General features: G+C 45.0%; 5 protein-coding genes across 8 annotated transcripts in view; 2 read left to right on the plus strand and 3 right to left on the minus strand.

Moving 5' to 3' along the window:
• LOC118363155 (fibroblast growth factor 14-like) overlaps positions 1 to 5,894 on the minus strand; it is a 73,930-nt gene extending 68,036 nt beyond the window's left edge. The window contains exon 1 of the mRNA XM_052504020.1: positions 4,916 to 5,894. Within this exon, the coding sequence (XP_052359980.1) occupies positions 4,916 to 5,420 (505 nt within the window). The 5' untranslated portion in view covers positions 5,421 to 5,894. The remainder of the gene's footprint in view (positions 1 to 4,915) is intronic.
• A 3,848-nt stretch (positions 5,895 to 9,742) lies between these two features.
• LOC118381968 (F-box only protein 36-like) lies at positions 9,743 to 13,138 on the minus strand. The gene is made up of 4 exons (XM_052504030.1): positions 13,064 to 13,138; positions 12,010 to 12,118; positions 11,512 to 11,684; positions 9,743 to 11,342 (listed from the first exon to the last, which is right to left on the minus strand). Exons 1-4 carry the CDS (start codon positions 13,136 to 13,138, stop codon positions 11,151 to 11,153), a joined length of 549 nt encoding a protein of 182 aa, XP_052359990.1. The 3' UTR covers positions 9,743 to 11,150.
• A 24,029-nt stretch (positions 13,139 to 37,167) lies between these two features.
• LOC118379629 (chromosome alignment-maintaining phosphoprotein 1-like) lies at positions 37,168 to 41,087 on the plus strand. 3 transcript variants are annotated; one of them, XM_035766651.2, is made up of 2 exons: positions 37,168 to 37,853; positions 39,407 to 41,087. In XM_035766651.2, the coding sequence occupies exon 2, from the start codon at positions 39,420 to 39,422 to the stop codon at positions 40,617 to 40,619; it is 1,200 nt and encodes a 399-aa protein (XP_035622544.2). In that variant the 5' UTR covers positions 37,168 to 37,853; positions 39,407 to 39,419; the 3' UTR covers positions 40,620 to 41,087. The 3 variants fall into 3 exon arrangements, with proteins under 3 accessions (XP_035622544.2, XP_052359984.1, XP_052359983.1); XM_052504024.1 differs by lacking the exon at positions 37,168 to 37,853 and adding an exon at positions 37,890 to 38,796; XM_052504023.1 differs by lacking the exon at positions 37,168 to 37,853 and adding an exon at positions 38,819 to 39,005.
• Positions 41,088 to 42,900: 1,813 nt separating this feature from the next.
• On the plus strand, positions 42,901 to 47,456 carry LOC118379493 (P2Y purinoceptor 8-like). Of its 2 annotated transcripts, none has more exons than XM_052504027.1 (3): positions 42,901 to 43,038; positions 45,863 to 46,200; positions 46,433 to 47,456. In XM_052504027.1, the coding sequence occupies exons 2-3, from the start codon at positions 45,955 to 45,957 to the stop codon at positions 47,234 to 47,236; spliced, it is 1,050 nt and encodes a 349-aa protein (XP_052359987.1). In that variant the 5' UTR covers positions 42,901 to 43,038; positions 45,863 to 45,954; the 3' UTR covers positions 47,237 to 47,456. The 2 variants fall into 2 exon arrangements, with proteins under 2 accessions (XP_052359987.1, XP_052359986.1); XM_052504026.1 differs by lacking the exon at positions 42,901 to 43,038 and adding an exon at positions 43,083 to 45,593.
• LOC118379630 (protein FAM171B-like) lies at positions 47,454 to 57,493 on the minus strand. Its single transcript, XM_052504025.1, has 8 exons — positions 57,070 to 57,493; positions 54,770 to 55,003; positions 53,374 to 53,466; positions 53,068 to 53,226; positions 52,450 to 52,620; positions 51,882 to 51,998; positions 51,582 to 51,705; positions 47,454 to 51,295 (listed from the first exon to the last, which is right to left on the minus strand). Exons 1-8 carry the CDS (start codon positions 57,278 to 57,280, stop codon positions 49,960 to 49,962), a joined length of 2,445 nt encoding a protein of 814 aa, XP_052359985.1. The 5' UTR covers positions 57,281 to 57,493; the 3' UTR covers positions 47,454 to 49,959.
• Between the last annotated feature and the right edge of the window lie 13,337 nt (positions 57,494 to 70,830).

Raw genomic sequence — 70,830 nt, forward strand, 5'->3', positions numbered from 1 at the left:
AAGTCCGGGTTTCTGCTCTTTAGGCCAAAGGCAGATGACCTCAGGCCTTGGATATTCCAGGATAATATAGTGAAGGCTTTTTGTTCCATAGAGTGTCCAATGTTGTTGGTCGTGGTTTGGCCTCAGGCCAGTAAGTGTGAGCAGAGCCTGCTGAGCATCTGGTACATGCCATTGGCTTGGGCGAGTGTGAGAGTGGGGGTTGGGACTGTTTGCCCGCTCACTACCTGGGTGTATGTGTGGCTTCCATGTTGAGGCCCTCTTTGCGGGGGTGGGGTGCATGGGGTGGGCAGGAGTGGCATAGGTCTGAACTGAGGGGGCCTAAATGGGGTGTGGGCATGGTTGACGTGGGGGGTGTTGTTTCGTTGGGCTGGGGGTGTGGATGTGTCTGGGTGTACTGTGGTCTGGATGTAATTCCTCGTGGCATGGGTCCTCTATGTGTAGGTCCAGGGGGGTCCTGCAGATCTGGGAGGGTGTCTCGCTGGTCTGGGTGGGGTGTCTATTGATCTGTTGTTCCTGTGTGAAGTGTCTCTCTCTCTCGGTATTTAAAATGCACAAACACCTGCACAAAACACACAAACACCTGCAGAAGTGGGGGAAATAACCTGTAGCAGGGGCTCCCCAGGAGAAAGGCTGACTACCCCTGGTTTAAGGTACTTCATTTGGAGCTGTCCATTCAACACTCCCAGTTTTTTAATGGCCCTGGTCAGCACCATGGACAGCGGCTGCCAAGAGATATTTCACATACAGAGACAAACAAAACAACAAGTACAAGCTATTGAGGCCGGGTGTATTTAGAAAACAAGTGCTAGGCCCTCTACCAAGCAGCCAGGCAGCTATAAGCCAGAGCAGGCTGGGAACATATAACCATCTGCTGGGAGTCTGGGTCAGAAGCCTGTAGAAGACAAGCTGACACAGTCTTTTTCCCTCTCTCTATCTCTCTTCATCATTTTCCTGCCTCATGATGCCATCTATTTTGTGAAGTGCAACAGTCCCTCCTGCAGCAAAGCACCCCCACAACATGATGTTGCCACCCCCGTGCTTCACTGTTTGGATGGTGTTCTTCGGCTTGCAAGCATCCCCTTTTTTTCCTCCAAACATAACGATGGTCATTATAGCCAAACAGTTTCATCAGAGCAGAGGACATTTCTCCAAAAAGTACGATCTTTGTCCCCATGTGCAGTTGCAAACCGTAGTCTGTTTTTTTATGGCGGTTTTGGAGCAGTGGCTTCTTCCTTGCTGAGCGGCCTTTCAGATTATGTCGATATAGGACTCGTTTTACTGTGGAGATAGATACTTTTGTACCTGTTCCCTCCAGCATCTTCACAGGGTCCTTTGCTGTTTTTCTGGGATTGATTTGCACTTTTCACACAAAAGTACTTTCATCTCTAGGAGACAGAACGCGTCTCCTTCCTGAGCGGTATGACGGCTGCATGGTCCCATGGTGTTTATACTTGTGTACTATTGTTTGTACAGATGAACGTGGTACCTTCAGGCATTTGGATATTGCTCCCAAGGATGAGTCAGACTTGTGGAGGGCTACAATTGTGTCGACCTATTAAAAATAAAGGTGTATGCATGGTTTTTTATAGATCTCTAATAGGTTCTGTACAGTACGGTTCGTAATAATGCCTGAAATGGAGTGAATGGAATGGTATCAAACACATGGAACAATATGTGTGATGTGTTTGTTAGCATTCCATTAATTCCATTCAAGCCATTACAATAAGCCCGTCCTCCCAAATGAAGTTGCCACCAGCCGCCTGTGAATTCAGTGGTGGATTTCCCAGTGTGCCTTCGAGCGAATTGTAGTGTTACCACCCATGACTTGTTAGTGACAGAGAAAGGGTTGTTGCATTCATTCATTTTCAATCCTGTGGCCTTCACCAAGTAGAGATACTAAGTGAATATGTTATCTTTAAAATGTTATTATTTTAAACAATACAATACATATGACATAATGCTTTTTTTGAGGGCCTGGTTTTACCCTAATACAGTGTCCTGAAACTCAAGGTTTACACGTCACGTCAGACCTGCAAGTCATTTTATGCTGTTTTGCACCAGCAAATGTCATTCTTATTGGAATCCATTAAAAGTGGGGATATCCAACATTTGCAATGTTTATTCACCCACAACGTGCATTCAGAATGACTGCTCGGGTCGGGAAGACTAATATGTCAGACTACCTTAAGCATCTAAACTGGAACAGCCATTTCAGTCCAAATAACAAATTAAATTAGTTTATAAAAATGTATGCTATTTATATTTGAGTAGCATAAGATTAAATAATCAATCAATGTACATGCAAAAAATATAGATATTTAGTATTTTATAAGGATCCCAATGAGCTAGTGCTAAAGCAACAGCTACTTTTCCTGGGGTCCACATATTGAAACAAAAATCTACCAGCAATAGAGAATTTTGTTTTGTTACAACACTGGTTATTAACACAAACAATGTGATTATTTTTCAACTCTTCCCGTGTTAATTTAACTCTTCCAGTGTTAATGTAACTCTTCCAGTGTTAATGTAACTCTTCCAGTGTTAATTTAACTCCCGAATCAACACTAGAAATGTTACACTGAAAAATAAGCACTAGCCAATTTGCTGTGTGCTATGAAAGGGACACATCTGGAGGCTTCCGTACATTTCAAGAACCTTTTAGAATTCTGAAGAACTGTAGATGCCACATCAAGAAACCCCACTTAACTCAAAGGCTATTTATCAGTCAAGAGTTCTCCAAGGAACCTTAAAGGCATAGTTCATGATTTTGGCAATGAATCCCTTTATCTCTTTCAACAGGTTATATCCTTCCTGTTTGGCCCTGTCCGGGGTGTCCTCGGATGGGGCCACAGTGTCTCCTGACCCCTCCTGTCTCAGCCTCCAGTATTTATGCTGCAGTAGTTTATGTGTCGGGGGGCTAGGGTCAGTTTGTTATATCTGGAGTACTTCTCCTGTCCTATTCGGTGTCCTGTGTGAATCTAAGTGTGCGTTCTCTAATTCTCTCCTTCTCTCTTTCTTTCTCTCTCTCGGAGGACCTGAGCCCTAGGACCATGTCCCAGGACTACCTGACATGAGGACTCCTTGCTGTCCCCAGTCCACCTGGCCATGCTCCTGCTCCAGTTTCAACTGACCTGAGCCCTAGGACCGTGCCCCAGGACTACCTGACATGAAGGCTCCTTGCTGTCCCCAGTCCACCTGACTGTGCTGCTGCTCCAGTTTCAACTGTTCTGCCTTATTATTATTCGACCATGCTGGTCATTTATGAACATTTGAACATCTTGGTCATGTTCTGTTATAATCTCTACCCGGCACAGCCAGAAGAGGACTGGCCACCCCACATAGCCCGGTTCCTCTCTAGGTTTCTTCCTAGGTTTTGGCCTTTCTAGGGAGTTTTTCCTAGCCACCGTGCTTTTACACCTGCATTGTTTGCTGTTTGGGGTTTTAGGCTGGGTTTCTGTACAGCACTTTGAGATATCAGCTGATGTACGAAGGGCTATATAAATAAATTTGATTTGATTTGATTTGAACAGAGTCAAATGAACTCGTGGATACAATTTGGATGTATATGCATCCAGTATGAAGGAAGTTAGAGGCAGTTTCATGAGCCAACGCTAACTAGCTTTAGTGCAATAACTGGAAGTCTATGAGAAAAGCTAGAATAACAAATTTCGCTATTGCTAGTTAGCAACTTCCTTCACACTGCAGCACAGACATAAAAATGGCCTCCACGAGTTAATCTGACTCTGGGGAAGTAGATAAAGTGCTTCACTGCCAAATCTCGAACTGTCCCTTTAAGAGCTGGGGAAGAACTATTTAAGAACCTTATTTGTTTTCAGTGTAGGCCTACTAGAAAAATAACCTATTTGGGGAAGTGAGAAAAGACGTGGTAGGCCTTGTGTAATTCAAAGTTGGCCTAAATGTTCCATTGTTGGTGCAGCATATGTCGCATTGCTTTGCATGAGATGCTATAGGCCTTTGTGTTGGAATATCTGATGATGTTATTTATAGATCAAAATAAAAAAAATGCTGTGTATATCTCAGCGTGTATGTACAGTCATGGCAACGTATCTAGGTGAGCTGCATCAACAGCCTTGATCTCAAATTCGTATGCAGCCTTGGTGAATTCCTAATATCGACGTAAAGGGGAAACATTGCGTTTAGGTTTAGGGCCGCAGAGTGTTTGACTGGGCCAGTACTGAGCTGAGCCCGTGGAAGTGTTGCAGAAGTGAGCATTACTGCAGTGATACAAACCCGAACAAACCCGAGTGAGAACAGCGGCAGCCACAGCACAGCGAAAAGACGCAGCCTCGATATAGTCTGCAGCTAAATAGAATTAGCATAACAGGCCCTACAATCACCCGTAAAAAGTTCCGCTAGAGCTGAAATCTATGTGTTGCTGTGTCGTTGCGTTTGAGGGATTTGTTTCTGTGTGTTGGCTTTTTGCCTGCTGCGCTTCTGGCACGCGCGCGCTCAACGCACACACACACACACACACACACACACACACACACACACACACACACACACACACACACACGCACGCACGCACACACACACACACACACACACACACACACACACACACACACACACACACACCAACAGCAGCAGTGGGGTCTGCGCAAATAAGTTATTCACCCCCTCCTCTCCCCCTGCGCTCACTTGGTGCACAATTGCGATTGCAGCTACAACACACCAGCAACCACAAGCTTGCGCCTAACAGTGCAGTAACGGGGAGAAATACACACACACACACACACACACACACACACACACACACACACACACACACACACACACACACACACACACACACACACACACACACACACACACACACACACACACACACACACACACACACACACACACACACACACACACAGGGGGGTCACTCTCTCAGTCTCTCACTCACCAGTTGGGTTCTTGGTTTTCTTGAGACTCTTGCCACAAAGACACTGCAGCATATGCGATCCTTTGCTGTAAATGTTCCAAAGAAACCTCATCGATTTGGTCGAGGAGCGCTCCAGCAGCCTAGACACCCTCATGGGGACTCGCTCCCCCCGCTTGCATAACAGCCAGGTCCCGTTGGGCTTAGCTCTGCGACTCGGCCCAACCAGCTGGACCATAGAACAGAACAGATGAATCCCCGGGTCCTTCGCGTTGGCGCTTAGCTGAAGAAACGCTTCGTTATACCTCAGAATGAAGGCGAATGCTGCAGTTACCTCCACTTGCTCCTGCTCCTTAACGGTATCGCTGTTGCGGGTACTGCTGCTGCCGCCTGGCCGGCGCGTCAGAAGCCCAAATAGACTCTTTAGATCGCATCTGCCGCACAGGGGGAGCGGTGCGGCAGACAGACATGCGGAGCTAGCGTGTAGTCGGCGAAACGCGAGGGATTTCTGGACAAAAAACCATTGCATATTAGTTCGTACGTTCCCGGGGTGAGGGTGGATATGGGATCGGTCTGTTAGTGAACCCGTAGGGGTACCATCCCTATGCGAACACTGCAGCGGAGCTTTCTAACCAACAACGCATAGCCAAACGCTGGAGCCCCGAATCCAAATCAAGTCGCGTCGTCACGTTGGTGAAGGCTACTCGCTTTTACTGTAAATCCCACCAGGAATCAATCCCTTCGTTCCTGCGTCTTTAAAAAAAACGTGTTGAATATTTAATAAAGCCGAGGCTTTTTAAAATGAATAATCCATGCTTCTCTGATAGAGTCCCAGTGCACTGCTGCTGCTCTCCTATCCGGGTAGTTTCTGTTTTCTCTTTCCCCCTCTTCTTTTCCTCTCTTTCTCACCTTGTTGATGAAAATAAGCTGACTATGGCCCTCCCTTCTCCCAAAAGTATAACGCATCCGGTAGGGATGTGTGTGCGTGGTCCCGTACCCCTGCGCTGGAGAGAGGCGGGCGCGAGGAGGAGAAGGAGGAGGAGGAGGAGGAGGGGGGGGGGTTCAAGCCAAGATATCCGCTTTCCATTACGTAGACACGTGGTTTCCACATCATCACCTACGAACGAGACGCTCCCCCAGATTTGGTAAAAGTGACTCGAGATATCGCCACTTCACCGGTCGGCTCGCTCTCTCCCGTCTTTTCCAGTCACTTCCAAACCGTGATTGGAGTTCTCCATTGGGGGGAGAACATAGGCTGAAGCTCACGCAGGTGGGTGAAACGTCCAGTGCGTTGTAGAGCCATATGTAAAATAATAGAGCAACAATTATCCTGTAGTTTATTGATAAAGTGCTCTCTAGCTAGAATTCGTCGTGTGTGTGTGTGTGTGTGTGTGTGTGTGTGTGTGTGTGTGTGTGTGTGTGTGTGTGTGTGTGTGTGTGTGTGTGTGTGTGTGTGTGTGTGTGTGTGTGTGTGTGTGTGTGTGTGTGTGTGTGTGTGTGTGTGTGTGTGTGTGTGTGTGTGTGTGTGTGTGTGTGTGTGTGTGTGTGTATTCCAGCAGATACATTGAAGTGCAGCGCTGCAGCATTGAGCAGCATTTTGTTGGCTATAACCGCTCTCCGTGGATCTGACCTGCTCCACCCGCATAGCACCAGCTCGACATCCGGTGCTGAAAGGACAGCGCCAGGACCGGCATCATATCAGTGGTGACGCATTCTCCCATTTTCCCTACATGTTCTGCCATATATAATTAGTTTAGATTCTAACTTTCGACAAAGAGAGCCATATTGCCCAGCCTTGAACCTCCAAGAAAGGTTAAATAATAGCGATAGAGCGGGTGATAACTCTATTCATGCAAGGCACTACCGCTTTATTTGAACAACGTTGTTCAGTCACTTCTCAGTGTTCAAGGCCAGCGCTTAGCACTATTACACAACACATAAACAGCTCAGAACATTGCAGCAGGTGAGAAGATGTAAAATATTGCATAGGAGGTCGGCTGTGGTGTGTATTGAACCACCACAGTCAAAATTCTTTTCCATTTTCTTAAAATGTGTTTCTAAATATATGGTTATAATATACAGTGCCCTGGGAAAGTATTCACCCCCTTTGACTTTTCCCACATTTTGTTATGTTACAGCCTTATTCTAAAATGGATTAATAAAAAATACAACATCTACACACAATACCTCCATTGATCATCCTTGAGATGTTTCTACAACTTGATTGTAGTCCACCGCGTTAAATTCAATTGATTGGACATGATTTGGAAAGGCACACACCTGCCTATATAAGGTCCCACAGTTGACAGTGTATGTCAGAGAAAAAAACAAGCCATGAGGTCAAAGGAATTGTCCGTAGAGCTCCGAGACAGGATTGTGTCGAGGCACAGATCTGGGGAAGGGTACCAAAAATGTCTTCAGCATTGAAGGACTTCAAGAACACAGTGGTCTCCTCATTTTTAAATGGAAGAAGTTTGAAACCACCAAGGCCAAACTGAGCAATCGAGGGAGAAGGGCCTTGGTCAGGGAGATGACCAAGAACCTGATGGTCACTCTGACAGAGCTCCAGAGTTCCTCTGTGGAGATGGGAGTACCTTCCAGAAGGACAACCATCTCTACAACACTCCATCAATCAGGCCTTTTTGGTAGAGTGGCCAGACAGATGCCACTCCTCAGTAAAAGGCACATGACAGCCCGCTTGGAGTTTGCCAAAAGGCACCTAAAGACTCTCAGACCATGAGAAACAAGATTCTCTGGTCTGATGAAACCAAGACTAAATTATTTGGCCTGAATCTCAAGTTTCACGTGCGGAGGAAACCTGGCACCATGCTGTGGGGGTATTTTTCAGGTACAGGGACTGGGAGACTAGTCACGATCGGGGGTAAGATGAACGGAGCAATGTACAGCGAGATCCTTGATGAAAACCTGCTCCAGAGTGCTCAGGACCTCAGACTGGAGCAAGGGTTTACCTTCCAACAGGACAGCGACCCCAAGCACACAGCCAAGACAACATAGGTGTGTCTTCAAGACAAGTCTCTGAATGTCCTTGAGTGGCCCAGCCAGAGCCCAGACTTGAACCCATGTCTGGAGAGACCTGAAAATAGCTGTGCAGCAACACTCCCCATCCCACCTGACAGAGCTTGAGAGGATCTGCATAGGAGAATGGGAGAAACTCCCCAAATACAGGTGAGCCAAGCTTGTAGCGTCATACCCAAGAATATTTGAGGCTGTAATTTCTGCCAAAGGTGCTTCAACAAAATACTGAGTAAAGGGTCTGAATACTTATGTAAATGTGATATTTCTGTATAGTTAAAAAATATATTTTTTTTTGCAAAAACTAATAGAAACCAGATTTTGCTTTTTCATTTTGGGGTATTGTGTGTAGATTAATAAAAAAACAAAGATTTAATACATTTTAGAATAAGGCTGTAACGTAACAAAATGTGGAAAAAGTCAAGAGGTCTGAATACTTTCAGAAGGCAATGTATATTTTTTGAATAATTTTTTGAATATATATTTTTTGAATATACAATATACATGTTGACTTGTTGGCTGCTTTTCCTTCCCTCTGCGGTCCAACTCATCCCAAACCATCTCAATTGGGTTGAGGTCAGGTAATTGTGGAGACCAGGTCATCTGATGCAGCACTCCGTCACTGTCCTTCTTGGTCAAATAGCCCTTACACAGACAGTGTCACCAGCAAAGCACCCCCACACCATCACACCTCCTCCTCCATGCTTCACGGTGGGAACCACACATGCAGAGATCATCCGTTCACCTACTCTGAGTCTCACAAAGACACCGTGGTTGCAACCAAAAATCGCAAATTTGGACTCATCAGAACAAAGAACAGATTTCCACCGGTCTAATGTCAAGTGCTCGTGTTTCTTGGACCAAGTAAGTCTCTTTTTCTTATTGGTGTCCTTTAGTAGTGATTTCTTTGCAGCAATTCAACCATGAAGGCCTGATTCACGTGGTCTATTCTGAGCAGTTGATGTTGAGATGTGTCTGTTGCTTGAACTCTGTGAAGCATTTATTTGAGCTGCAATTCCTGAGGCTGGTAACTCTAATGAACTTATCCTATGCAGCAGAGGAAACTCTGGGTCTTCCTTTCCTGTGGCGGTCCTCATGAGAGACAGTTTCATTACAACGCTTGATGGTTTTTGCAACTGCGCTTGAAGAAACTTTCAAAGTACTTGAGATTTTCCAGATTGACTGACCTTCATATTTTAAAGTAATGATGGTCTGTCATTTCTCTTTGCTTATTTGACCTGTTCTTGCCATTTCATGGACTTGGTATTTTACCAAACAGGGTTATCCTCTGTATACCACCCCTACCTTGTCACACAACACAACTGATTGTCTCAAACGCATTAAGAAGGAAAGAAATTCCACAAATTAACTTTTAACAAGGCACACCTGTTAATTGAAATGCATTCCACGTGACTACCTCATGAAGCTGGTTGAGAGAATGCCAAGAGTGTGCAAAGCTGTCATCAGGGCAAAGGGTGGCTACTTTGAGGAATTTCAAATGTAAAATATATTTTGATTTGTTTAACACTTGTTTGGTTACTACATGATTCCATATGTTTTATTTCATAGTTTTGATGTCTCATTATTATTCTACCATGTAGAAAATAGTAAAAATAAAGAAAAACCCTTGAATGAGTAGGTGTGTCTGTATATATATTTTATTATTATTTATTTTTGATATTTCATAGGTTACACCCAGGCTGTAAAATCCGTGCTACTTTCTGCATTCCATTCCAAAATCATTTTTCCTTCGACTCTCCTTGCCAGAGAGAGAAGGCTTGTTTTTCACAATGCAATTTCCACCCTCATCTACTTCAGTTTTCAGAATGGATTTCAGCGACCCTCTACCAGAGCGAGAGAACAGTTGGAGTATGTGAGAGAGAGAGAGCTCCTCATTCACTGATCTATGTCACAGTACTGAATGGGCAGGCCACTCCTGGGACTATCATATGGTTCCCTGTCAGCCACTATTAAATAGCTCTCAATGATAGACCAGGCTGGTACTGGTCCTTTCAGATACTGTCTGCTTCCTAAATGGCACACTTCTCCGTACAGAGTGCACTAGTATATGAACCCCCCCATTTCCTTGGTCATTATCTCTCTACCTCCCTCTCTCTCTTTATTTCTCTCTCTTCTCTCAGACAACACTTTTTACTTATTTGCAAGTCTTTGAAAATAATACATATTACATTCCAAAAACAATTCAAAGATGAGCACATCCCCATGGCAACAGAACAACTAAACTCAACTTGGATAACTGCGGTGATTGCTTTACTCTATACAATCATTGTGGTCCGTCAATATGCCCCAAGAGAACTGTGGTGGTGGTGGTGGTGTGTGTGTGTGTGTGTGTGTGTGTGTGTGTGTGTGTGTGTGTGTGTGTGTGTGTGTGTGTGTGTGTGTGTGTGTGTGTGTGTGTGTGTGTGTGTGTGTGTGTGTGTGTGTGTGTGTGTGTGTGTGTGTGTGTGTGTGTGTGTGTTGCATCACTCAGAGAATGTAATTTTATTACAGCTGAGTCTACACATCAGAGGGGGGTCTCTAACATGATAAAGCCCAAGCAGAAAGCCTCTACAGTCCTATAGTCTTTAACCTCTGGTGGGTAGAGAAGACTAGAGCACTCAGATGTGCGACCAGTATATTCAATCACATGCATTGGATTAGGACTTCCAGACTGTCTGCAGTACATTGGAGAATACAAGATGGTCCTTCTATTGCTGAACTACTGTCTATATGTTTGATTCATCACAGACACAATGTATAGGTGATTGTGCCGTATGTTCTTTATTCTATAATTTTAGACCAAAAACACAAACAACATTAGCGATGTATCATTATAACCAGCAATACCTCTTCCCCTAGTTGAGCACACATGTTCTACAGCAGGCTACACCTATTAGTGAATCAAATGTATGAGGCGCTCTGATTTCTGCTTAATATCACCACCTGCTGGCCATTCAAAACACTGACAGGCAGCTACACTACATATGTAAACTAACTCTGCCATATGTGCCTAACATAACTATTTTCCAGGTCATGGAAATGTAATAGATGATAATAAAATATATTGAAAGTGTTTGAGAGACACACACACAGACAGACAGACAGACAGACTTTGCTCCTCTGTCCCTCTCACATGTATTCTGGTGAAATCTGCCTGATCGTGCGATAGCTGACATTCTGTTGAAGTAAAACGAAACGAGAGCGCTGCGTGACCAGGCTAACTCCTTCACAGGTGCCAGACACTGTTCTTCCTCTTGCTGTGCTGCTGCTGCTGGGCCAGACGGGAGAGCACCTGTCTTCTGTGAAACACCACCAGACGGCGCTGTAGAGTAGGGCTCACACCCTCCATAGTGACCTCACTCTGCCCGTACCTGGTCCCAGCTGTCCCCTGCGCCCAAAACCCCTCACTGCAGCATAGCTAGGGAGAAGGAGAAAGAGGGGGATGGGAGGGGGAGAGAGGGAGAAAGGAGAGGAGCAGCAGAGGGAGGGGGAGAGCTCATAAATGTTGAGCATTTTTCAGTCTGAAAAAAGTACTACTCAAAGTATTACTATAAATCATTACAATGATGTAATCATGGTTAGCCCACCTGTTGGAGCCTCTTGCAGGTCTGGGAGATATCCTTAATATCCGCCCACTCCAGGAAGGACAGGATGTTCAGGAGCAGCCAATCAGGGAGCCGGACCAGGTAGTCATAGCGATGCCAGCACAGGTTCACCACATAGTCCAGAGTGTGTGGACCAAACACTCGCCCTATGTGACCTGTGAAGGAACCCCCCCCCCCACACACACACACATTCTCATTCAATAAAATGTTATTTGAAATAGTAAGTTTATTGGCATATATTCTAAATAAATCATATGATCCTTGGAATTGGACAATACAAGCGTTTGAATGTGTGTATTCTTGCTATGGACAATTAAAAGGATATTGTGGGAGTAGGCTCTCTCCTTCCATGTCTAGACTTGCCCATCGGGTGACAGATTGATAGTTCGGTTTTATATAAAATAATTATTTATGGAGGGTATGCATTTGTGTGACCTAAAATAGCACTTTATCTCTCACGCACGCACACACACACACTACCTTGTGCGTGGCTATCCTGTAGGAAGTCTGTGTGTGATTTCTTGTTTTCTGCAGGTTGTGGTTTCTCGTGTCGTAGAGGACAGGACACTCTCCACACCTTGAAAACTACCTACGACCAAACCAGGTCTACATGATTACAAGTTAATAGCCTAATAGCGTACAAATGTAGCCAGTTAGTTACAAAACACACTCTATTCACTTGACTGTGTAAATGACTATTCCCCATTACTGTGGCATTTAAATGGGAAGTTTTGTTCTTTATCATTTTTATATTTCATTAAAACTCTACCATGTGTCTAGCCCGGAGACTGATCCACATCTGTAGCAGAGCCCTAAAGCTGATGATATTTCCAGGGTTGTATTCCCTCCCTCCCCTCATCTGACATAGTTTATGAAACAGCTTTGAAATGCTGCACCTAAAATACATCCAGAAGTCAGTGCAATAGACTAAGCTAGGTGTTTGTACTGTTCCTGTTCCTGTAGGTGTCTGTACTACACCTGTAGGTGTCTGTACTGTACCTGTAGGTGTCTGTACTACACCTGTAGGTGTCTGTACTACACCTGTAGGTGTCTGTACTGTACCTGTAGGTGTCTGTACTGTACCTGTAGGTGTCGGTATTGTTCCTGTAGGTGTCTGTACTACACCTGTAGGTGTCTGTACTGTACCTGTAGGTGTCTGTACTACACCTGTAGGTGTCGGTATTGTTCCTGTAGGTGCCTGGACTACACCTGTAGGTGTTGCTATTGTTCCTGTAGTTGTCTATACTGTTCCTGTAGGTGTCTGTACGGTACCTGTAGGTGTCGGTACTGTACCTGTAGGTGTCGGTACTGTACATGTAGGTGTCTGTACTGCACCTGTAGGTGTCTGTACTGTACCTGTAGGTCCCTGTAGTTGTCGGTACTGTCCCTGTAGGTGTCTGTACTGTACCTGTAGGTGTCTGTACTGTACCTGTAGGTGTCTGTACTGTTCCTGTAGGTGTCTGTACTGTACCTGTAGGTGTCTGTACTGTACCTATAGGTGTCTGTACTGTACCTGTAGGTGTCTGTACTGTACCTGTAGGTCCCTGTAGTTGTCGGTACTGTCCCTGTAGGTGTCTATACTGTTCTTGTAGGTGTCTGTACTATACATTTAGGTGTCTGTACTGTACCTGTAGGTGTCTGTACTGTATCTGTAGGTGTCTATACTGTTCTTGTAGGTGTCTGTACTATACATTTAGGTGTCTGTACTGTCCCTGTAGGTGTCTGTACTGTACCTGTAGGTGTTGGTACTGTACCTGTAGGTGTCTGTACTGTACCTGTAGGTGTCTGTACTGTACCTGTAGGTGTCTGTACTGTTCCTGTAGGTGTCGGTACTGTTCCTGTAGGTGTCTATACTGTTCTTGTAGGTGTCTCTACTGTACCTGTAGGTGTCTGTACTGTACCTGTAGGTGTCTGTACTGTATCTGTAGGTGTCTATACTGTTCTTGTAGGTGTCTGTACTATACATTTAGGTGTCTGTACTGTACCTGTAGGTGTCTGTACTGTACCTGTAGGTGTAGGTACTGTTCCTGTAGGTGTCTGTACTGTACCTGTAGGTGTCTGTACTGTACCTGTAGGTGTCGGTACTGTTCCTGTAGGTGTCTATACTGTTCTTGTAGGTGTCTCTACTGTACCTGTAGGTGTCTGTACTGTACCTGTAGGTGTCTGTACTGTATCTGTAGGTGTCTGTACGGTACCTGTAGGTGTCGGTACTGTACCTGTAGGTGTCTGTACTGTATCTGTAGGTGTCTGTACGGTACCTGTAGGTGTCGGTACTGTACCTGTAGGTGTCGGTACTGTACCTGTAGGTGTCGGTACTGTTCCTGTAGGTGTCTATACTGTTCTTGTAGGTGTCTCTACTGTACCTGTAGGTGTCTGTACTGTACCTGTAGGTGTCTGTACTGTATCTGTAGGTGTCTGTACGGTACCTGTAGGTGTCTGTACTGTACCTGTAGGTGTCTGTACTGTACCTGTAGGTGTCTGTACTGTATCTGTAGGTGTCTGTACGGTACCTGTAGGTGTCGGTACTGTACCTGTAGGTGTCGGTACTGTACATGTAGGTGTCTGTACTGCACCTGTAGGTGTCTGTACTGTACCTGTAGGTCCCTGTAGTTGTCGGTACTGTCCCTGTAGGTGTCTGTACTGTACCTGTAGGTGTCGGTACTGTTCCTGTAGGTGTCTGTACTGTACATGTAGGTGTCTGTACTGCACCTGTAGGTGTCTGTACTGTACCTGTAGGTCCCTGTAGTTGTTGGTACTGTCCCTGTAGGTGTCTGTACTGTACCTGTAGGTGTTGGTACTGTTCCTGTAGGTGTCTATACTGTTCTTGTAGGTGTCTGTACTTAGGTACATTTAGGTGTCTGTACTGTACCTGTAGGTGTCTGTACTGTACCTGTAGGTGTCGGTACTGTTCCTGTAGGTGTCTGTACTGTACCTGTAGGTGTCTGTACTGTACCTGTAGGTGTCGGTACTGTTCCTGTAGGTGTCTATACTGTTCTTGTAGGTGTCTCTACTGTACCTGTAGGTGTCTGTACTGTACCTGTAGGTGTCTGTACTGTACCTGTAGGTGTCGGTACTGTTCCTGTAGGTGTCTGTACTGTACCTGTAGGTGTCTGTACTGTACCTGTAGGTGTCGGTACTGTTCCTGTAGGTGTCTATACTGTTCTTGTAGGTGTCTCTACTGTACCTGTAGGTGTCTGTACTGTACCTGTAGGTGTCTGTACTGTATCTGTAGGTGTCTATACTGTTCTTGTAGGTGTCTGTACTATACATTTAGGTGTCTGTACTGTACCTGTAGGTGTCTGTACTGTACCTGTAGGTGTCGGTACTGTTCCTGTAGGTGTCTGTACTGTACCTGTAGGTGTCTGTACTGTACCTGTAGGTGTCCTGTACTGTACCTGTAGGTGTCTGTACTGTACCTGTAGGTGTCTATACTGTTCTTGTAGGTGTCTGTACTATACATTTAGGTGTCTGTACTGTACCTGTAGGTGTCTGTACTGTACCTGTAGGTGTCGGTACTGTTCCTGTAGGTGTCTGTACTGTACCTGTAGGTGTCTGTACTGTACCTGTAGGTGTCGGTACTGTTCCTGTAGGTGTCTATACTGTTCTGTAGGTGTCTCTACTGTACCTGTAGGTGTCTGTACTGTACCTGTAGGTGTCTGTACTGTATCTGTAGGTGTCTGTACTGTACCTGTAGGTAGGTACTGTACCTGTAGGTGTCTGTACTGTATCTGTAGGTGTCTGTACGGTACCTGTAGGTGTCGGTACTGTACCTGTAGGTGTCGGTACTGTACCTGTAGGTGTCGGTACTGTTCCTGTAGGTGTCTATACTGTTCTTGTAGGTGTCTCTACTGTACCTGTAGGTGTCTGTACTGTACCTGTAGGTGTCTGTACTGTATCTGTAGGTGTCTGTACGGTACCTGTAGGTGTCTGTACTGTACCTGTAGGTGTCTGTACTGTACCTGTAGGTGTCTGTACTGTATCTGTAGGTGTCTGTACGGTACCTGTAGGTGTCGTACTGTACTGTACCTGTAGGTGTCGGTACTGTACATGTAGGTGTCTGTACTGCACCTGTAGGTGTCTGTACTGTACCTGTAGGTCCCTGTAGTTGTCGGTACTGTCCCTGTAGGTGTCTGTACTGTACCTGTAGGTGTTGGTACTGTTCCTGTAGGTGTCTATACTGTTCTTGTACCTGTAGGTGTCTGTACTATACATTAGGTGTGTCTGTACTGTACCTGTAGGTGTCTGTACTGTACCTGTAGGTGTCGGTACTGTTCCTGTAGGTGTCTGTACTGTACCTGTAGATGTCTGTACTGTACCTGTAGGTGTCGTGTACTGTTCCTGTAGGTGTCTATACTGTTCTTGTAGGTGTCTCTACTGTACCTGTAGGTGTCTGTACTGTACCTGTAGGTGTCTGTACTGTACCTGTAGGTGTCGGTACTGTTCCTGTAGGTGTCTGTACTGTACCTGTAGGTGTCTGTACTGTACCTGTAGGTGTCGGTACTGTTCCTGTAGGTGTCTATACTGTTCTTGTAGGTGTCTCTACTGTACCTGTAGGTGTCTGTACTGTACCTGTAGGTGTCTGTACTGTATCTGTAGGTGTCTATACTGTTCTTGTAGGTGTCTGTACTATACATTTAGGTGTCTGTACTGTACCTGTAGGTGTCTGTACTGTACCTGTAGGTGTCGGTACTGTTCCTGTAGGTGTCTGTACTGTACCTGTAGGTGTCTGTACTGTACCTGTAGGTGTCGGTACTGTTCCTGTAGGTGTCTATACTGTTCTTGTAGGTGTCTCTACTGTACCTGTAGGTGTCTGTACTGTACCTGTAGGTGTCTGTACTGTATCTGTAGGTGTCTATACTGTTCTTGTAGGTGTCTGTACTATACATTTAGTGTGTCTGTACTGTACCTGTAGGTGTCTGTACTGTACCTGTAGGTGTCTGGTACTGTTCCTGTAGGTGTCTGTACTGTACCTGTAGGTGTCTGTACTGTACCTGTAGGTGTCGGTACTGTTCCTGTAGGTGTCTATACTGTTCTTGTAGGTGTCTCTACTGTACCTGTAGGTGTCTGTACTGTACCTGTAGGTGTCTGTACTGTATCTGTAGGTGTCTGTACGGTTCCTGTAGGTGTCGGTACTGTACCTGTAGGTGTCTGTACTGTACCTGTAGGTGTCTGTACTGTACCTGTAGGTGTCGGTACTGTACCTGTAGGTGTCGGTACTGTACCTGTAGGTGTCTGTACCTGTTCCTGTAGGTGTCTATACTGTTCTTGTAGGTGTCTCTACTGTACCTGTAGGTGTCTGTACTGTACCTGTAGGTGTCTGTACTGTATCTGTAGGTGTCTGTACGGTACCTGTAGGTGTCTGTACTGTACCTGTAGGTGTCTGTACTGTACCTGTAGGTGTCTGTACTGTACCTGTAGGTGTCTGTACTGTACCTGTAGGTGTCTGTACTGTACCTGTAGGTGTCGGTACTGTACCTGTAGGTGTCGGTACTGTACATGTAGGTGTCTGTACTGCACCTGTAGGTGTCTGTACTGTACCTGTAGGTCCCTGTAGTTGTCGGTACTGTCCCTGTAGGTGTCTGTACTGTACCTGTAGGTGTCGGTACTGTTCCTGTAGGTGTCTGTACTGTACATGTAGGTGTCGGTACTGTACCTGTAGGTGTCGGTACTGTACCTGTAGGTGTCGGTACTGTTCCTGTAGGTGTCTATACTGTTCTTGTAGGTGTCTCTACTGTACCTGTAGGTGTCTGTACTGTACCTGTAGGTGTCTGTACTGTATCTGTAGGTGTCTGTACGGTACCTGTAGGTGTCGGTACTGTACCTGTAGGTGTCGGTACTGTACCTGTAGGTGTCGGTACTGTTCCTGTAGGTGTCTATACTGTTCTTGTAGGTGTCTCTACTGTACCTGTAGGTGTCTGTACTGTACCTGTAGGTGTCTGTACTGTATCTGTAGGTGTCTGTACGGTACCTGTAGGTGTCTGTACTGTACCTGTAGGTGTCTGTACTGTACCTGTAGGTGTCTGTACTGTATCTGTAGGTGTCTGTACGGTACCTGTAGGTGTCGGTACTGTACCTGTAGGTGTCGGTACTGTACATGTAGGTGTCTGTACTGCACCTGTAGGTGTCTGTACTGTACCTGTAGGTCCCTGTAGTTGTCGGTACTGTCCCTGTAGGTGTCTGTACTGTACCTGTAGGTGTCGGTACTGTTCCTGTAGGTGTCTGTACTGTACATGTAGGTGTCTGTACTGCACCTGTAGGTGTCTGTACTGTACCTGTAGGTCCCTGTAGTTGTTGGTACTGTCCCTGTAGGTGTCTGTACTGTACCTGTAGGTGTTGGTACTGTTCCTGTAGGTGTCTATACTGTTCTTGTAGGTGTCTGTACTATACATTTAGGTGTCTGTACTGTACCTGTAGGTGTCTGTACTGTACCTGTAGGTGTCGGTACTGTTCCTGTAGGTGTCTGTACTGTACCTGTAGGTGTCTGTACTGTACCTGTAGGTGTCGGTACTGTTCCTGTAGGTGTCTATACTGTTCTTGTAGGTGTCTCTACTGTACCTGTAGGTGTCTGTACTGTACCTGTAGGTGTCTGTACTGTACCTGTAGGTGTCGGTACTGTTCCTGTAGGTGTCTGTACTGTACCTGTAGGTGTCTGTACTGTACCTGTAGGTGTCGGTACTGTTCCTGTAGGTGTCTATACTGTTCTTGTAGGTGTCTCTACTGTACCTGTAGGTGTCTGTACTGTACCTGTAGGTGTCTGTACTGTATCTGTAGGTGTCTATACTGTTCTTGTAGGTGTCTGTACTATACATTTAGGTGTCTGTACTGTACCTGTAGGTGTCTGTACTGTACCTGTAGGTGTCGGTACTGTTCCTGTAGGTGTCTGTACTGTACCTGTAGGTGTCTGTACTGTACCTGTAGGTGTCGGTACTGTTCCTGTAGGTGTCTATACTGTTCTTGTAGGTGTCTCTACTGTACCTGTAGGTGTCTGTACTGTACCTGTAGGTGTCTGTACTGTATCTGTAGGTGTCTATACTGTTCTTGTAGGTGTCTGTACTATACATTTAGGTGTCTGTACTGTACCTGTAGGTGTCTGTACTGTACCTGTAGGTGTCGGTACTGTTCCTGTAGGTGTCTGTACTGTACCTGTAGGTGTCTGTACTGTACCTGTAGGTGTCGGTACTGTTCCTGTAGGTGTCTATACTGTTCTTGTAGGTGTCTCTACTGTACCTGTAGGTGTCTGTACTGTACCTGTAGGTGTCTGTACTGTATCTGTAGGTGTCTGTACGGTACCTGTAGGTGTCGGTACTGTACCTGTAGGTGTCTGTACTGTATCTGTAGGTGTCTGTACGGTACCTGTAGGTGTCGGTACTGTACCTGTAGGTGTCGGTACTGTACCTGTAGGTGTCGGTACTGTTCCTGTAGGTGTCTATACTGTTCTTGTAGGTGTCTCTACTGTACCTGTAGGTGTCTGTACTGTACCTGTAGGTGTCTGTACCTGTAGGTGTCTGTACTGTATCTGTAGGTGTCTGTACTGTACCTGTAGGTGTCTGTACTGTACCTGTAGGTGTCTGTACTGTACCTGTAGGTGTCTGTACTGTATCTGTAGGTGTCTGTACGGTACCTGTAGGTGTCGGTACTGTACCTGTAGGTGTCGGTACTGTACATGTAGGTGTCTGTACTGCACCTGTAGGTGTCTGTACTGTACCTGTAGGTCCCTGTAGTTGTCGGTACTGTCCCTGTAGGTGTCTGTACTGTACCTGTAGGTGTCGGTACTGTTCCTGTAGGTGTCTGTACTGTACATGTAGGTGTCTGTACTGCACCTGTAGGTGTCTGTACTGTACCTGTAGGTCCCTGTAGTTGTTGGTACTGTCCCTGTAGGTGTCTGTACTGTACCTGTAGGTGTTGGTACTGTTCCTGTAGGTGTCTATACTGTTCTTGTAGGTGTCTGTACTATACATTTAGGTGTCTGTACTGTACCTGTAGGTGTCTGTACTGTACCTGTAGGTGTCGGTACTGTTCCTGTAGGTGTCTGTACTGTACCTGTAGGTGTCTGTACTGTACCTGTAGGTGTCGGTACTGTTCCTGTAGGTGTCTATACTGTTCTTGTAGGTGTCTCTACTGTACCTGTAGGTGTCTGTACTGTACCTGTAGGTGTCTGTACTGTATCTGTAGGTGTCTATACTGTTCTTGTAGGTGTCTGTACTATACATTTAGGTGTCTGTACTGTACCTGTAGGTGTCTGTACTGTACCTGTAGGTGTCGGTACTGTTCCTGTAGGTGTCTGTACTGTACCTGTAGGTGTCTGTACTGTACCTGTAGGTGTCGGTACTGTTCCTGTAGGTGTCTATACTGTTCTTGTAGGTGTCTCTACTGTACCTGTAGGTGTCTGTACTGTACCTGTAGGTGTCTGTACTGTATCTGTAGGTGTCTGTACGGTACCTGTAGGTGTCTGTACTGTACCTGTAGGTGTCTGTACTGTATCTGTAGGTGTCTGTACATTTAGGTGTCTGTACTGTACCTGTAGGTGTCTGGTACTGTAGGTGTACCTGTAGGTGTCTGTACTGTACCTGTAGGTCCCTGTAGTTGTTGGTACTGTCCCTGTAGGTGTCTGTACTGTACCTGTAGGTGTTGGTACTGTTCCTGTAGGTGTCTATACTGTTCTTGTAGGTGTCTGTACTATACATTTAGGTGTCTGTACTGTACCTGTAGGTGTCTGTACTGTCCTGTAGGTGTCTGTACTGTACCTGTAGGTGTCTGTACTGTACCTGTAGGTGTCGGTACTGTTCCTGTAGGTGTCTATACTGTTCTTGTAGGTGTCTCTACTGTACCTGTAGGTGTCGGTACTGTTCCTGTAGGTGTCTATACTGTTCTTGTAGGTGTCTCTACTGTACCTGTAGGTGTCTGTACTGTACCTGTAGGTGTCTGTACTGTATCTGTAGGTGTCTGTAGGTGTCTGTAGGTGTCGGTACTGTACCTGTAGGTGTCTGTACTGTACCTGTAGGTGTCTGTACTGTATCTGTAGGTGTCTGTACGGTACCTGTAGGTGTCGGTACTGTACCTGTAGGTGTCGGTACTGTACATGTAGGTGTCTGTAGGTGTCTGTACTGCACCTGTAGGTGTCTGTACTGTACCTGTAGGTCCCTGTAGTTGTCTGTAGGTGGTACTGTCCCTGTAGGTGTCTGTACTGTACCTGTAGGTGTCGGTACTGTTCCTGTAGGTGTCTGTACTGTTCCTGTAGGTGTCTGTACTGTACCTGTAGGTCCCTGTAGTTGTCGGTACTGTCCTGTAGGTGTCTGTACTGTACCTGTAGGTGTTTGTACTGTACCTGTAGGTGTCTGTACTGTACCTGTAGGTGTCTGTAGTTGTCGGTACTGTACCTGTAGGTGTCTGTACTGTACCTGTAGGTGTCTGTAGTTGTCGGTACTGTACCTGTAGGTGTCGGTACTGTACCTGTAGGTGTCTGCACCGTTCTGTAGGGTGTCATACTAGGTTCTGTAGGTGTCGGTACTGTTCCTGTAGGTGTCTGTACTGTACCTGTAGGTGTCTGTACTGTACTGTACCTGTAGGTGTCTGTACTGTACCTGTAGGTGTCTGTACTGTACCTGTAGGTGTCGGTACTGTACCTGTAGGTGTCTGTACTGTACCTGTAGGTGTCGGTACTGTACATGTAGGTGTCTGTACTGCACCTGTAGGTGTCTGTACTGTACCTGTAGGTCCCTGTAGTTGTAGGTACTGTCCCTGTAGGTGTCTGTACTGTACCTGTAGGTGTCGGTACTGTTCCTGTAGGTGTCTGTACTGTTCCTGTAGGTGTCTGTACTGTACCTGTAGTGTCCTGTACCTGTAGGTGTCGGTACTGTCCTGTAGGTGTCTGTACTGTACCTGTAGGTGTCTGTACTGTACCTGTAGGTGTCTGTACTGTACCTGTAGGTGTCTGTAGTACCTGTAGGTGTCGGTACTGTCCCTGTAGGTGTCTGTACTGTACCTGTAGTGTGTCTGTAGTTGTCGGTACTGTACCTGTAGGTGTCGGTACTGTCCCTGTAGGTGTCTGTACTGTTCCTGTAGGTGTCGGTACTGTTCCTGTAGGTGTCTGTACTGTACCTGTAGGTCCCTGTAGTTGTCGGTACTGTCCTGTAGGTGTCTGTACTGTACCTGTAGGTGTCTGTACTGTACCTGTAGGTGTCGGTACTGTTCCTGTAGGTGTCTGTACTGTACCTGTAGGTGTCGGTCTGTACCTGTAGGTGTCTGTACTGTACCTGTAGGTGTCTGTACTGTACCTGTAGGTGTCTGTACTGTATCTGTAGGTGTCTATACTGTTCTTGTAGGTGTCTGTACTATACATTTAGGTGTCTGTACTGTACCTGTAGGTGTCTGTACTGTACCTGTAGGTGTCGGTACTGTTCCTGTAGGTGTCTGTACTGTACCTGTAGGTGTCTGTACTGTACCTGTAGGTGTCGGTACTGTTCCTGTAGGTGTCTATACTGTTCTTGTAGGTGTCTCTACTGTACCTGTAGGTGTCTGTACTGTACCTGTAGGTGTCTGTACTGTATCTGTAGGTGTCTATACTGTTCTTGTAGGTGTCTGTACTATACATTTAGGTGTCTGTACTGTACCTGTAGGTGTCTGTACTGTACCTGTAGGTGTCGGTACTGTTCCTGTAGGTGTCTGTACTGTACCTGTAGGTGTCTGTACTGTACTTGTAGGTGTCGGTACTGTTCCTGTAGGTGTCTATACTGTTCTTGTAGGTGTCTCTACTGTACCTGTAGGTGTCTGTACTGTACCTGTAGGTGTCTGTACTGTATCTGTAGGTGTCTGTACGGTACCTGTAGGTGTCGGTACTGTACCTGTAGGTGTCTGTACTGTATCTGTAGGTGTCTGTACTGTACCTGTAGGTGTCGGTACTGTACCTGTAGGTGTCGGTACTGTACCTGTAGGTGTCGGTACTGTTCCTGTAGGTGTCTATACTGTTCTTGTAGGTGTCTCTACTGTACCTGTAGGTGTCTGTACTGTACCTGTAGGTGTCTGTACTGTATCTGTAGGTGTCTGTACGGTACCTGTAGGTGTCTGTACTGTACCTGTAGGTGTCTGTACTGTACCTGTAGGTGTCTGTACTGTATCTGTAGGTGTCTGTACGGTACCTGTAGGTGTCGGTACTGTACCTGTAGGTGTCGGTACTGTACATGTAGGTGTCTGTACTGCACCTGTAGGTGTCTGTACTGTACCTGTAGGTCCCTGTAGTTGTCGGTACTGTCCCTGTAGGTGTCTGTACTGTACCTGTAGGTGTCGGTACTGTTCCTGTAGGTGTCTGTACTGTACATGTAGGTGTCTGTACTGTACCTGTAGGTGTCTGTACTGTACCTGTAGGTCCCTGTAGTTGTTGGTACTGTCCCTGTAGGTGTCTGTACTGTACCTGTAGGTGTTGGTACTGTTCCTGTAGGTGTCTATACTGTTCTTGTAGGTGTCTGTACTATACATTTAGGTGTCTGTACTGTACCTGTAGGTGTCTGTACTGTATCTGTAGGTGTCTATACTGTTCCTGTAGGTGTCTGTACTGTACCTGTAGGTGTCTGTACTGTATCTGTAGGTGTCTGTACTGTTCCTGTAGGTGTCTATACTGTTCTTGTAGGTGTCTCTACTGTACCTGTAGGTGTCTGTACTGTACCTGTAGGTGTCTGTACTGTATCTGTAGGTGTCTATACTGTTCTTGTAGGTGTCTGTACTATACATTTAGGTGTCTGTACTGTACCTGTAGGTGTCTGTACTGTACCTGTAGGTGTCGGTACTGTTCCTGTAGGTGTCTGTACTGTACCTGTAGGTGTCTGTACTGTACCTGTAGGTGTCGGTACTGTTCCTGTAGGTGTCTATACTGTTCTTGTAGGTGTCTCTACTGTACCTGTAGGTGTCTGTACTGTACCTGTAGGTGTCTGTACTGTACCTGTAGGTGTCTGTACTGTACCTGTAGGTGTCGGTACTGTACATGTAGGTGTCTGTACTGCACCTGTAGGTGTCTGTACTGTACCTGTAGGTCCCTGTAGTTGTCAGTACTGTCCCTGTAGGTGTCTGTACTGTACCTGTAGGTCCCTGTAGTTGTTGGTACTGTCCCTGTAGGTGTCTGTACTGTACCTGTAGGTGTTGGTACTGTTCCTGTAGGTGTCTATACTGTTCTTGTAGGTGTCTGTACTATACATTTAGGTGTCTGTACTGTACCTGTAGGTGTCTGTACTGTTCCTGTAGGTGTCTGTACTGTACCTGTAGGTGTCGGTACTGTACCTGTAGGTGTCGGTACTGTTCCTGTAGGTGTCTATACTGTTCTTGTAGGTGTCTCTACTGTACCTGTAGGTGTCGGTACTGTTCCTGTAGGTGTCTATACTGTTCTTGTAGGTGTCTCTACTGTACCTGTAGGTGTCTGTACTGTACCTGTAGGTGTCTGTACTGTATCTGTAGGTGTCTGTACGGTACCTGTAGGTGTCGGTACTGTACCTGTAGGTGTCTGTACTGTATCTGTAGGTGTCTGTACGGTACGGTACCTGTAGGTGTCGGTACTGTACCTGTAGGTGTCGGTACTGTACATGTAGGTGTCTGTACTGCACCTGTAGGTGTCTGTACTGTACCTGTAGGTCCCTGTAGTTGTCGGTACTGTCCCTGTAGGTGTCTGTACTGTACCTGTAGGTGTCGGTACTGTTCCTGTAGGTGTCTGTACTGTTCCTGTAGGTGTCTGTACTGTACCTGTAGGTCCCTGTAGTTGTCGGTACTGTCCGTGTAGGTGTCTGTACTGTACCTGTAGGTGTCTGTACTGTACCTGTAGGTGTCTGTACTGTACCTGTAGGTGTCTGTAGTTGTCGGTACTGTCCCTGTAGGTGTCTGTACTGTACCTGTAGGTGTCTGTAGTTGTCGGTACTGTACCTGTAGGTGTCTGTACTGTATCTGTAGGTGTCTGTACTGTACCTGTAGGTGTCGGTACTGTTCCTGTAGGTGTCTGTACTGTACCTGTAGGTGTCGGTACTGTACCTGTAGGTGTCTCTACTGTACCTGTAGGTGTCTGTACTGTACCTGTAGGTGTCGGTACTGTACCTGTAGGTGTCTGTACTGTACCTGTAGGTGTCGGTACTGTACATGTAGGTGTCTGTACTGCACCTGTAGGTGTCTGTACTGTACCTGTAGGTCCCTGTAGTTGTCAGTACTGTCCCTGTAGGTGTCTGTACTGTACCTGTAGGTGTCGGTACTGTTCCTGTAGGTGTCTGTACTGTTCCTGTAGGTGTCTGTACTGTACCTGTAGGTCCCTGTAGTTGTCGGTACTGTCCGTGTAGGTGTCTGTACTGTACCTGTAGGTGTCTGTACTGTACCTGTAGGTGTCTGTACTGTACCTGTAGGTGTCTGTAGTTGTCGGTACTGTCCCTGTAGGTGTCTGTACTGTACCTGTAGGTGTCTGTAGTTGTCGGTACTGTACCTGTAGTTGTCGGTACTGTCCCTGTAGGTGTCTGCACCGTTCCTGTAGGTGTCGGTACTGTTCCTGTAGGTGTCTGTACTGTACCTGTAGGTCCCTGTAGTTGTCGGTACTGTCCGTGTAGGTGTCTGTACTGTACCTGTAGGTGTCTGTACTGTACCTGTAGGTGTCGGTACTGTTCCTGTAGGTGTCTGTACTGTACCTGTAGGTGTCGGTACTGTACCTGTAGGTGTCTGTACTGTACCTGTAGGTGTCGGTACTGTACCTGTAGGTGTCTGTACTGTACCTGTAGGTGTCGGTACTGTACCTGTAGGTGTCTGTACTGTACCTGTAGGTGTCGGTACTGTACCTGTAGGTGTCTGTACTGTACCTGTAGGTGTCGGTACTGTTCCTGTAGGTGTCTGCACTGTTCCTGTGTCTGTAGATGACTGTACTGTTCCTGTTGGTGTCTGCACTGTTCCTGTGTCTGTAGATGACTGTACTGTTCCTGTTGGTGTCTGTAACGTTCTTGTATGTATCTGTACTGTTCCCGCTGGTGTCTGTAGTTGTCTGTACTGTAGTTGCCTGTAGTGTTCCTGTAGGTGGCTGTACTGTACCTGTGTCTGTGTCTGTGTCTGCACTGTTTCTGTATGTGTCTGTATTGCACATGTAGTTGTCTGCACTGTACCTGTGTCTGTAGTGTTCCTGTAGTTGTCTGTACTGTACCTGTAGGTGGCTGTACTGTGCCTGCAGTTGTCAGTACTGTACCTGTAGTTGTCTGTGCTGTACCTGTGTCTGTGGTTGTCTGTGCTGTACCTGTACTGTGTCTGTCTGTACTGTACCTGTAGGTGTCTGTACTGTTCCTATAGGTGTCTGTACTGCACATGTAGTTGTCTGTGCTGTGTCTGTGGTTGTCTGTGCTGTACCTGTATGTGTCTGCACTGTACCTGTATGTGTCTGTACTGTTCCCGCTGTTGTCTGTACTGTACCCGTGTCTGTAGGTTTCTGTACTGTCCTGTAGCTGTCTGTACTGTACCGGTGTCTGTACTGTTCCCGCACGTGTCTGTACTGTTCCTGTATGTGTCTGTACTGTACCTGTAGCTGACTGCACTGTGTCTGTGGTTGTCTGTACTGCTCCTGTGGTTGTCTGTACGGTACCTGCAGGTGTCTGTACTGTTCCTGTAGTTGTCTGTACTGTACTTGTAGGTGTCTGTGCTGTACCTGTAGGTGTCTGTGCTGTACCTGTAGGTGTCTGTGCTGTACCTGTAGGTGTTTGTACGGTACCTGCAGGTGGCTGTACCGTGCCTGCAGTTGTCAGCACTGTACCTGTAGTTGTCTGTGCTGTACCTGTGTCTGTGCTGTACCTGTACTGTGTCTGTCTGTACTGTACCTGTAGGTGTCTGTACTGTTCCTATAGGTGTCTGTACTGCACATGTAGTTGTCTGTGCTGTGTCTGTGGTTGTCTGCACTGTACCTGTATGTGTCTGTACTGTTCCCGCTGTTGTCTGTACTGTACCCGTGTCTGTAGGTTTCTGTACTCTCCTGTAGTTGTCTGTACTGTACCGGTGTCTGTACTGTTCCCGCACGTGTCTGTACTGCTCCTGTATGTGTCTATACTGTACCTGTAGCTGTCTGTACTGTGTCTTGCAGGCTTGTTTTCGAGTTGCTGTGCGTTTTGTTGCCAACCTATTTTGCTACCTGACAACTTTACGGTTTTCACTTTTTAATTACCGTTCATATATTTATTTATTTTTTCCTCAACTTTTTCACTCCGGACGCTTTATCTGGACACGATTCATCAGGACCTCCAACAGCCGAAGCTAAGTAGTAACATTAACATGATGCCTTCTAATTGTAGTCGCTGTACTCGCCTTAAGGCGAGGATAGCTGTGCTACAAGCCCAGCTTCAGACGCAATCGTTAGGCAAGGGTAATTTCAGTGTAGGAAAGGATGAAACAGCGTCTGTGCCACCAGTAAGTACGCTCAACCGGTGTCGCTCATTCAGCGGACAGAAACTTTCAACCGGTTTTCCCCATTAAGTGGAGGTCGGGGTCTGAGACACCGAAGCAACTCTAGTCATTGGCAACTCCATTACCCACAGTATTAGACTTAAAATGAATCATCCAGCGATCATACACTGTTTACCAGGGGGCAGGGCTACCGACGTTAAGGCTAATCTGAAGATGGTGCTGGCTAAAGCTAAAAATGGCGAGTGTAGAGAGTATAGAGATATTGTTATCCACGTCGGCACCAACGATGTTAGGATGAAACAGTCAGAGATCACCAAGTGCAACATAGCTTCTGCGTGCATATCAGCTAGAAAGATGTGTCGGCATCGAGTAATTGTCTCTGGCCCCCTCCCAGTTAGGGGAGTGATGAGCTCTACAGCAGAGTCTCACAACTCAATCGCTGGTTGAAAACTGTTTTCTGCCCCTCCCAAAAGATAGAATTTGTAGATAACTGGCCCTCTTTCTGGGACTCGCCCACAAACAGGACCAAGCCTGACCTGCTGAGGAGTGACGGACTCCATCCTAGCTGGAGGGGTGCTCTCATCTTATCTACCAACATAGACAGGGCTCTAACTCCTCTAGCTCCACAATGAAATAGGGTGCAGGCCAGGCAGCAGGCTGTTAGCCAGCCTGCCAGCATAGTGGAGTCTGCCACTAGCACAGTCAGTGTAGTCAGCTCAGCTATCACCATTGAGACCGTGTCTGTGCCTCGACCTAGGTTGGGCAAAACTAAACATGGCGGTGTTCGCCTTAGCAATCTCACTAGGATAAAGACCACCTCCATTCCTGTCATTACTGAAAGAGATCATGATACCTCACATCTCAAAATAGGGCTACTTAATGTTAGATCCCTTACTTCAAAGGCAATTATAGTCAATGAACTAATCACTGATCATAATCTTGATGTGATTGGCCTGACTGAAACATGGCTTAAGCCTGATGAATTTACTGTTTTAAATGAGGCATCACCTCCTGGTCACACTAGTGACCATATCCCCCGTGCATCCCGCAAAGGCGGAGGTGTTGCGAACATTTACGATAGCAAATTTCAATTTACAAAAAAAAAAATGTCGTCTTTTGAGCTTCTAGTCATGAAATCTATGCAGCCGACTCAATCACTTTTTATAGCTACTGTTTACAGGCCTCCTGGGCCATATACAGCTTTTCTCACTGAGTTCCCTGAATTCCTATCGGACCTTGTAGTCATAGCAGATAATATTCTAATCTTTGGTGACTTTAATATTCACATGGAAAAGTCCACAGACCCACTCCAAAAGGCTTTCGGAGCCATCATCGACTCAGTGGGTTTTGTCCAACATGTCTCTGGACCCACTCACTGTCACAGTTATACGCTGGACCTAGTTTTGTCCCATGGAATAAATGTTGTGGATCTTAATGTTTTTCCTCATAATCCTGGACTATTGGACCACCATTTTATTACGTTTGCAATTGCAACAAATAATCTGCTCAGACCCCAACCAAGGACCATCAAAAGTCGTGCTATAAATTCACAGACAACACAAAGATTCCTTGATGCCCTTCCAGACTCCCTCTGCATACCCAAGGACGCCAGAGGACAAAAATCAGTTAACCACCTAACTGAGGATCTCGATTTAACCTTGCGCAATACCCTAGATGCAGTTGCACCCCTAAAAACTAAAAACATTTCTCATAAGAAACTAGCTCCCTGGTACACAGAATATACCCGAGCTCTGAAGCAAGCTTCCAGAAAATTGGAACGGAAATGGCGCCACACCAAACTGGAAGTCTTTCGACTAGCTTGGAAAGACGGTACCGTGCAGTACCGAAGAGCCCTTACTGCTGCTCGATCATCCTATTTTTCTAACTTAATTGAGGAAAATAAGAACAATCCGAAATTCTTTTTTGATACTGTCGCAAAGCTAACTAAAAAGCAGCATTCCCCAAGAGAGGATGACTTTCACTTTAGCAGTGATAAATTCATGAACTTCTTTGAGGAAAAGATTATGATTATTAGAAAGCAAATTACGGACTCCTCTTTACACCTGCGTATTCCTCCAAACCTCAGTTGTCCTGAGTCTGCACAACTCTGCCAGGACCTAGGATCAAGAGAGACGCTCAAGTGTTTTAGTACTATATCTCTTGACACAATGATGAAAATAATCATGGCCTCTAAACCTTCAAGCTGCATACTGGACCCTATTCCAACTAAACTACTGAAAGAGCTGCTTCCTGTGCTTGGCCCTCCTATGTTGAACATAATAAACAACTCTCTATCCACTGGATGTGTACCAAACTCACTAAAAGTGGCAGTAATAAAGCCTCTCTTGAAAAAGCCAAACCTTGACCCAGAAAATATAAAAAACTATCGGCCTATATCGAATCTTCCATTCCTCTCAAACATTTTAGAAAAGGCTGTTGCGCAGCAAGTCACTGCCTTCCTGAAGACGAACAATGTATACGAAATGCTTCAGTCTGGTTTTAGACCCCATCATAGCACTGAGACGGTACTTGTGAAGGTGGTAAATGACATTTTAATGGCATCGGACCGAGGCTCTGCATCTGTCCTCGTGCTCCTAGACCTTAGTGCTGCTTTTGATACCATCGATCACCACATTCTTTTGGAGAGATTGGAAACCCAAATTGGTCTACACGGACATGTTCTGGCCTGGTTTAGATCTTATCTGTCGGAAAGATATCAGTTTGTCTCTGTGAATGGTTTGTCCTCTGACAAATCAACTGTAAATTTCGGTGTTCCTCAAGGTTCTGTTTTAGGACCACTATTGTTTTCACTATACATTTTACCTCTTGGGGATATTATTCGAAAACATAATGTCAACTTTCACTGCTATGCGGATGACACACAGCTGTACATTTCAATGAAACATGGTGAAGCCCCAAAATTGCCCTCGCTAGAAGCATGTGTTTCAGACATAAGGAAGTGGATGGCTGCAAACTTTCTACTATTAAACTCGGACAAAACAGAGATGCTTGTTCTAGGTCCCAAGAAACAAAGAGATCTTCTGTTGAATCTGACAATAAATCTTAATGGTTGTACAGTCGTCTCAAATAAAACTGTGAAGGACCTCGGAGTTACTCTGGACCCTGATCTCTCTTTTGAAGAACATATCAAGACCATTTCGAGGACAGCTTTTTTCCATCTACGTAATATTGCAAAAATCAGAAACTTTCTGTCCAAAAATTATGCAGAAAAATTAATCCATGCTTTTGTCACTTCTGGGTTAGACTACTGCAATGCTCTACTTTCCGGCTACCCGGATAAAGCACTAAATAAACTTCAGTTAGTGCTAAATACGGCTGCTAGAATCGTGACCAGAACCCAAAAATTTGATCATATTACTCCAGTGCTAGCCTCTCTACACTGGCTTCCTGTCAAAGCAAGGGCTGATTTCAAGGTTTTACTGCTAACCTACAAAGCATTACATGGGCTTGCTCCTACCTATCTCTCTGATTTGGTCCTGCCGTACATACCTACACGTACGCTACGGTCACAAGACACAGGCCTCCTAATTGTCCCTAGAATTTCTAAGCAAACAGCTGGAGGCAGGGCTTTCTCCTATAGAGCTCCATTTTTATGGAACGGTCTGCCTACCCATGTCAGAGACGCAAACTCGGTCTCAACCTTTAAGTCTTTACTGAAGACTCATCTCTTCAGTGGGTCATATGATTGAGTGTAGTCTGGCCCAGGAGTGGGAAGGTGAACGGAAAGGCTCTGGAGCAACGAACCGCCCTTGCTGTCTCTGCCTGGCCAGTTCCCCTCTTTCCACTGGGATTCTCTGCCTCTAACCCTAATCCTGTCTGGGTTGGCGCCCCCCTTGGGTTGTGCCGTGGCGGAGATCTTTGTGGGCTATACTCAGCCTTGTCTCAGGATGGTAAGTTGGTGGTTGAAGATATCCCTCTAGTGGTGTGGGGGCTGTGCTTTGGCAAAGTGGGTGGGGTTATATCCTTCCTGTTTGGCCCTGTCCAGGGGTGTCCTCGGATGGGGCCACAGTGTCTCCTGACCCCTCCTGTCTCAGCCTCCAGTATTTATGCTGCAGTAGTTTGTGTCGGGGGGCTAGGGTCAGTTTGTTATATCTGGAGTACTTCTCCTGTCCTATTCGGTGTCCTGTGTGAATCTAAGTGTGCGTTCTCTAATTCTCTCCTTCTTTCTTTCTCTCTCTCGGAGGACCTGAGCCCTAGGACCATGCCCCAGGACTACCTGACATGATGACTCCTTGCTGTCCCCAGTCCACCTGGCCATGCTGCTGCTCCAGTTTCAACTGACCTGAGCCCTAGGACCATGCCCCAGGACTACCTGACATGATGACTCCTTGCTGTCCCCAGTCCACCTGGCCATGCTGCTGCTCCAGTTTCAACTGTTCTGCCTTACTATTATTTGACCATGCTGGTCATTTATGAACATTTGAACATCTTGGCCATGTTCTGTTATAATCTCCACCCGGCACAGCCAGAAGAGGCCTGGCCACCCCACATATGCTCTCTCTAATTCTCTCTTTCTTTCTCTCTCTCTGAGGACCTGAGCCCAAGGACCGTGCCCCAGGACGACCTGACATGATGACTCCTTGCTGTCCCCAGTCCACCTGACTGTGCTGCTGCTCCAGTTTCAACTGTTCTGCCTTGTTATTATTCGACCATGCTGGTCATTTATGAACATTTGAACATCTTGGCCATGTTCTGTTATAATCTCTATCCAGCACAGCCAGAAGAAGACTGGCCACCCCACATAGCCTGGTTCCTCTCTAGGTTTCTTCCTAGGTTTTGGCCTTTCTAGGGAGTTTTTCCTAGCCACCGTGCTTCTACAACTGCATTGCTTGCTGTTTGGGGTTTTAGGCTGGGTTTCTGTACAGCACTTTGAGATATCAGCTGATGTACGAAGGGCTATATAAATAAAATTTGATTTGATTTGTCTGTGGTTGTCTGTACTGCTCCTGTGGTTGTCTGTACGGTACCTGCAGGTGTCTGTACTGTTCCTGTAGTTGTCTGTACTGTACTTGTAGGTGTCTGTGCTGTACCTGTAGGTGTCTGTGCTGTACCTGTAGGTGTTTGTACGGTACCTGCAGGTGGCTGTACTGTGCCTGCAGTTGTCTGTACTGTACCTGTAGGTGTCTGTGCTGTACCTGTAGTTGTCTGTGCTGTGCCTGTAGTTGTCTGTGCTGTACCTGTGTCTGTGGTTGTCTGTGCTGTACCTGTACTGTGTCTGTCTGTACTGTACCTGTAGGTGTCTGTGCTGCATCTGTAGTTGTCTGTGCTGTACCTGTGTCGGTGGTTGTCTGTGCTGTACCTGTAGTTGTCTGCAGTTGCCTGTACTGTGTCTGTGGTTGTCTGTACTGTACCCGTAGTTGTCTGCAGTTGCCTGTACTGTGTCTGTGGTTGCCTGTACTGTACCTGTAGGTGTCTGTGGTTGTCTATACTGTACCTGTAGTTGTCTGTAGTTGCCTGTACTGTGTCTGTGGTCGGCTGTACTGTACCTGTAGGTGTCTGTACTGTGTCTGTGGTTGGTTGTACTGTACCTGTAGGTATCTGTACTAGAGGTCGGCTGATTAATCTGAATGGCTGATTAATTAGGGCCGATTTCAAGTTTTCATAACAATCGGAAATCAGTATTTTTGGGTGCCGATTTGCAGATTTGTAAATCTTTTTTATACCTTTATTTAACTAGGCAAGTCAGTTAAGAACACATTCTTATTTTCAATGAGGAGGGGCAGAACAACAGACTGTGAGTTGGTGGTAGTCCGCTTTGGGAATACAATTTTGCAATCTTACAGTTAACTAGTCCAATGCAATTAAGACCTGCCTCTCTCTCGTTGCACTCCACAAGGAGACTGCCTGTTAACTAGTTAACTACATATGGTTGATGATATTACTAGATATTATCTAGCGTGTCCTGCATTGCATATAATCTGACTGAGCAGCATACAAGCATCTAAGTATCTGACTGAGCGGTGGTAGGCAGAAGCAGGCACATGAATTCATACAGCACTTTCGTGTGTTTTGCCAGCAGCTCTTCGTTGTGCGTCAAGCATTGCGCTGTTTATGACTTCAAGCATATCAACTCCCCGAGATTAGGCTTGTGTAACCGAAGTGAAATGGCTAGCTAGTTTCCCCTTGTTGCTGGTTCGAGCCCAGGGAGGAGCGAGGAGAGGGACGGAAGCTATACTGTTACACTGGCAATACTAAAGTGCCTATAAGAACATCTAATAGTCAAAGGTTAATGAAATACAAATTGTATAGAGGAACATTATTTTCTTGAGGCTAACTTGATTTTATTGATGTATTATAATAAGTTAAAATATGTGTTCATTCAGTATTGTTGTAATTGTCATTATTAGAAATACATTTGTATAAAAATTGGCCAATTAAATCGGTATTGGCGTTGAAAAATCATAATCGGTCGACCACTAATCTGTACTGTACCTGTAGTTGCCTGTACTGTACCTGTAGTTGTCTATACTGTACCTGTAGTTGTCTGTGCTGTACCCGTGTCTGTGGTTGTCTGTGCTGTACCTGTAGTTGTCTGTACCACATCTTTAGTTGCCTGTACTGTGTCTGTGGGTGGCTGTACTGTACCTGTAGTTGTCTGTACTGTACCTGTAGTTGTCTATACTGTACCTGTAGTTGTCTGTGCTGTACCCGTGTCTGTGGTTGTCTGTGCTGTACCTGTAGTTGCCTGTACTGTGTCTGTGGTTGTCTGTACTGCACCTGTAGTTGTCTGTACCACATCTTTAGTTGCCTGTACTGTGTCTGTGGGTGGCTGTACTGTACCTGTAGGTGTCTGTACTGTGCCTGTGGTTGTCTGTACTGTGTCTGTGGTTGTCTGTACTGTACCTGTGTCTGGGTGACTGTGAGTTGGTGGTAATCCTTACAGGGAGGTGCAGCCTGTTGACTGATCTCATACAAATACTCTGAGAGGAGAGAAGACATGATCTCTATACTACTAACACACGCAGCATCAGAAACTTTCATATGATATTTTGTGTGCGTGTGTGAAGGAGCTGGCAGACAAGGAGGGTGTGGGAGTGGGTGTCATGTGTGCCAACACTGTTTTCAGGACCTACTGTTTGCCAGTTCAACTCTTTGCTGAGTTACGAGGTACAATAAGTACATAGCCATGGGTTTGTCTAGGCTTGAGTGTGTGGTGTGGTTGAGGGGAAGGGTGAACGTGTGATATTACCCAGCACTCATTTCCTGACGACTCAAACTGAATTCTTCCACTGTTCTACGTTCGCTACATGCTTGAATCTGAGACTGCCATTGTTGAAGTCATTAGTGGTGACGTCAAAATGAAAGGTCATGTACAACACAAAGTTGTCAGTGATTGTATTATCTCTAATCAAGCAGAGTATCAAAGCCAATGACAAATTTTCACAACAATACTTTACCCACATGTGTTCTGGCTTTGCTCCAACCCATCGGTTTCTGGGACCAATCAGAGTGTTTAGAATGTGTTTGCGTTCTAGAAATCGCCAGGGAGGTACTCAGATCCAGACTAATTGCAGAGAATAAACTTACATCCATGGGCGTGGCGTAGCATTTGGCCGGAGCAAGGAGTTTGGGTTGCCAGGCAACAGCAGTCATTGTTTACAAAAATGTCAACATTTAACATTTACATTTAAGTCATTTAGCAGACGCTCTTATCCAGAGCGACTTACAAATTGGTGCATTCACCTTATGACATCCAGTAGAACAGTCACTTTACAATAGTGCATCTAAATCTTAAGGGGGGGGTGAGAACGATTACTTATCCTATCCTAGGTATTCCTTAAAGAGGCACTGTGCTCCTTCTGCTCAACTTCTCCTAACCAGTTTCTCAACCACAACTCTTTCTGTTCCGCCTTCCACACGTTTTTACTCTGTATCCGGGCCATTTCTAAGTTTTGAGGGGAACTGAGGGGGAAATAAAAGGCTTCTAGTCATAGTGGGTGTCATATGTGTCAACAATGTTTTCAGACCTGTTTGCCAGTTCAACTCTTTGCTGAGTTACGAGGTACATTAAGTGGCCATGGGTTTGTCTAGGATTGAAAGTGTGAGTAGATGTGTGTGTGTGTGTATGTGGTTGAGGGGTAAGCTGAGAAATCTAGAGCTTAAATGTGTGATATTGCCCAGCACTCATTTACAATAATGTCAAGGCACCTTCTGTTCAACTTCTCCTAACCAGTCTCCCAACCACAACTCTTTCTGTTCCGCCTTTCACACGTTCTTACTCTGTATCTGGGTCGTCTCTCATATTTGAGAGGAAGTGATGGGGAAATAAGAAGCTGGGAAATACCAAAGACTACAAAATGTCCACCCTGTTTGATTTTTGTGATATTTAATTGATACAAATGTTATTGGAGATTTACACATTTGGAGCAAAAGGAATCACAAGCAAAAATCAAATCTACATTTCATTCCGAAAACCTGTCCCCTCTGTTCGTCCCTCTATCCTTTGCTTTGCACAGTTGACTATTTCAAAATGTCTAAAGTACTGAATGGCGCTGCCCATGCTAAAAGAGCTTTTGGGCACTAGAGTCCTCTATCTATCTCTATGAGAAAGCCCTCAGTGGCGTGTCAAAGCAGCCATTAGTGCACATATATAAAGATGAGTCAAAGATTTTCTACCTCCATGGTAGAAACCTAAATATCACTTGAGCTGTGTTCGAATACTCATCCTAACCGCATTAACCGTACTATTTGTGACGTGAATTGAGTATATAGTATTGTAATGACCTGACTAGATCATAAATGAACAATTGTCCAGACAGAGGCTTGAGTTTACGAATTGACGGTTTATTACACCAACTTTACACAGGCTACTGTTTGGGCCGTAGCACACGCCAAATAGATGACAGATAATCCACAAGCCAATCGTGACCTTCTCTTGTGAAACCCAGACGTAAGAGAGAGAGAACAAAGGCTGAACCTGGTCTTAACTTCCAATGCTCCACCCCCCTGCCCAACCCCCCTCCACGCCACTCCGCCAACCACCAGGATGCCCGGCATCAGAACATTCCAGGCATTCCCGTGATTGGCAGATAGCAGGTTGATTGACAGGTCGGACCCCGCGAATACCGGGTACTGGTCAGTACAACACAACCACCTCCTAGCCTAACACATAACACACAGCTGTCTGTGCGGGTCGCTACAGTATGCTTATTGGTCATAGTATGGATATAGTTAGTATGCCAAAAGTTCCCAGATGTCATACTAAATTCACCAAAATATGAAGTATACACACGGAGGACACTATTTCTGTACCTCAGGGCCCCTAATGCAATTCTTCAGGAAATGGGCGTGGCTTCACATCGTTTTCCGATATGAAGATAATGGCGGAAAATATGCAGCCGAAGTACGAGAGGGGATACAAATTCATTGTTTGAACTATTTAAGACAAATGTTAAGCAACGTAATAAAGTAATGATTTTTCAAATAAGTTACTTTACACGTTATGTTGGCTGACAATTTGTTAGCTATGCTGTCCTTACGAACCATATTGCATATCATTACAACAGTATGTATGTTAGCTACCTAACGTTAGTTGGCTACTAATTTATACATCAAATTTGCCAGTCCTTCTGTAGCTCAGTTGGTAGAGCATGGCGCTTGTAACGCCAGGGTCGTGGGTTCGATTCCCGGGACCACCCATACGTAGAATGTATGCACACATGACTGTAAGTCGCTTTGGATAAAAGCGTCTGCTAAATGGCATATATTATTATTATTATTATTAACTATAGGCTAACTAACTACCCAAAGTTTATTGACTTGATTATTCCCGTCATTCTTAGCTTAGCTATATGGTATAGTCGTTGTGCGTTCTCATTCGGGTGCTTTTGTGAATTCGCTCTGGCTATCTACTCCGACTTCAAAGGATCCTGTCTGTCTGGTGCCTAGTGTGCTTATGTCTGCATAACGAGGAAGTAGGAAAAAAACATGATTAAAATGGTGTCCAAATAAATAAAAAAATCTAAATATACACATTACGAGATATTTGACAAAATAGAAAGACACACATATCTCACTATATATACACACAGGAAACAATGGGACGACCTCAGAGTTCCATGAGTAATATTTTGTTGTTGTTTACATTTGAACTGCAAACGTGTCTTATTGCCAACAACATCAAAACAGACATTGTGACATAGAACGTTCGGAAGGTGAGTTGGTGCTCAATACATTTACATTTAAGTAATTTAGCAGACGCTCTTATCCAGAGCGACTTAGAACTAATAGGAGCTGGCAGGGTGAAAAATGTCCTAAAATTGGGCCTGTTTTTTTCGTGATTACTTCAAAACTATGGCAAGCAGCTGGGGCATATGGTAATATTACGAAACTGGGCTCCATGACGGATGTGATTAACTAGTTTTTATCAGAAAAAAGCATTGTTAAAAATGTCATGTGTCCAGCCTGTTACTGTCACCAACGCTCTGGATAACATGAACACTGACAAAGCAGGTCTGCTCGGGCGAGTAAAATGGTCAGTGGGCTCATTTGAGTCTGGAAGTAGCTAGCAAGCTAGCCAACGTTAGCTTGGGTGCCATTGTAAGGTCAGAACGCTCAAATGAAATCAAAGTTTGTCACATGCGCCAAATACAACAGGTGTAGGTAGACCTTACAGTGAAATGCTCACTTATAGGCTCTAAACAATAGTGCAAAAAAGGTATTAGGTGAACAACAGGTAAGTAAAAAAAACAGTAAAAAACAGTAGCGAGGCTATAAAAGTAGCGAGGCTATATACAGACACCGGTTAGTCAGGCTGATTGCGGTAGTATATACACGTGTAGATATGGTTAAAGTGACTATGCATATATGATGAGCAGCAGTAGCGTAAAAGAGGGGTTAGTGGGTGGCGGGACACAATGCAGATATCTCGGTTAGCCAATGTGAGGGAGCACTGGTTGGTCGGGCCAATTGAGGTAGTATGTACATGAATGTATAGTTAAAGTGACTATGCATATATGATAAACAGAGAGTAGCAGAGTGGTTGGGAGGGGCACACAATGCAGATAGTCCGGGTAGCCATTTGATGACCTGTTCAGGAGTTTTATGGCTTGGGGGTAAAAACTGTTGAGAAGCCTTTTTGTCCTAGACTTGGTACTCCCAAGTACGAAACGCTCTGAATTTACGAACGGAAAATCTGACAAAGTTCTGAATTTACGAGCGAACTCTGGCACTCCAGATGGAATTTAATAACGCACCCAAATTCGTAAAATGTCTAACTAGTAATTTGTCATGGTTGCATAGCAACAGCATCAACTTCTGGTAGACACGCGAAGAACTCAACAGGAAACAATGGGAAGACCTGAGTTCCATGATAGCCTGAGCAGAAACGAAACTTCTTCTTAGCCAAAAGGACGAGAAGGATACTGTTCGTTTACAGTATGCTAAAATGAACTAATAGTATATACTCATTAAGTATGTAGTACACAGTATGTTAGTATGGGTTTTCGAACACAGCCTTGGTGCTTGCCCCAGTTTACTCTATTTACAAAACGCCGACAATGTGCATTGTCCTGGGCTGCAAACCACCAGTTTCCACACGTTTCCAAAAGACTACATCGTATTCCGAAAATTGGTGAGATTCGCCTCCTTACACGAGAATGGCGTGTTGAACGGCACTCGGATACGCGAGGCTCATTTCAGCAAAGAATGTTTTCGACTCCATACACCGAGAAAGTGATTGTTGTGGGATGACGCGGTTCCCACGATTTGTCCCAGCGATAGCCCGAGCAGAACCGATACTTCTTCACTTTATGTTAACCAAAATGACGAGAAGAAGCAACACAGACCGAACCAAGAAGTTCAGGATAGACCACGCGTGGATTATTCTGTTATCCAGAACAGCAGGGACCCGAAACGGTGAGTAGAGAGTTAATGATGGAGGCTACGTCACGACAACGTGCTGAGCGTCACTTCTGATAAACCAAGGAAAGGCTCCCGAGGAAAAACTGTTACATTTGAGCAGATATTTGCTATTTCATCAAATTAAACGAACAACAATCAGGCATAATCTCTATAGTCACGGAAATATGGAATGTGTGTTTCATTGGCTTTTTGAGAATTGATAGGTGAGTTAAAATGTACATTTTCGAACGAACTATGTGCTATTGTTTACACAGTAAACTAGCTTGAGTTCGGCTAAATCTATTTGGGAATGAACTAGCATACTTTCATTCTGTGAACATGGCTGGAATTATGCCTCTACAATGTCGGATGTGAATCTAGATTAAACTAGTGTCAAATGTTGACACCTGCACACTCAATGTTGTTAGTGATAAAGATTTCCTGATGTACAGATGTGCTACAATGCTAGCTTGTAAATTTGTATGCATTTGGACAACTGTTAAGTTACGTTGTCATTACTAATGTATTACTAACAGCACTTATGTATTACATACATTCAGTCGTATTCAAATAAACAACAATCAATAATTAAAACGGCAAGTTTTTCACTCCCCTCTGTGTCCAGTGAGCTCCAGTCAATGGATGCCGTGGTGGAGGCTAAGGAGTCAGAGACAGCCATGACGGGGTTTAAGGAGTCAACGGAAGCCACAATGGACGTTAAGGAGTCAATTTCAGCCGCCATGGACGTGAAGGAGTCCATGCCAGTCATGATTGAAGTTAATGAGTCAGAGTCAAAAGAAGCTGTTGTGGACATTAAGGAGTCACAGGGAGCTGTTATGGAACTCAAGAGGCAGTCTTCCTCCTCTGGCAGCCAGGGGCGGGACAGAGACCGGGAGTCGGACAGCTATCTCCAGCACCTCCAGTGTCCCCACTGTCTGCTCCAGTGTAAGAGCCACTGCAGCTACCTCATCCACATCGCTAAGATCCATCCAAGCCGCTTGGATGACACGCCTGTGGGTCGCCTGGGCAACGCCATCTTCTACCAGCGCACAGCACGGCTGTTCCACTGCAGCTTGTGTTTCCACACGGCCAGGGAGTTCCCTCGCCTCTACGACCACCTGCTCACCTGCCACTGCCTCTCTGGGAAGGGCCAGGGTGAGGAGGGAGAAGGGGATGAGCGTAGGGGGGAGGGGGGAGAAGAACAGGAAGGTATCAGTGTAGACGTGCTTTCAAAAGACAGTAGTCATCCTCCCAGTGAGCCCAAGGCAGAAGAGGAGGATGAGGACAAAGGAGGTGTGAAGCAAGAGGAGGAAGGTAGGAAAAGAGGACTAGAGGAGATGGAGGGAGGCGAGGACAATGAAGAGGACTCCCGCTCAGCCGGCAGCCCCATGAAACGAAAAATAAGCCCTACGGCAGGCAGTGAGGAAGATGATCATGATGAAGAGGAAGAGGAGCTACAGACCAACAACAACAAAAAAAGTGACAAACACAAAAAGCAGGAAGAGGCCTTCCTGACCAAATATATCCAGCGCCAGGGGGGTCGCTACAACTGTCGCCTGTGTGGCAAGCGCTCCAAGATGAAGGGCCATGCCATCCACCACGTGAGCTACAAGCACGACGTGCCCAAACCTTACTGCTGTAAAGAGTGTAGCAAGGCCTTCATACTAGAGTATTCGCTACTCAACCATATCTACCACAACCACAGACAGGGCATGTACCGCTGTCTCTTCTGCCCCTTCAGCTCTGACGTGGTGTGGGGCATAAAACGTCATGGCAACCGCTGCAATGCCCGAAGCGGGGAGGGGGAGGAGGGGGAGGGCAGCAATGGAGAAGAGTGATTGGTTAATGGTTGCTAACACATACTGTACCTTCGTAATCAGGAGAAGGGACTTCAGGCCTACATTATCTAAGTTCTAGAATCTCTTTGCATTGTGCATCTACTTGGCTAGTAACCCTAGGTACAGTAGATTCCACTGTCACAGAGGTGTAGATTCTCAGTGAAGTATGTATTTACTTCCTCTGTACACACAGTGATGAAGAATGAGGTACTTTGTCATTCTGTAGACTTTTCCTGATATACTGGAGCTGATGGACTCAAATGTAGAATATGTACTTTGTGAACTCAAAAAACAGCATTAATATGTACATGACAGCTGTTGATGACTCATAATGCTACACAATGAAACTATCAAACTGACAAAAACATGTTTTTTGTGTGTTTTTTACCTGCCTTTGTATTGTCTTTATTACATGGGATGTGTTTGTCTCTTTGAAAACAATACAATAAAAATAATACATCAATTTTAGGTACAATTTAGGCGACTTCCTCTGTTATAGAAGTCTTGACACACACCCACACCTGCAGCACAGGAGGTGTGAAACAGTTTGTTTCCTGTCCTGCAGGTGTGTGTGTGTGTGTTTGGGGCTGTTCCTTACCTCTCCACTGTGGTTTCATGAACTAACAGGTTTTTTGTTGTGAGTAGGCTACAGCAGTGTCTCACAACCCATTCTGGTATTTCATACACTGAACAAAAATAAATGCCACATGTAAAGTGTTGGTCCCATGTTTCATGAGCTGAAAAAAAAGAAAATTGCAGAAATGTTCCATATGCACAAAAAATGTATTTCTCTCAGATTTTGTGGACAAATTGGTTTACATCCCTGTTAGTGACTATTTCTGAGGAATATTTCTGTCTGTAATAAAGCCCTTTTGTGGGGAACAGCTCATTCTGATTGACTTCAGCTTGGCTCCGCAGTGAGTTGGCCTGGCTCCCCAGTGGGTGGGCCTATGCCCTCCCAGGACCACCCATGGCTGTGCCCCTGCCCAGTCATGTGAAATTCATAGATTAGGGCCTAATGAATATATATCAATATACTGATTCTTATATGAACTGTAACTCAGTAAAATCTTTGAAATTGTTGCATATTGCAAATATATTTTTGTTCAGTATATATTGTATATAAAACAGTACTATATTGGTGATATGAGAGGAAACTACTATTGCATAGTAGTAAAATGCTTATTTCTTAAGAACAGGGAGTAAATGGTAGCTGGTTTTCTTTCTGTCACCACCAATTGTAGTGTTCAGCTACAGTATTTTCCTTTGCAGTGACACAGATAGTACCTTTTCACCACGTGTCAACAGCATGCAACCTGATACATTTACATTTACATTTAAGTCATTTAGCAGACGCTCTTATCCAGAGGACTTACAAATTGGTGCATACACCTTATGACAACCAGTGGAACAGCCACTTGCATCTAAATCTTGTTGGGGAGAAGGGGGGTGAGAAGGATTACTTACCCTTACTTACCCTATCCTAGGTATTCCTTGAAGAGGTGGGGTTTCAGGTGTCTCCGGAAGGTGGTGATTGACTCCGCTGTCCTGGCGTCGTGAGGGAGTTTGTTCCACCATTGGGGGCCAGAGCAGCGAACAGTTTTGACTGGGCTGAGCGGGAACTGTACTTCCTCAGTGGTAGGGAGGCGAGCAGGCCAGAGGTGGATGAACGCAGTGCCCTTGTTTGGGTGTAGGGCCTTTACTGAGGTGCCGTTCCCCTCACAGCTCCGTAGGCGAGCACCATGGTCTTGTAGCGGATGTCAACTGGAAGCCAGTGGAGAGAGCGGAGGAGCGGGGTGACGTGAGAGAACTTGGGAAGGTTGAACACCAGACGGGCTGCGGCGTTCTGGATGAGTTGTAGGGGTTTAATGGCACAGGCAGGGAGCCCAGCCAACAGCGAGTTGCAGTAATCAAGACGGGAGATGACAAGTGCCTGGATTAGGACCTGCGCCGCTTCCTGTGTGAGGCAGGGTCGTACTCTGCGGATGTTGTAGAGCATGAACCTACAGGAACGGGACACCGCCTTGATGTTAGTTGAGAACGTCAGGGTGTTGTCCAGGATCACGCCAAGGTTCTTAGCGCTCTGGGAGGAGGACACAATGGAGTTGTCAACCGTGATGGCGAGATCATGGAACGGGCAGTCCTTCCCCGGGAGGAAGAGGAGCTCCGTCTTGCTGAGGTTCAGCTTGAGGTGGTGATCCGTCATCCACACTGATATGTCTGCCAGACATGCAGAGATGCGTCGCCACCAATACAGGCACATGTTCGGTTCCTTAGTGGTGAGGAAGAGAGGGAGAGCGAACAAACTTCATTGGGCAAGACACAGAACAAATCATTTCTACCACATTTCCTGTGTGAAATTGCAGATTACACACTTGAATGTAGCAGCACTGACAGTGCGCATCACATGTGCATAAAGGTAAGTCACCAACAATACATTTCATTAATCAGTTTAGATTTTACAAATCAATGTTCTGCCATGGATATGTTAGTTGTAAGTGTTATGTTTAATTATTGGTTACAGTTTTATTTCTATAGTTGTTAAATCACTGACACTAGCTAGTTTTCCATCCCATGGGTGACAATATTCGAAACTGCGCATAAATACTATATGCGCAGTTTCCCACCGTAGATGTTTCCATCAAATTGACTTGTTGCAGATAAAAGGCTGTGCGCTATGACGTGGTCCACATAAAAATACAATTTGCAGTTAAATTCCCATGAACCGAATAAAAAATACAAGAGAAATAGGGTTCCATCACATTTTTAACTCTACTGGTGGGTTTCTCACACAAAAAATTGACTTATATAGCGAGTGTGTCCGCTCTGGTTGTCATATGCGCTTTATCCAACAGCAAGCAGTGCGCAGATAGCGGTGTTGTCTAGAGCACATGTATGTATAGCCTACATGGTGAGATTATTATGGACAAAAAACATCTACATTATTTTTATTTGTCAATCGGCAGAAAGGATCATGTTCAAAGCACTTTAAAAAAAATCGGTGCTGGGTTATGGTGATATTGTCTATATGCTGGCCTCAACAAGTACCTTTAAAACTCTGGACACAGTGTATCATGGTGCTTTTACGATTTATTTCAAACGCTAGATCACCCTACGTCATCACGCACTGATTTATATCCGCCAAGAAGTCCCTTTGGTGGAAACGTGCATATTTTCTTTATGTGGGTTTTAGAATACTAGTATGAAAATCTGTTGCCAATTGGATGGAAACCTAGCTATTGAAATCAGAATGAGGTTTCATCTCAATGACCGCATGGGAGATTTTTAAAAATAATTCATAAACTTCACAATGCTGTTTCACAGCTCAACATCGACTTGAATCAAATCAACTTTTTGTTGTTGACATATGCACAGGGTGCAGCGTAAATGGTGCAAATTCTTATCAGCAAGCTTCAACCGTAAAAAAAGTGCTAAAAAGTAAACCACTACAGTACCAGTCAAAAGTTTAGACACACCTACTCATTCAAGTTTCCTTTTAATGTTTTGCTATTTTCTACGTTGTAGAATAATAGTGAAGACATCAAACTATGAAATAGCACATATGGAATCATTTAGTAACCAAAAAAAGTGTTTAAAATATAAAATAAATTTTTATTTGTTTGACTGTTCAAAGTAGCCACCCTTTGCCTTGACAGCTTTGCACACTGTTGGCATACTCTCTCTAAAAACACATACGTGTTTAGCAGATGTTATTGCAGGTGAAGTGGAACACTGCACCCTGTGCATATAACACAAAAACATTGATTTAGATGATTTTACTTGGAACTCTGAAGCATTTATTTGGGCTGCAATCCGAGGTGCAGTTAACGCCAAGGAACTTGTCCTCTGCAGCAGAGGTAACTCTGGGTCTTCCTTTCCTGTGGCGGTTCTCATGAGAGACAGTTTCATCATAGCGCTTGATGGTTTTTGTGATTGCACTAAGACATTTTCTTCAAATGTTCCGCATTGGCTGACCTTCATGTCTTAAAGTAATGATGGACTGTCATTTCTCTTTGCTTATTTGAGCTGTTCTTGCCATAATATGGACTTGGTCTTTTACCAAAACAGGGCTTTCTTCTGTATACCACAACTGATTGGCTCAAACGCATGAAGGAAAGAAATTCCACAAATTAACATTTAACAAGGCACACCAGTTAATTGAAATGCATTCCAGGTGACTACTTCATGATGCTGGCTGAGAGAATGCCAAGAGTGTGCAAAGCTGTCATCAAGGCAAAGGGTGGCTGCTTTGAAGAATCTCAAATATAAAATATTTTGATTTGTTTCACACTTTTCTGGTTACTACATGATTCCATATCTGTTATTTCATATTTTTGATATCTTCACTATTATTCTACAATGTAGAAAATAGTAAAAATAAAGAAAATCCCTTGAATGAGTAGGTGTGTCCAAACCTTTGACTGGTACCGTAGATATGGTCTCTCCAACCCTGTTCCTGGAGAGCTACCGTGTTGTAGGTTTTCAATCTAACCTTAATCTAGCACACCTGATTATAATAATTATCTAGTTGATTAACTAAATCAGTTTAGCTACAAATGGGGTTGGAGTGAAAACCTTTTGAGGGTTGTTCTCCAAGAACAGGGTTGGAGAGCCCCTGTACTCGATCAGTGTTATCCAAACTTGTTCCTGGCCCCCTGGGTGCACATTTATTTTTTTTGCCAAGCACTACACAGCTGATTCAAATAACCAATTAATCATCCAGTTTTGATTATTTGAATCAGCTGTGTAGTGCAAAAACGACACGTCCCCCTGGACCGAGTTTTGGAAACTCTGTACTAGAGAAATAGGTCAATAGCATGTAGAATACATGTAGAATACATGTCAAATACAAATAATATGTCAATAGGAAAAAGTAACTAACTTCACCTCAAGCTGTTTATGACAGTACATTTCCTGTTCCAATTTGTATTTCCACATACACAGATGTGAAATAGGCATGATGGAAAGACCCATGTGAGCATTACAATAACTTCACCCCTTAAGGGAACATCAGGCGCTTTCTCCAGTTGTAGTCACAGTGTGAATAGTGAAACTAGTATAGTGTGAGGGGAAAACATTGTTCGTCTTTCACATGGATGAATTGGCATCACACTGTTTCTGCATTCAACAACACTACTCTCTCGTTGCCTAACCAACATCTTTCACTTCCTCTAACATAGTGTGGTTTTGGTGTATTCAAATGAAATATATAACACTCTCCTTTCTTCCCTTATCATTCCCAGTGATGCTTGTACACCAACCTAAGTGACAGGAGTGGTCACCCTGGTCAACTCCCCCTGTTGCTGTGGTCAAGTTACTGTTGTGGTCAGTCACAATGAACATCTCAGTAGAGGTGGCCAGAGGGGTCAACAATGCCACCCTGGAGATGCTGGTTAGTCCTGTGATGACCGTGGCTGTGCCTGTTATTTACCTGTCTGTGTTTGTGTGCAGTACCCCCTGCAACCTGCTGTCTCTGGTAGCGCTGCTGAACGTCCATTACAAACGCCACACTCCCACGTCTGTGTTTGCCATCAACCTGTCACTGGCAGACCTGCTCTACAGCGCCTTCCTGCCCCTACAGGTGAGTCACTGCTACTACAGGTAACACACATCACATTCATAAGTGCCATGTACAAGGTTGTCTCTGACACTCTGGCACCGGTTACAACTAATCTGCACTGTTTTTGCTGTCACATGTTACTAAGTTTCTACAGCAACGTTTCCCTTCTAGTTGGACATAGCTAATATTTGATTAGCTATGTCTCTCTCTCTCTCTCTCTCTCTCTCTCTCTCTCTCTCTCTCTCTCTCTCAGGTGTTATACCACCTGTGGGGTAATGACTGGCTGTGGGGCGCTGCCCTCTGTGGCCTGACCACCACAGCCCTCAACTGCAACATGCATTGCTCCGTCCTCACCACCTGTGCCATCGCGCTCGAGCGCTACTGCGGTGTCGTACGCCCGCTACGCACCAAACACTGGCGCACTGCCCGGAGAGCCGCCATCGCCTGTGTCCTCATCTGGGCATTTGTTCTGATTACTCAGACGCCCTTGCTCCTCCGTGACCTCACCCTCCGGGTCGTCGAGCTAAACATCACGACCTGCTTCGACGTGCTTCCACGTAAACTGTTCATTCACCAATCAGTAGCCTATCTCTACTTCCTAGTGGTTCTGCTGATGTTCTACGTGTTGCCGTTAGCCGTCCTGGTCAGATGTTACGTTGCCGTGGCCAGAGGCCTGCACAGGTCGTTGCCGACGGCAGCTGATGGCAGTGACGGTAAGAGGGAAGTGTTGTCAAGGCGACGGGCTCAGACCACAGTCGCCTTGGCAACCCTGTGCTTTGTGGTGTGTTACCTACCAACCATCACCCTTCATGGCCTGCACGTAGTCTTCCACACCCAGGGCAAGAGCCTGTACAGATACTATAAACTAGCGCTGAGCATCAACAGCCTCAACTGCTGCTTTGACCCGTTTGTGTACTACTTTGCGTCGAGGGAGTTCCGTCTGGCTCTGAGGAGGCTGCTGGGGCGGTGTGTCCCACTGGGAGAGGGGGAGGAGCTTGGGACCTCTGAGCTGGTGTCCATGACTGGGGAGCCTAGGGAATCTAAGGGCCACTACTAGGCCGTAGTTGATCACTAGATAGTCATGCTGGAATGGACAAAGTGTGCAAATGACCCAAACTGTAAATACAAAAAAAATCTATTTTGTTATTTTATGCACAGACCCTGTGCGGTCTTCATTATAAAGCTGTTTATGCAATTGTTGTCAATGCTAATTTTTATAGTTATTCTGACTTCATTCCGTTGACATTTATTATTGAATAAATCGTAGACATGCATCATCTTGGTATCAAGTGAGTTTATTACTTATAGGCATTGATAAGTGCACAAAAAGGCAGACTAATCACACTACTGTAATATACTGACGTAATCAACACAAGAAATGCCCGTTTCAAAAGCCTGAATGCCAGTTAATGTTAAATGAATACGGACAGTAGAAATACACCACATTACAATGAAATAAATAGAAGAAAATACATTCAGTGAAGGCCACTTTGAAAAGGATGGGCCAGTGGGGTCTGTTTTGTCTCTGAGAAATATTATTACATACTATACTTTATACAATTCTCCAATGGTTGAAACATCTGGTTTTTCATAACCTTCATCAGTGGCGACAACAACAACATGTTCAGCCTTCAATCATCTTAAGCTTCATAAATCATCGCTGCATTCGTCAGGTGTATAACTTGCGCTGATACATTTAGAAGGTACAAGTTGCTACGTCGTCAAGCTTTTTACACCCCGGATCACATTTGAACCTATTCATCCCACCAAAGCTAACATACAATAATGTAACAAACCTCCGAAGGAAAGCACACACACTAAAGCTTGGGTTTATGAATAGTGATGATGGCTCAAAAAACATCTTTCTTCACTCTGAGAAGCATTCTCATTCTCTCAGAACATCTTTCTTCACTCTGAGAAGCATTCTCATTCTCTCAGAACATCTTTCTTCACTCTGAGAAGCATTCTCATTCTCTCAGAACATCTTTCTTCACTATGAGAAGCATTCTCATTCTCTCAGAACATCTTTCTTCACTCTGAGAAGCATTCTCATTCTCTCAGAACATCTTTCTTCACTCTGAGAAGCATTCTCATTCTCTCAGAACATCTTTCTTCACTCTGAGAAGCCTTCTCATTCTCTCAGAACATCTTTCTTCACTCTGAGAAGCATTCTCATTCTCTCAGAACATCTTTCTTCACTCTGAGAAGCATTCTCATTCTCTCAGAACATTTTTCTTCACAGTTGTGGAGAGAGGATAGGACGATGTATGCATACATACATAAAAATACACAATCACACATACTAGATCATATGCTTGAGTATGTACATACCAAATAAAGCTATTCATGTACAGTATTTATCCTCATGCACACTGAAGGACTGGCGTGTGTGATGTCACACCACGAGGAAGACTAAATATGGGCAAAATATGAATGTTGTTTCAAATTTAGCAGCAGGACGACTGATATCGCTGGTCACATCATTTTCAGGAGGAGATTGTGTGCTTCTCCAAATATATCAGTCCATCACAGTAATATGGTTTGTGTTCATTTGAAATACCACCTCACTTTTTACAAAAAACATTTTGTTGTTGTTGTTGAGTGCTTTCCTTTATTTGAGTGTTTTATGTTTCTCTTATTACGTTCTCATTGCAGTGGGTTCTAACCAATCAAATGATATTATGTGTATCGTTCCCAATTGTGCTCCAATGCATCACAAACAGGCAAATGAAAGTGTTCTGTGCTTTTTAGACTGAACAATGAAAGCTTAAACTGACCACCTCCCAATACTCCATCTGTATGTGAGGACAGCGATGTGTTGTGTAAAGATCTGCTCGTGGAACAGGAATCATTGAACATCAACAGTAACTATTTGAAGACGAATATGTTAAAGTAACACATGACTGGATTAGTATCCCTCAGACTTAATGTCCCTAAGAAGAGACATCCTTTCCATTGTCTTCACACTACAAGTCAAATACACACACTTTCCTCTTTTCATACACAACATTTGACTTTCTACCTTTCATGCATTCTCAAAGAAATAATGGTATTTCCCCCTTAATAGAGGTGTAAAGATGACCTCTAAAAGGGACAGCTGTGAATCAGTGTCTAGTTTATAAACAGAGCGATAGACAGATGGCTGGGTACAGCCAGTCTTAAACACTGTGAGCAGAGCAGGCAATGGTGTTAATATCGATTTCCTGTAAAGGCAGGCAATCACGGTGGGTAAGTGTCAGTGTTCTGTACAGGAGGACTGTATCACTGTCCGTTTCTGCTGCCAGATCTCATCGGCTCAGCCCAATACAGCCCTCTATCCTCTCTAATTACCCTTCATTATCTCTCTATACAGTATCTCTAATTCCTCATCGCAGGCAGTGTAAAGAACACATCTTCTTTGACGCAGATGCCAGGAATGAGACGATCTGAAGCCATACTACTGCTGTGTCCACTAGCATCTATCTAACTATTCCTTTTAGAAGGACTGGAGCATACACATCCACCAAACCACAAAAAACGCTTTAACATCGCCATACGTTGTCTCAGCCGCCCGTCAACATACGACCCCTATAGGAAAACAATCAACGATAAACTCAATCCCTTCTTGACAGATTCAACATTTCTGTAACCATCACAGCCAATTCAGGAAAAAGCACTGACCATGCAACTGGACATGAAACATGCCCATTAACTACTGAATGCCAATAATGTCAATACACTTCCAGAATTGACTGGTATTGAAATAAGTCCCATCCCAGTCCATCTCTGGTGAGCAGTGCCTTAGTTCCGTTTGACCAGAGGCCTCTCTTCTCTGACATGGTGCCTGGCGCTTCTCTTCTCGGCCCTCCCCTTCTCCCTCACCTTCCTCAGCCTGCGTGGGGGCGGTGTCCCCCTCGACTCACTGTCCTCCTGTGCACTGGACGTGTCCATTCCGTCCCGCTCCTCCGGGATATTGGGAATGGCCCCGCTGCTCCCGTCCAGAATGTTCCTCAGGTAGGGGTCTTCAGGGGTGCAGGTGGCAGTGGTGCCGCTCTCACTGCTGCTCAGGTCCTGCTCCTCGCTGTAGCGCCCTCTGCTGTGGTGGGGGAACGATCCCCGGATGGAAGGCCTCTCTCGCTCCGCCTCCCTCACACTCTGCTGGGGCTCATTCATGTCCACGCCAGAGTCCAGACTGGTGTCGTTGCTGCTGGGGGGCCGTGGGTGGCGTCCCTGGAGCTCTATGATGGAGTGGCGGACCGAGGCGGCTGGTTTACCATCCAGGGAGACGAACCAGGCCCTGGGGTGAGGCGACGAGGCCTTGCCTCGGGTCAGCTCCAGGAGTGTACGCTCTGATATCCCCTGGAGTTCACTGGGGCCCCCCATCCCACTGCTGAAGGCCCTCATTCCAGCCGCCTCGTTCAGAGTACCGGGGACGGAAACGGAGGACTCCGGGAGGCTGCTGTAACGGCCCCACGCCCCAGGATTAGAGGCTGGGCCTTGGGGAGTGGTCTCCAGGGCCTGGGGCTGGTCCTGGCCGCCCTGCTGGGGGTTGGCTCCCTGGGCATGGTGGGGGTTCTTAGGGAGGGTCTGGGTGTAGCTGTCATGACCACCCTGCTCAGAATGGGAGTGGGTGTCATAGGCTCCTCCGTTACGGGGGAAAGTGGCCGACTTGCAGCCTGATCCTTGCTGCTCCCCACCCTGGCAGCTGAAGCGCTCCGGGGCCTGGAGGATGGCCACAGGCTGGTTGTAAAGGTGGAGCAGCTGAGCACCTCCACCCAGGTGGGCTCTGTTCCGCTCCTCTCTGGACCTCTCCCTCAGCCTGGCCACCTCCTCACTGTTGATGTAGTGGTGTGATGTCGGGGGTCCCTTGGTCCCGCTCCCCACATTTTCATACAGGAGGGCGGACCCACGCCCGGGGTCTTCCACATAGATGTTGTAGTTGGCTTTGTTGTGCCTGGGGGTGGAGGGGTCACACTGGACGCTGCGCGAGGCCAGGCCGTGGGCTCTGTCTCCGGGGTGGAAGGACATCATGGCATGGCCCTCCTCCATGTGGGTGGAGGTGGTCTGGTCCTTCTTCAGAGCGGACCGCTTCGAGAACCGTGCTCTCCTCCTCGGCCCACGAGAGGAACCTGAACCTCTGCAGACGACAGTCAACACAGCAGGTTCATTGAGAAGCAGAGAAGGTAGTCAATACACAGTGGGTCTTTTGGGGGATCTTTGTTATGTGTACGTTTAACTTCATATAATCAGCATTTGTGTCAACAATTAGTAGAACAATCCTGGCCATTCAAATGTTTTAAATTGTATAACTTACTGTAAACATTTTGTACAACCCCCTTCGCCCCACACACCCCCATCTGTGATATTTCCAGCTGCAGTTGACACACAATCAGTAACGTTAGTTAATTAGGTTGGTCTCTTACCCACATTGACACAGCAGCACAGCCAGAAACCCCAAGACTATAACCAGAGTCCCACCCAGTATTCCTACGAGCAGGTAGGTGTGGTAGGAGAGGAATTCCATTGAGCTGGCATGGCCCATATAACCTAGACAGGTACAGACAGAGATGAGTTGATTATATTAGGTTGATGGTGGTCAATATATTCTCCAGGATAGTAAGACATGTTTGAAGACGATACTGAGAGTGAGACTCCATCATTTAGTTCATTCGTAACATTCAATTCATGAACATTTTCATTTTGGACCGTTACAATATTTATACCGTTGGAGGAGGGTAGGGGTGCAGCGATCCAGTAACCCAGGTGAGAAGCAATGTAGGTCCAGACCAGATGATCTCCAACCAACTTCACTATCCCCAGACCTTGGTTCTCCCAAGCACCTGGAGGACGAAACATTGTGAGGAAAATGAATGAAGTAAAACTTGGAAGACACAGGCAGATACTTCCAGTTCCACAAAGTAAGTGAACACAGGAAGTATTTTGTAAACAAAGCCTTTGAACACGTTACTAAGGTAGTTCCAGTCCTCGTCCTTCTGTTGCACTATTAGCTATATTCATAAAGAACAGGAAGGCCTGGACCACTGTTTATGCTCCCAATTCTCACCTCTTTACTGACAATGTTTCGATCCAAACCGGCTCTTCGTCTGGTCAAAACGAAGATGAAGAGCCGGTTTGGATCTAAACATAGTCAATAAAGAGGTGAATTGGGAGCATAAACAGTGTGCAGGCTTTCCTGTTCTTTACAAGTATTCTTTATTAACCCAGCGCCTGCTGTATGTTTTTAAGGACGTGCGTATGACCACAATCTTCTCTAGTAGCTATATTCCCCACCTGTCTTGGTGTTGAAGTCCCAGGCAGGGAGGGTGTCCGAGGGCCTCAGGTTGGTGGTGTGTGCCAGGGGCAGGGAGATCTGGATGGGGCCTTTCACCTGGACCTCCTGACCACCAGAGTACAGCAGAGTGCTGACCGCTGCCATCGCCCGCAACTCAACACTCCTGAACACTGAACACACATACAACAGTGGAGGCTGCTGAGGGGAGGACGGCTCATAATAATGGCTGGAAGGGAGCAAATGGAATGGCATCAACCACCTGGAAACCATGGAAACCATGGAAACTATGTGTTTGATGTATTTGATACCATTCCACTAATTCCGCTCCAGCCATTACCACGAGCCCGTCCTCCCCAATTAAGTTGCCACCAACCTCCTGTGACATACAAACACACGGGAGAGAATTACCACATGTCCAAAGGCTCTACAAACACTACAACATTAAAGAGGAATAGTTTTCAGCAAATGAATAGTTTTCCGAGGGCTACTTCAGCTCAGAATCTTGACGTATTCCTCAATCTTGGAAGTGTTCAATGCTTACTTTCATGTATCAATACCACCTCACATTACCATTAGTTGGTGCACTGCACTCCATGTATTCCATTTGCTGAGCCCACCTGACTTGTTGTGAATGATGCCTGGGGTGCAGTTCACACAGTCCTTGCCTAGGTGGCGCTGTGGCACGGTCAGGTAGGCCATCACTGTGGAGGTGTTACTGCCGTCAGAGAGCATCAGGTGACTCTTGGGGAACTGAACGCTGGGCTGGTAGGAGATGTCTGTGGAAATAAGAAAAAGACCAGATGGAGTTCATTCCCTCTACCAAAGCACTTCTGCCACAGTAGACTAAAATTGTACAAAGAGTAAGATGTTGCATCACATTTAGGGTTATGTTGAAGTGACAGTTTCCAGATGTGTGCACATACCAGGCAACTTCCCAGTGATGAGCACGGAGTCGTCAAACAGCCAGATGTTGCCTTGGTTTTGAGGGAGCAGCGATAAGGTCACTGAGGAGAATACTGTATACACATGAGATCAGGTCAGGTGACATTCCAGTCAGGATATCACTAGACACTATTGAGATGTGCCTTCAAAAGGGTCTCTTTGTAGTGTCATGTTCCTGTACTTCTACAAAGACACCAGTAGATGGCGACATTGAAAAGGGCTTTTTATGGTCCTGCGTGTTAGACTAGAGAGAAGGGAGGTGGCTTTTGATGACGCAGAGCATAGCTTGTACCACCAGCCACCTCTCTCTCAGTTCTGTCTTTGCCCCTCTCTCTTTATCTTTCTCTGTTATCTCTCTCTTTATCTTTCTCTGTTATCTCTCTCTCTTTATCTGTTATCTCTCTCTCTTTATCTTTCTCTGTTATCTCTCTCTTTATCTTTCTCTGTTCTCTCTCTCTTTATCTTTCTCTGTTATCTCTCTCTCTTTATCTTTCTCTGTTATCTTTCTCTTTATCTTTCTCTGTTATCTCTCTTTCTTTATCTTTCTCTGTTCTCTCTCTCTTTATCTTTCTCTGTTATCTCTCTCTTTATCTTTCTCTGTTATCTCTCTCTTTATCTTTCTCTGTTATCTCTCTCTTTATCTTTCTCTGTTATCTCTCTTTCTTTATCTTTCTCTGTTCTCTCTCTCTTTATCTTTCTCTGTTATCTCTCTTTCTTTCTCTCCTTTGCTCTGCCATATTCAAGAGAGAGAGAGACAGAGTGAGTGAGTGAGTGAGTGAGTGAGTGAGTGAGTGAGTGAGTGAGTGAGAGAGAGAGAGAGAGAGAGAGAGAGAGAGAGAGAGAGAGAGAGAGAGAGAGAGAGAGCAGCCCTAAGAGCAGCAGTCTCCTCTTACTAAATACAGCATGTCTAAATGGTGGTCAGAGTCCCCTTAACATCTTATTCAATACAGATGCAATTAGCTGACACTAGATATGACATGGCATTATGGTGTTACATTTCAGTACAAAACGCTTGCCTCAGACTCGCTGGCTACACATTCTATACATAGTGAGTGCATCCTGCTTCTGAGAGTAAGAAATCAATACAATTAATGCAGTGAACGTCATTAAATTGTGCTTTGCTCCAACGCAAAAACAAAAACAAACACTGATGCTAATGTGCTATGTGACACAGTAGGTGAACACCTTATTTTGCTCATTGTGTCAAATCAATGCTTTAAAGGAAAGGAAACAAACAGCTATATCATTTAGTAGTTTGGGTGAACTATCCCAGTTTAAACTCTAGAATTTAGCCACACCCGACACCCATAGGTCAGCTGGTTGGGTGCTTCTCAGGGGCTCCTCCAGGTGGGGCCAGACTGTCACAGTGCTACTCACTAGGTCTCTTGGTGGTCCTCCAGGGCAACGGGGTGAGGACGTATCCCTCCATGCTAGCTACAATGGTGAGGCTGAGTCCCAGGCTGTAGGGGACCCTGAGCAGCACCTCTCCCTTCTCCCCAGTCAGGGCCTGGCTACTCAGGGTGTGGTTGACAAACACCCCCACCTGGGCCCCTCCCAGGCGCCGCCGGGTCACCTGATCCTTCACCAGGACCCTCAGGGCAAAGGGCGGCTCTGGGGAGACACAGGAAACAGGAAGTGAAACACAGGAAGTGAGGCAGTTTGTGTATTGCAATGACAAAGTAATATTAAACCTTTGTTTGTATGGCTGATTTTCTACACTAGAATTGCAGAACACTAATGTATGTTCATAGAATGTACCAGTGCAGAACACTAATGTATGTTCATAGATTGTACCAGTGCAGAACACTAATGTATGTTCATAGAATGTACCAGTGCAGAACACTAATGTATGTTCATAGAATGTACCAGTGCAGAACACTAATGTATGTTCATAGAATGTACCAGTGCAGAACACTAATGTATGTTCATAGAATGTACCAGTGCAGAACACTAATGTATGTTCATAGAATGTACCAGTGCAGAACACTAATGTATGTTCATAGAATGTACCAGTGCAGAACACTAATGTATGTTCATAGAATGTACCAGTGCAGAACACTAATGTATGTTCATAGAATGTACCAGTGCAGAACAATAATGTATGTTCATAGAATGTACCAGTGCAGAACACTAATGTATGTTCATAGAATGTACCAGTGCAGAACAATAATGTATGTTCATAGAATGTACCAGTGCAGAAAGGTGTTTTCGAAGGTTTATCTGAAGGTGTATGCCGGTGTGTGGCTTTGTGAATGCAGGGATCCCATTTAAACAGTCTCTCCTCAGATTCAGTGGCAGCTCTATGAATTATCTCAGGAACCTTAACTGCACATGAAAATGTGATGAGAGCTGAATCTGTGAGAGGTAATGAAAAATAGATCAAAGTGCTGTAGCTCTTTTGCACACCAATATCTCTACCTGTACATGCCCATCTGATCATTTATCACTCCAGTGTTAATCTGCAAAATTGTATTATTCGCCTACCTCCTCATGCCTTTTGCACACATTGTATATAGACTGCCCATTTTTTTCTACTGTGTTATTGACTTGCTAATTGTTTACTCCATGTGTAACTCTGTGTTGTCTGTTCACACTGCTATGCTTTATCTTGGCCAGGTCGCAGTTGCAAATGAGAACTTGTTCTCAACTAGCCTACCTGGTTAAATAAAGGTGAAATAAAAATAATTTTTTTTTTTTAAAAATCTGTGAGAGGCCTTGTGCGGTGTCAGACGACGTTCCCTCCCCTACAACACACACACACACACACACACACACACACACACACACACACACACACACACACACACACACACACACACACACACACACACACACACACACACACACACACACACACACACACACACACACACACACACACACACACACACACACACACTATAGGCCAGGCCCTATTTAGCATACAAGGCTGCCCCGACAAAACTGCTTCACAACAGCAACAATGATCAAATGTAGCCTATTTATAGACTACAATCTGTTTACTAATCTAATCTGATCATAGCTACTCATGATAATAACTCTAACTAATATGATGAGGTTTAGTCAATTAAATAAAGGACTTCTGAAGCAAGGCAATGGTGAAAAAGATATGGTGTGAGTGTGCTGTACTAAAGGATTAAAACCCTGATCATTACAGGCAGTTTCACACTGGCCATACTGATAATCCCCTAATCTCGAAAACCTTCAAATGAAATCATAACACTAAATCCGATTAGCTGCCAGGGGAATCTTAGGGGACAGACTATTAGATTGTAGTGAAAGTCATACATCTTAGTAAGATACTTTATATTGAATGCGTAGGATACTCTACAATAAGCGAAGACAAAGTTGGTAAAACCGGTGTGGTTTTACTGATAACGGTTCAATCATTGTGTACATTGTTTTAAAACATCATTGTATTTCTGCGAGGCTTTTGTATGCATTATTGTTGTAGCCTATGTTGAGTGAGATAAATACACAAAATATCATATAGGTTAATATCATCATCCTATATCGTCCTATATGATATTATCAATGAGAAATTATTATCCGTTTCGTTATCATGCCCAATGTTTTATTCTCTCCACATTGAACATTTCCTCCCCACCATTTTAACATGCTGGACAGGCCCTCAAACCCGCAGCCCAACCCAAATATACCGCAAACATGTCCTGTACCTGGTGTTAGGACAGACGGAATCTGAACCTGAGAAAGGGCCGTCTGGCCGGTGATGGATCCGTCTGGGACAGTGGCGATGGCATTGTCCTCCGCAGTCAGCAGCGTGATTAGGCCGCCGAGGACACCACCCTCAAGCGCCGCCCTCACGACACCATCCCCGCAGGAGATCACAACCAGTGAGAAAAGCAGGTACAGGCGGTCCGCAGGCATGGCGAGAGGGAGCCGCGAACCAAAGACATAACTGCGCGAAATGAGACAGAGAAGGAGGAATGGAGGCCTAGTCTCGCCGCTTTCTTTGTCATGAAAACCTCATGGTGGAACGGAGGCAGGTAACATGCACAGAAAGCAGGCAGGCTGGTGGTGTTGACGCGCTGGTGCTGAAGCTGTGTTTTCGGGGCGTACAACAACAGAGACGGGAGATGGTGCTGTTACATCATAGATAAAACTCCACAATGCCCTCTGTCGGAAATGTATTTTTGTACATAAACAAAAAGATGGTAGCCTACACGTTATAAATTGATGCCAATTAAAGCCACACTCTGTCAGATGCGCACAATCAAATTGTGCCCAACGAGCGGAACAATTTAAATAGAGCAAATACATCCCATGACATTTTCACATGCAAATAGCAGAATATTTATATGTAATGTCTCTATTGCTCAGGGAAGGATTTTCCATGACCTCAACATTACTTTAAAACAATATTATTTGAAGATATAGCCTACATTGTATACAAAGATATTTTATGAGGAAAAACATATCCCTAAACAATGGAGTAGGGACTCCCGAGTGACGCGGCGGTCTAAGGCAGCATTGGATCGCAGGGCTTGAGGCGTCACTACAAACACTCTGGTTCAATTCCAGGCTGCATCACTACCGGCCCTGATTGGGAGTCCCGTAGAGCTGCGCACAATTGGCCTAGTGTTGTCAGGTATCATTGTAAATAAGCATTTGTTCTTAACTGACTTGCCTAGTTAAATAGCCCAGGTCCTTCATTTTCTGATGCCTTTTCTCAGAACTGAGTCTAAGAAAAAAATGTGTTCATATCTGTGGGGGAAATTGAAAGGGGACATTAATATTTTATTTGAAGCACCACAATTCTAGAAAGATAACCTGTATTTAACTGTCTTGGCTTAGCCTGGTCACAGTTGAAGAATTGACCACCAAGTGGCGACATTGTATCGTTTCCCAACACTGAGGCAAGCAAGATGGTTGAACTTGAGTTCCATATCTATCTTCACAAGAGAGCAGGGTCAAACTCAACGAGAAAAAGCAGCATTGGAATCTTTTCTTTTTCAAAAATAGATATTTCTATTGGTAGTTTATATGGCTGTGGAATCTTTGAATGGAAGACATAAGCTCTGTGCAACTAGTAGGCCTAGAAAAGGTGATACCATCTCAATCAGTGTCAGAACTATGGCCAATTTCACCCTCTCCTCATATATGGAACCAGTTAAGATTTAAATATTAATATTCTGTGTTTAGCTTTGTTATTGTTGTCATTTAGCAGACCATCTAATCCAGAGCGAATTACAGGAGCAATTAAGTTTAAGTGCCTTGCTCAAGGGCACATCGATAGATTTCTCCCCTAGTCGGCTCGGGGGTTCGAATCAGCGACTTTTCAGTTATTGGCCCAGCACTCTTAACTGCTAGGCCACCTTCCATCTTAAGGAGACAGCCCACTAGAGGGAAGACTGGATGAACATCCACAAAATCCCAGTCTCTTCTCCTTTTAGAATCTCTCCCAGTGTGCTGCCTTCCTCTTCTGATTGAGGGATTGTGTCCCAAATGGCGCCCTGTTCCCTATATAGTGCACTACTTTTGACCAGGGCACATAGGGTCCCATATGTAGTGCACTATATAGGGAATAGGGTGCCAACAGTGTGCCATTTGTGACAGAACCAGGCAGTGTCATGTCTGTCCACAACAGTAGCCTAATCAGTGAAGAGGATGGCAGTTAAACAACTATTATGGGTTAAATGAATAGCTTCTCCAAATGGCTCAGTGATTCATGTTTTTGATGTCCCTCTCTCCCAGTTGCAAATTGCTTTGAATGGGACATATTAAATGAAATACATTTCTTCCAGATATGGACGATCCAGGGGGGATATTTGTATTTTCTAAACAATGCATAGCATAGCATAGCACTCTGTCATTATTGTGGAAACACAGTCCTGTTTGATAAATAGCATCAAGGTAGTTCTGCTGATGCTGATATTGTTGTTGATGGGGACATTGGAACTTTTTTTTTAGCCCATTCAGCAGTGAGGACCATGATATTTATGGGCTATAACTTGGACTATAAATGTTATGCTACTATAAACCAAAAATGATTTGCTCATGCAGTTCAGGTCCTTTAGACTAATTGACAGTGTTAAAGGAGCTTAAATCAGAACAACAAGGGGTTTCCAGTACAACATGCTGCAACATTGTGCAGGTCTATAGTGTGTGTATGGTCCATGATGTACGACCATGACACTCTCAAAAGAAAGCCAGGACTGTCACCAACCACAGCAATATTCTCCCCTTGTCCCCCCTCCCCCAGCCACAATCTCCCTCCCTTAACTCCTAACCACGCCTTTATCCCCATTGAACAAATCCAAGCTGCCTCTGCCTCACCTCCCCTCTATATCTGTCTGATTAATGGCTTTCCCCTCCACTGGCTTTAATGGGTTGCTGTGGGCCTGCTGCAGTCCAGACTGGGCCCAGGCTCTGAGGCTCTGAGGCCAACGCTACGTGTCCTCTTATCTGTGCTGCGGAGAATCTAAATGGCTGTTTAGATGATGGATACAGACACATAACCTGAATATTGATAAAGAAAAAACACCCCACATTACCCATTATTACCTTTAGGCTATAGTGTTACAGATGGATGTTGTCTGTCATGAATCATCTTAAAGTCATGCTGGTCACCACCATGTTTGGTTTTACCATTGGGTATATCATACTGCATTTGAGGTTGGTTAAAATAATACGATTTTGTATGTGTGTGTATGTGTGTGTGTCCTAGAGGTGCCAGTCCTTAATATACCATAGTGGTATCTTGTTATTTCCTCTATTGGAAAGCCAGAGGCAAAGTCTTTACATTGGATGATAAATAAAGGGTTGATCAATACGGATGCCACCACAGTGCTGAATAACTGACAACCCAGTCTCGACAACCCAGTCTCACCACAGTGCTGAATAACTGACAACCCTTCTCACAGCCGTGCTGAATAACTGTCAACCCAGTCTCACAGCCGTGTTGAAAACTGACAACCCAGTCTCACCACAGTGCTGAATAACTTTACAACCCAGTCTCACCACAGTGCTGAATAACTGACAACCCAGTCTCACCACAGTGCTGAATAACTGACAACTCAGTCTCACCATAGTGCTGAATAACTGACACCCCAGTCTCACCACAGTGCTGAATAACTGACAAATCAGTCTCACCACAGTGCTGAATAACTGACAACCCAGTCTCACAGCAGTGCTGAATAACTGACAACCCAGTCTAACCACAGTGCTGAATAACTGACAACCCAGTCTCACAGCAGTGCTGAATAACTGACAACCCAGTCTAACCACAGTGCTGAATAACTGACAACCCAGTCTCACAGCAGTGCTGAATAACTGAGAACCGAGTCTCACAGCAGTTCTGAATAACTGACAACCCAGTCTCACAGCAGTTCTGAATAACTGACAACCCAGTCTCACAGCAGTTCTCAATAACTGACAACCCAGTCTCACAACAGTGGTGAATAACTCACAACCCAGTCTCACCACAGTGCTGAATAACTGACAACCCAGTCTCACAGCAGTGCTGAATAACTGACAACCCAGTCTAACCACTGTGCTGAATAACTGACAACCCAGTCTCACAGCAGTGCTGAATAACTGACAACCCAGTCTAACCACAGTGCTGAATAACTGACAACCCAGTCTCACAGCAGTGCTGAATAACTGACAACCCAGTCTCACAGCAGTGCTGAATAACTGACAACCCAGTCTCACCTCAGTGCTGAATAACTGACAACCCAGTCTCACAACAGTGGTGAATAACTCACAACCCAGTCTCACCACAGTGCTGAATAACTGACAACCCAGTCTCACAGCAGTGCTGAATAACTGACAACCCAGTCTAACCACAGTGCTGAATAACTGACAACCCAGTCTAACCACAGTGCTGAATAACTGACATCCCAGTCTCACAGCAGTGCTGAATAACTGACAACCCAGTCTCACAGCAGTTCTGAATAACTGACAACCCAGTCTCACCACAGTGCTGAATAACTTACAACCCAGTCTCACCACAGTGCTGAATAACTGACAACCCAGTCTCACCACAGTGCTGAATAACTGACAACTCAGTCTCACCATAGTGCTGAATAACTGACAACCCAGTCTAACCACAGTGCTGAATAACTGACAACCCAGTCTCACAGCAGTGCTGAATAACTGAGAACCGAGTCTCACAGCAGTTCTGAATAACTGACAACCCAGTCTCACAGCAGTTCTGAATAACTGACAACCCAGTCTCACAGCAGTTCTCAATAACTGACAACCCAGTCTCACAACAGTGGTGAATAACTCACAACCCAGTCTCACCACAGTGCTGAATAACTGACAACCCAGTCTCACAGCAGTGCTGAATAACTGACAACCCAGTCTAACCACTGTGCTGAATAACTGACAACCCAGTCTCACAGCAGTGCTGAATAACTGACAACCCAGTCTAACCACAGTGCTGAATAACTGACAACCCAGTCTCACAGCAGTGCTGAATAACTGACAACCCAGTCTCACAGCAGTGCTGAATAACTGACAACCCAGTCTCACAACAGTGGTGAATAACTCACAACCCAGTCTCACCACAGTGCTGAATAACTGACAACCCAGTCTCACAGCAGTGCTGAATAACTGACAACCCAGTCTAACCACAGTGCTGAATAACTGACAAACTAGTCTCACAGCAGTGCTGAATAACTGACAACCCAGTCTCACAGCAGTGCTGAATAACTGACAACCCAGTCTCACAGCAGTGCTGAATAACTGACAACCCAGTCTCACAGCAGTGCTGAATAACTGACAACCCAGTCTCACAGCAGTGCTGAATAACTGACAACCCAGTCTCACAGCAGTGCTGAATAACTGACAACCCACTCTCACAGCAGTGCTGAATAACTGTCAACCCAGTCTCACAGCAGTGCTGAATAACTAACAACTCAGTCTCACCACAGTGGTGAATAACTGACAACCCAGTCTCACCACAGTTCTGAATAACTGACAACCCAGTCTCACAGCAGTGCTGAATAACTGACAACTCAGTCTCACCACAGTGCTGAATAACTGACAACCCAGTCTAACCACTGTGCTGAATAACTGACAACCCAGTCTCACAGCAGTGCTGAATAACTGACAACCCAGTCTAACCACAGTGCTGAATAACTGACAACCCAGTCTCACAGCAGTGCTGAATAACTGACAACCCAGTCTCACAGCAGTTCTGAATAACTGACAACCCAGTCTCACAGCAGTTCTGAATAACTGACAACCCAGTCTCACAACAGTGGTGAATAACTCACAACCCAGTCTCACCACAGTACTGAATAACTGACAACCCAGTCTCACAGCAGTACTGAATAACTGACAACCCAGTCTAACCACTGTGCTGAATAACTGACAACCCAGTCTCACAGCAGTGCTGAATAACTGACAACCCATTCTAACCACAGTGCTGAATAACTGACAACCCAGTCTCACAGCAGTGCTGAATAACTGACAACCCAGTCTCACAGCAGTGCTGAATAACTGACAACCCAGTCTCACAACAGTGGTGAATAACTGACAACCCAGTCTAACCACAGTGCTGAATAACTGACAACCCAGTCTCACAGCAGTGCTGAATAACTGACAACCCAGTCTCACCACAGTGCTGAATAACTGACAACCCAGTCTCACAGCAGTGCGGAATAACTGACAACCCACTCTCACAGCAGTGCTGAATAACTGTCAACCCAGTCTCACAGCAGTGCTGAATAACTGACAACCCAGTCTCACCACAGTTCTGAATAACTGACAACCCAGTCTCACAACAGTGCTGAATAACTGACAACTCAGTCTCACCACAGTGCTGAATAACTGACAACCCAGTCTACCCACAGTGCTGAATAACTGACAACCCAGTCTCACCACAGTGCTGAATAACTGACAACCCAGTCTCACCACAGTGCTGAATAACTGACAACCCACTCTCACAGCAGTGATGAATAACTGGCAACTCAGTCTCACCACAGTGGTGAATAACTGACAACCCAGTCTCACAGCAGTGCTGATTAACTGACAACCCAGTCTAGCCACAGTGGTGAATAACTGACAACCCAGTCTCACAGCAGTGCTGAATAACTGACAACCCAGTCTCACAACAGTGCTGAATAACTGACAACCCAGTCTCACCACAGTGGTGAATAACTGACAACCCAGTCTCACAACAGTGCTGAATAACTGACAACTCAGTCTCACCACAGTGCTGAATAACTGACAACCCAGTCTAACCACAGTGCTGAATAACTGACAACCCAGTCTCACCACAGTGCTGAATAACTGACAACCCAGTCTAACCACAGTGCTGAATAACTGACAACCCAGTCTCACCACAGTGCTGAATAACTGACAACCCAGTCTAACCACAGTGGTGAATAACTGACAACCCAGTCTCACAGCAGTGCTGAATAACTGACAACCCAGTCTAACCACAGTGGTGAATAACTGACAACCCAGTCTTACCACAGTGCTGAATAACTGACAACCCAGTCTCACAGCAGTGCTGAATAATTGACAACCCAGTCTCACCACAGTGGTGAATAACTGACAACCCAGTCTCTCAGCAGGAGGGGAACTAAAAAGTCAGTTGTCCTTTATCAGATCAGAGCCGATGCAAATCTCATTTGACATTTTAGATGTTGATTATTCCTATCTGTTGATGTGCGTTAATGTGCGTTGAAGTGAGTCATGCTGGGGGATGGAATGGTAATGAACGCTCTCTTATCGATGTATTAATGGATTGAATATGACATGAGTTGATTGGTGGTTCTAGAAAACTGAAATGTACATTTTAGAGTCATCCATCTGTCAAACTTTGGCAGACTTTTCAAATAGGTGTTTGAGTGAACACCTAACCGTTCATGAAACTTATTATCAGAAGTTTATAGAACAAATATGTTAAATAGACAGAAATAAAAAGAGCTGGAAAGAGAGAGGGATTGGGCTGTTTTGGTCTCTCTGAACTGGGTCCTGTCACCACTTAAGACCAATGAACACTGCTCCTCACCTCTCTGGGCAGGAAAGTCATCCAATCAAAACAAGGTCCACTTTTACTCAAGTGGGAGAGAGAACAGATTTGCATCTTGGCGAGGATTGAACCCGTCACAGTGATCCGTGAAGGTGAGGCGTTATGGAATAACTCTCACTGATGAAGATGAGAAAGAGAGAAAGAGAGAGAGAGAGAGACAGGGACAGGGACAGAGAGAGAAATATAGATAGACTAGAGAGAAAAAGAGAGACAGAGAGAGAGAAAGAGAAAGAGACAGGGACAGAGAGAGAGAGAAAGAGAAAGAGATGGGGACAGAGAGAGAGAGAGAGAGAGAGAGAGAGAGAGAGAGAGAGAGAGAGAGAGGGGGTCAAAGAAATAGAGAAAGAAAGACTATAGAGAAAGAAATAGAAAGACAAGAGAGAGGACAAGATACAGAGACAAAGACAGAGATGAAGAGATAAAGAGAGAGAGAAAGACAGAGCGTGAGAGGAAGAGAGAAAGAGAGAGTGAGCGAGATAGAGAAGGTCAAGTTATCAGTGTAGGAGCGTAGTGCCGGTGTGAACACAGACCAGTTAAAGGTCAGGATCGCTTGTTGCTGTCAGTTGTCTGGGAATGTGTCTGCAATATGAGACAAGCATTTGTGACACATTGTCAGGGAGATGCACCCTAACAAACCTGGACAGGGTGTACAGGCCTCAGTCAATGCTAAATTAAACAAACACTCAGTCTGACACTATACTGTGTCTTACATTTTAGTCATTTAGCAGACGCTGTTATCCAGAGCAACTTACAGGAGCAATTAGGGTTAAGGTGCCTTGCTCAAGTGCACAGATGCACAGATGTTTCACTTAGTCAGCTCAGGGATTTGAACCAGCAACCTATCGGTCACTGGCCCAACGCTCTTAACTGCTAGGGTTTACTGTAACCTTGTGAAAAGTCCCAGACTGTCATCTCAAATGAGGTAAGCATACTGTAACACAGTATGGTTCAAGTCCTACCAGAGAAAGAGAGAGCCGGCTTGTGGATGAGATGAAGAACAACTGGCTGTGAATAACTACAGGGGAGAGCGCTCTGAAAGCATTCCACTTTCCCTCCACTCCCCTCCTGTTCTCCAGGTGACAGAAGAGGAGGAGTCATTGAATTAAATGAGTCACCTTATGGTGGTGTATGAACTGTGACCACAATAGTTCATAAAGAGTGAACTGTGTGTGACCCTTGCTTCTCATAGCAGAGGTCAGAGGTCAGCCTCAGAGGTGACTTCATTCACAGACGCTGCCCAAAGAGAACCGCTCGCCTCCCAAAGTAACGCAGAACTAGAGGTGACAGATTATGAAAAGCAAATGTATTTCTTGTCTTTGTGAACTATTTTGAAATGCCCAAAACAGGGGAATTTGAATATCTGGTGAGGACAAAAAGGACGTACACAAATTAATCTTATCTGAACATAAGTCCACAACGGGTAGGACAAGCAGAAAATCAGGTTGGTCACAGCTGTCAGACCAAATAGATATGACAAGCATGACTTTTTTTTGCACAAAAGCATCATTGCCTTTCCAGGCCACTTTTGCGCCTGCTCTGGTGTAGCAATGAAAGTACTGTAGAACTTTCCTTGTGTTGAAAACATGTATCCCTGATGAAGACCTTTGGGTCAAGACTTCGCACAAACAATTGGAGCATTCAGCAGTGTGTGGTTATCTATGAATTATTTTCTGCTTTTTATTTAACTAGGCAAGTCAGTTAAGAACAAATTCGTATTTACAATGACAGCCTACCCCGGCCAAACCCTTCCCTAACCCGGACGACGCGGGGCCAATTGTGCATCACATTATGGGACTCCCGTTCACAGCCGGTTGTGATACTGCCCAGTATCGAACCCGGGTCTGTAGTGACGCAGCTAGCACTGCAATGCAGTACCTTAGACTGCTGCGCCACTCAGGATCCCGTATGCATGTACTCATGGGACCAGCCGGTTTCCGCTCAGGGCTTATTCCACTTCTATGAAGTCGAGAGGTCAATCCCTGAAAAATAAATCCACATTTTCAAAATCAGCCAGGAGTCACAGTTGGCTGACAACGTCACGAAAATGATGTGCACACAGCAATGAGGCAGAAGGCCGTGTGGTCAGATCGCTGTAGTAACAATGGCAAGCAGCTGCCATGTAGGGAATCGTAGGTGGCTCTTTTCAGATAGTTTCCTCTTGTTCTTGATACCATGTCTTGTTTTGAGGTGTTTTGACTCATGTCATGTCTATGCTAATACGGCAAAAAATGTGCGAGCTAGTTAACTAACAACTGTAACGATGAGGGGAAAAAAGACAACTATTTGACACACTGGAAAGAATCAACCAAAAAAACAGAGCAAATTGGAATGCTACCTGGTCCTAAATAGAGAGTACACAGTGGCAGAATGCCTGACCATTGTGACTGACCCAAAATCCTTGACTATGTACAGACTCAGTGAGCATAGCCTTGCTGTTGATAGAGAACAGCGTAGGCAGACATGGCTCTCGAGAGAAGACAGGATATGTGCCCACTGTCCCCAAAATGAGGTGGAAACTGAGTTGCTCTTCCTAGCTGATCAAATAATTTATATGTTGAAAGATAATGATTGAATAATTCCACTCTGAAACCATATAATTGTATGAAATGGATTAGAATCATAAAGTTATAATCTGATGATGTGTGTGGTTTTAGTCAGATTTAGATGAAACAATGTATCTGTATAGTGGAAAAACACAGACTGTCTGAACAAGGCGTAGCTTAGGATTTGAACTTGTATGTGTGTGTGCCAAAGAAAATACAGAGAACAATTCAACTGTGTTTGAACCGACTTGGCTAGAATTTATGAGGACAGGGAGTACTTCTCAATGTTCCCCTAATCTCGGTGGAATGGAACTGTTGTCTGGGTAGTGATACACAGTGGTGAGAACTATGGAGAAGAATACAACTCACCTACTGTTTGTGTGTATGTATGTGCGTAGGATATCTACTGTTTGTGTGAAAGTATGTGCGTAATTAAGGAGCATGGTATAACATGGATGTCTTTGTATTCTTGACTTTTGAACGTTCTCTGAATAAACTGCACTAACCTTTTGCATAAGCTGAGTCTTTGCCTAATTATTATTAAACCCATGGTCTTACAAACCTCGGGGATTGGTCAGAGCTATTGATTGATAGTTATTATCATTGGGATTGAAAATTCTCATGACACTAACCTCCTGACAAATGTATGACCACATTCGAGACACATATTTCCCACAGATCACACAGGCCCACAAAGAATTAGAAAACTAATCAAACATTGATAAACTCATATCTGTTCGGTGAAATACTGCAATGTGCAATGTGTGGCCCGTTGCCATGAGAAAAGGACAGGAAGTGGAGCACAAACTACATTTTAAACACAACCAATATTTATCTGTTTATCTTCCCCCACTATTCGTACTAAAACAATTTGTACATTGCTAAAACACTGTTCGTAACTGATAACACAACAATAGGAGTGTCTTTATCTTTTTCAAACCTTTTTGAGTGCAATCTTTACTTTCAAATGTTTTGTTGTTGATGTTGTTACATTTGTTTCTTCTCACTTTTGTTTATGATTTATTTCACTTGCTCTTGCAATGTAAACAGATGTTTCCCATGCCAATAAAGCCCTTCGAATTGAACTGAGAGAGAGAGAGAGACAGAGACAGGAAGACAGAGGGACAGAGAGAGATGGGGGTGGGGGGGCTTAGGTGCGTTCAACAAGGGAAATAGTTTGCGAAAGCTGGCAAACATTAGCTAACATATTCCATTAGTTTTGTTCTAGCTGCGACCGTCAGAGAAGGTAGTGTGCAGCAAACGTAGGTGTCAGTTTCAGGTCTAAACTGCCGCCAAAAAGAATCATGTGGCTATGTAGACTTTCTACTATATTTAGTAGGAATAGCTAAGTCATTTCCAGTTTGAATATTGACTCTAAAAAGCCACAGTAATCCTTTAAAAAAGTAGCTGTGTGATGTTTCACTGGAACATATTGGAATGTTCATGAAATTGTTACCCTGGCAACACGTTCGCGCGCAAACAAAAGCCTTGCTGAACTCGCCTCTGGTCTCTTGTGGTTCTGTACCAGGTATTGGAGATCTTGGGTTGCCATGACATCAGAGAAAATCTAGAATATTCACTGTCATTATTTACTGGCCTGGTTTAGGTGATGGACAATAGAATAAAGCCTGCATCATAACATGACACTTTTACCATCTGCCATGTGTGTACAGGCCTATATGGTTGACTGTTGATAGACTGGTTGTGAATGAAATAGGTTCAACAAAGGTGAAATAGCTTGCTTCTATTATAGTGATAGCATACTGACTCTGCTCTCCCTGTGGAATCTGTCCTCTGCTCTCTCCTAGGGGTCTATCCACTATCCAGTGTCTTAAGGAAATGGAGAGGCATAATGGCCAGGTTGAAATATGGACATGATGGCAATAAGAGACAGATCATTAGATCCCCAGTGATAAGTGGCTCTGTACTGCTTCAGGCGACTGCTTCAGGGTCTAGTTGTGTAAGTAGCTGTGCAATAAGCCTCTATATCTCTCTGCCTACACTCTTAGAAAAAAAGGTGCTATCTAGAACCTAAAAAAAGGTTCTGCAGCTGTCCCCATAGGAGAACCCTTTGAAGAACCCTTTTTAGTTCCAGGTAGAACCTTTTTGAGCTCCATGTAGATCCCTTTACACAGAGGCTTCTACACGGAACCCAAAATAGTTTCTACATGGAACCAAAAAGGGTTCTCCTATGGGGACAGCCAAACAAACCCTTTTGGAACCCTTTTTTCTAAGAGTACTCAAGTAGGTCTCTGACCTTTATCTGTGTGCACTGCATACCCTGTGCAATGTGTAGTCTGCCAAGTTCATCTACATTCATGAAAGCAAGGATGTTGATGGAAAAACCTCACTGCTTGCCAGTGAATGAAGCAACAATCAATGGACACATTTAAAAATATATATTTTAGGACCCAGGGCTAGTGGCAATAATTTGAGTGCAACAGAACTTGAATAAAATAAACGTCTCACGTCCTTATTGTGGCGTTGTGGTATTCCGTACTCTGCGCCGCTAGCCTGCTACCTAAATTAATAAGGTTAACGTCTTGGTGTTTTCCATTCAGTGAAATGTATTGCTCATATGGGTGTGAATGTGGGATTGGGAGTGGCTGTTCTGGAGTGAATTAGAGACACTGCACAATCTTTCAGAGGCGAGCCAGACAAAGCTGGAATTCACTGTAAGGAGAAATGATCCCATCTTTCTCTGTGATCTAGCTCGGGCAACGAGATGAAATGCATATCTTAAATCATGCACGTCGGCTGCAATGGAGATAATATTTTTGAGAACACACCTTGAACTCTCCTGATCTACTGTTGATATCGTTATGCTAGAAACCTGCAGATTTATGATACATCTCTACACAGCTAACACTTAGTTTATCTCAATTGACACATTCTTAAAGCCATTTTACACCAAGGTGCAGCCCTTTATCAATGTCGACGTATGACACTCAGTATTCAGAAAGGGTCTTCAAAATCAATATATCATCTCTTTACTCTCTCCTTAGCAAAAGTTCATAAACATGTCTTCAGTATTTGGCGGAAAGTCTATTATGTGGAACACAGGCCTCATTAGTGTGTGTGTGTGTGTGTGTGTGTGTGTGTGTGTGTGTGTGTGTGTGTGTGTGTGTGTGTGTGTGTGTGTGTGTCAACAATATGAGGACTGGCCACCCCTCATAGCCTGGTTCCTCTCTAGGTTTCTTCCTAGGTTTTGGCCTTTCTAGGGAGTTTTTCCTAGCCACCGTGCTTCTAATATATAATATATATATAATACATAATAATAATAATAATATATATGCCATTTAGCAGACGCTTTTATCCAAAGCGACTTACAGTCATGTGTGCATACATTCTACGTATGGGTGGTTTCGAACCCACTACCCTGGCGTTACAAGCGCCATGCTCTACCAACTGAGCTACAGGACCACCTGCATTGCTTGGTGTTTGGAGTTCTGGGTTTCTGTACAGCACTTTGAGATATCAGCTGATGTAAGAAGGGCTATATAAATCAATTTGATTTGATTTGTACGTACACATATGCATGCCCTGTGGGAATTCTATAAAAACGTCACCTTAAAATAAAGTACGTTGTCCATTCTAAGGCCCCAAACCACCTATGAAGCTAGCAGAATTCAACTTAAAAAAAGATGGGGGCACCCTTCCACGTTACCAACAGAAACAGATGGAGCCCCGACAGGGAGAAATGCACTTGGCTACTGTGAAACGACACGAGTGTTCCCAACCATCTGTAGCAGATGTCCAACATAGAGGATGGAGCACAGAGGTCTGTATACCTGGAAATGCCAGATGGGCATTTGGGTCTGGCCCTGTCTATCTGTTCTAGGATGAACCAGGAGGACAGGAATAATGTTCACTACGGCGCTGCA

Source organism: Oncorhynchus keta, unplaced genomic scaffold, assembly GCF_023373465.1.
Source record: "Oncorhynchus keta strain PuntledgeMale-10-30-2019 unplaced genomic scaffold, Oket_V2 Un_contig_1863_pilon_pilon, whole genome shotgun sequence".
Classification (NCBI taxonomy): Eukaryota; Metazoa; Chordata; class Actinopteri; order Salmoniformes; family Salmonidae; genus Oncorhynchus; species Oncorhynchus keta.

Bases quoted from the DNA above. Each gene is read 5' to 3' on its own strand.
- LOC118381968 (XM_052504030.1), bottom strand. From the start codon at position 13,138: ATGTATAGTACAGACACCTACAAGAACAGTATAGACACCTACAGGGAC. The intron at 12,119-13,063 runs GTACAGTACAGA...GTTTGGTCGTAG, and splicing joins ACAACTACAGGGACCTACAG to GTAGTTTTCAAGGTGTGGAG. The intron at 11,343-11,511 runs GTGGGCTAACCA...CCTTCTCCCTAG, and splicing joins CCTGCAAGAGGCTCCAACAG to CTATGCTGCAGTGAGGGGTT.
- LOC118379630 (XM_052504025.1), bottom strand. From the start codon at position 57,280: ATGCCTGCGGACCGCCTGTACCTGCTTTTCTCACTGGTTGTGATCTCC. The intron at 55,004-57,069 runs GTACAGGACATG...GTGTCTCCCCAG, and splicing joins TCCGTCTGTCCTAACACCAG to AGCCGCCCTTTGCCCTGAGG. The intron at 53,467-54,769 runs GTGAGTAGCACT...ATGTGTATACAG, and splicing joins GAGGACCACCAAGAGACCTA to TATTCTCCTCAGTGACCTTA.
- LOC118379493 (XM_052504027.1), top strand. From the start codon at position 45,955: ATGAACATCTCAGTAGAGGTGGCCAGAGGGGTCAACAATGCCACCCTG. The intron at 46,201-46,432 runs GTGAGTCACTGC...TCTCTCTCTCAG, and splicing joins GCGCCTTCCTGCCCCTACAG to GTGTTATACCACCTGTGGGG.
- LOC118379629 (XM_035766651.2), top strand. From the start codon at position 39,420: ATGGATGCCGTGGTGGAGGCTAAGGAGTCAGAGACAGCCATGACGGGG.